Here is a 69,833-nt window from a genome sequence, read left to right on the forward strand (position 1 = left end):
TTTAAATTAGGATAATTTGGAGGAAGGGGATTCGAATTCTCCATCTCTAGGGAGGTCCTGCCCCCTTCCTAGCAGATACCTGTCTTTTAAACCTAGACATCTATGGTTATAAATATTTTCCTTGATGACAAATATTGTTTAACATCATCCTTCCCTGTCAAAGGGCTGGAAAATAATTCATCCTCCTCATGTACTATTCACCCCGCTTCTTCCCAAATTCAGAACAGATTAATTCCTTTATGTTCATCAAAATTTATGCTTTTTTTATCCCTTTGTTGTGCCAGCCACAGATTCTCCCAGGTTCTCCAGCGTGACAGTGATCTGCAGTCCATAACTTCCAACACACATTAATTGCCATCAGTCTTTCTGGGGCGTTATTTTTCATTTTATTTCACTTGTGTAGCTGCTGTCTGCACTTCCTTCCTGCATTCCAGTCACATCCTCGGGGAAGGGAGGGAAAAATGGGAGAAGCTGGACAGAGGAGCCCAGTGCCCACTCCACCCCCTGCCCAGGGCTATCCTGGCACTCCCTCGATGTTTCTCCACCAACACAAGGAGCAGCTGAACTGCAACAAAGCCCCATCCTCTGACCTGCAGCAGCTCCAGCTTCTCCTTTTCCTGTGGGAACACACCCCAAAAACATCTCTGGTGCAGCAGAGGAGTCCCCAAACCCAGGCAATGTGCTGGGAGCAGGAGGGACAGCGTGGTGACACATCCAGGACCCCGTCCCCTGCCACCCCCTCTGCTTTCCCAGTGGCCTCCCAGCCCCAAAACAGCCCCCAAGCTCCAGGAGATCTTTTGGGGTGGTGGATGCTGTGACAAGTTCCTGTGTAGTCATGAACAACAGAGCAAGCAGAGCAGCTGTGGCTGCCCCTGGACCCCTGGAAGTGTCCAAGGCCAGGCTGGACGGGGCTTGGAGCAGCCTGGGAGAGTGGAAGGTGGGGATGGGATGGGATGGGATGGGATGGGATGGGATGGGATGGGATGGGATGGGATGGAATGGAATGGAATGGAATGGAATGGAATGGAATGGAATGGAATGGAATGGGACAGGGTGAGACTTTAAGGTCCCCTCCAACCCAAACCATCCCATGATTGTTCCATGAAGTGCCAGCCCTCCTCACCCCACTGTCCCCTGACGTGAGTAAACCTCGGGCTCAGCAACAGTGTGGGAGGCTGGAAGCTTTACAGGTGTGCCTGGACATCTTTTTAACCCTTACAGGTGTGTTTGTACATCCTTTTAGCCCTTACAGGTGTGTTTGTACATCCTTTTAACCCTTAAAGGTGTGTTTGTACATCCTTTTAGCCATTATAGGTGTGCCTGGACATCCTTTTAGCCCTTACAGGTGTGTCTGGATATCCTTTTAGCCATTACAGGTGTGTCTGGACATCCTCCTCACCCTTACAGCCCCTCCCAGCAGGAGCACAGGACAGGAGGGACACCTGTGGCAGTGAGCAGTGCCCAGGTCAGTGACAAGGAGCTGGGGCAGAACCAAGCAGGCAGTGAACATCTCATTGTGCAGGAGCAGGGGCAGCAGGGAGGCACTGGCTTTGCCAGCTGTGCCCCCAGCTGCCCTCCCAAGGGGTGGCACTGGGCTGTACCTGTCACTGCCCCTTACCCAGCCTGTGTGAGGCAGAGCAGGAGGAGCAACCAGGCCCGTGGTGTTTCCTAGCTCCCAGGAGAGACTTCCTTCATTGTGAGCAGCAAAACAAGACTGAGAAATGCCAAAGTGTGACAAGATCTGGCTGAGGGCAGCAGCTGTGTCCTGGGGCAGGTTTAGTCACACATCTGCCCAGTCTCAGCTCACAGGGTTGTGAAATGAAGCATTTCCCTCTTCCTTGACATGAGGCACTGGGGAGAGAATAAGCAGAGCCCAAGGAGCAGAGGGAAAATGGAATGTTTTCCATACAAGCATTTTAAAAGCACAACTTTTCCCCCTGAAAATGAAACAAAAAGCTCCAAGTATGCAGCCAGCTGGAAACAGCCCAGACAGGAAGCAGCTGTAAGAGGTACCCTGAGATCTGTGCAGCATCTGCCACAGCCATGAATTTATGGAGGTCCCTGGTCCCACATCACACAGGTGACCATCCCTGTCTGGGCCCAAACCAGACCATGGGATGTGCCTTTAGCATTTCCCTCTGTTTTTGTTGGGATACCACTGATGATAAGGGCAGTGGTCCATGAATTCTTTACAGCACTCTTCACTCAGGGGAGAACCATCAGCTCTGACAGCACTGACAGCAGAAGCTTTCAGTTTCCAACACAGGAATAACAATCCAGAGATTATGCAGATGAATGAGCTGTGTTCATGACTCCTAATTCTGACTTAAAACCAGTTAAACGGAAATCTTATGCAGCCTTTCAGAAACTGAACGTCTGATGAACTCACAAAGCCTTGCTGATGCTGAGGGGGATTTTGGCCAGCTCTGTTTAAAGCCACCCCTGGATGAAAAGGCACCACACAGGTCAGAGGCACCCGGGTTTGGGTAAACCCATAAAACAAACCCAGCAGGAGGCAGCGCCCAGCATTTGCTGGAAAATCACCCAACCAGAAGTTTCCCAAGGCCGGGGAAGTCCAGCTCAGTTCAGACCATGTGATTTCTCAGAAAGAAGGAAAATCGGGGAAATTGATATGATGTGACCACAAGAGCAGGGCCTGCTGATCCCACAGCAGGTTGTGGTGAGGTTGCAGCTGGTAAAAAAGGGAATGGGAATGAATGGTCTGGGAGTGCCTGCTGGGAAAGGGGCTCAGAGGGACAAGAGCTGCCCTTTGGAGTGGTTCCACTCACAAGCACTTGGAATGTTCACTGGGAAGGTCAAAAGCCCAGGTGTGCCTCTTATCTCCTCTCCTCCCCACTACTGTGAGCTGCATTCAGCTGGTGAAGGAGCTCAGGGAGCACCAATTATCCCATGGAGAGGAACACCAGCGAGTGCACCCACCCCAGGCCAGCCCAAGGACACCAGCCAAGGTCTCCCTGCAGTCCCTGGGGCCTCTCCTGCCCAGGTGAGAGATGTTGTTGGAATTCTTTGTTTAATCGTGTGTTTGACAAACATCATGGCTCGTTAAATGTATTGTTCAGAAAATAGTATTTGATCAGGACTAATAGGCAGAGTGCAGCCACTTCAAGGTTTGGGGTCCCAAATTGCTTTACTCTGGACAAATGAGGTTTGCTTGGAATTGCAGGTGTACTTGTAATTACAACAATTTGTGGGTTTTGTGCTCAGATTTGGAGGCATTTTGTGATGGAGCCCATGATGGAATCCTGCTTTTGTTTTCTGGAGAACTGGACTTTCCCAAGATGTTCTTTTGTCTCCTTGCCTGGCGTCGCCTGTCCTTAAACCAAGCCAGCATCACCTGCTCCTCATGGAGAGCCTCCCATGTTGCCATGCCAAGGACAAACCCTCCCAAGGACACCAACCAAGGTCTCCCTGCACTCCCTGGGGCCTCTCCTGTCCGGGTGAGAGATGTTGTCAGCATCAGGCAGGAATGAGCCTCCACACAGCTCTGTGAGATCCCCTCACCATGCTCACCTACCCCAGAGGGGATCTCCAGGATTGCTCCAAGCCCAGCTCTCAAGGGATTTCAATAAGGATGGAGGAATGCCATTGGTGCCTAAGTTTAGGTGTTGCAATGCCATTTGAACTCAGCCTCTTTCCTTTAGTCACTGCTGAATTTCACCAGTGGAAGAGTGGAAAACCAATCTGGTGGCCTGGGGTCTTGGAAAAAATAAAGAGCACGTGTGAAAATCCAAGGGGTCAGAGAGAGATGGCAATTTCCCTCCCTCCTTCCCAGCCTGCCAGTGCAAAATAATTTCTCCTGACTGCAGCTTTCAGGACAAAAGAACCACCATGGAAAAAAGGCATCTCCCAAAGCCTCTGACCAGAGCAGTGCAGAGCCCAAATCCATAAGGTGAATTATGACCAGCCCTGGATTATATTGACTGAAGCAGAGGGAGTGCCAGGGACAGGGAGACAGAAGAGTAATGGGTCCCAGAGCAGGGAATGTGGAGGGTCTGGGCAGGAGAGAGAGGTCCAGACACACTCTGGGAATATTTCACCTTCCTGCCTCTGCCTCACTGGGGAAACAAAAGAGATACAGATGCTGGGTTATAAATTTTAAAGTAATTCTGCTGAGAACCTCCTTTTGAATTTAGAGGCAAATTCTTCTTATAAATGGATTGAGAAATTCTCCCTCTGAAGTCATCCATCTCTTAATAGGACATCCTGACACTGGCTGAGTCAATCCAATGTCCGCTGTTGATTTGTGGGTGTTCATCCAAGGCTGACATGACATTTCTTTTGTTGACAGAGCTCATATGTTACAGCAGCATGTCCTTCATATTTCTCTGTCTTTCACTGCTTCAGCAGCTGCACGCCAGGAGAAACTGCTGCATTTACTTATTGCTTCAAGGTCCATTTCCTAGACATTCCTTCCCCCAACAAAAGGCAGCATTTGTGTGTAAAATCCTAGATTTCAACTAGAGAAGGATGTGCCCTGGAGATGATTCTTCAAAGGACAACACAGAAAATTCCCCAAAGTGTTGGAGCACCTGATTTTAATTTCAGGAGCAGATACATAATAATGATATTATTCAGTGCCTTTCATCCCAAATGATTCTTCTCAAAAGTTAGACTTTTTGACAGGGAGGTCTACCAGTGGATTTGGATGAACACAGGCAGAACTTCCTGCACCGTGGCACTTCTGGGAAGGAACAAGGCAGCTAATTTGAACTTTGTCATATCCAATTCTGAGCCTGGGATTGCTGGGATGAGCATTCCAGCAGACAGCTCTGCTCTTGGAGCATGATGGGATCTTCTTCACTGACAGCTAATCTCATCTGGGCAAGAAATGCAGCTGTGCTGGAAGCCCAGAGTGGAACAAAGCATGGAGTCTGCCTCAGGAGCTGGGAAAGTGCTCTGGGAATGATAACCTTGGCCTGTCCTTGTGTCCTGAACACTCAAGGGACAGCACACAGGGTCACTGACCTCACCAGACCGCGGTACCTGCTGGAATTGTCACCTCACACAACATCATCCTCACTGTGGGTGAAGTCACCCCAGCAGCCTGAAAAACATTTTCTGAGTGAGAATTAAATGATGACTGATGAGTCCTAAGGGTTGTGTGCCCCCCCAGGAACACACTGAGTAAGCACAGCTGCCCACAGTGGTGCCACCAGTGTGGTCCCTTGAGCAAGGTGGAATCCTGGGCTGGTCACGGATGTCACTGCTGGCAAAAATTAAAGAAGGGGCTCTCTGCTCTCCTGCCCTCCTGTGTGACCAGGAAGCCACGTGTGGGCTCTGGAGGTTCAGCTCCCCGGGTTCTGAATGTGTCCCAGCCCTGGCTTCTTTTGCCAGAGGCAATTTCTCTGGGTCACTGGGCTGTGGAAGGGGGAGGGCAGAGGACCTGGAGCTGGAAGGAGCACATGGAGGTCTGATACACTACTGAGTGGGGCCAGCGTGTTATCAGTCAGGCACCTGAAAAAAACCAGTATGAGCCTCTAAACCCTAGACTTCCTGAGAACAAAGGGAGAAGCAGTAGATACTGAAGAAAAGCAGCACTCTTGTGGCTGAGGTTCAGGAGGGGAGGCAAGTAAGCACTCTGGTGTGTGCTGAACACATGGCCCAGGTCACAAGCTGAGGCTCTGCTGATACAACGATTCTGCTGTGGTCTTGTTAAGGCCATTCCCCACCAATGCATGGCCCTCTGTTGTTCCTGGATCAAGCCTTGTGGAGCTGTGGGAACAAGTGTGTTCCATGCCCTTGGTGCAGCAGCCAGTGGCAGGATATGTCTGCTTCCAGCACTTGTCTTGGCTGTTCCTTCACGCTGCTGGCACCACCATCAGAGACACACAGCAGGTTCTCTCAAGCCAGAGTTATCCCCATCTTCTGCACTTCCCCACCTTCCTCCCACCTTCCCCAGGGAAAATTGCTGCTCATGCCTGTCCATTCCCTTGCCCCGCAGGCACCCGGTTGTGTTTGGACATGAGCTGCTGGCCACAGCCACACTGGCAGCAGCCACAGCACTGGGCTGATGTTTCTGTCCAGAAAGCAAGGAAAACAGGCAGAAGAACAGAAGGAAACTTGACAGTATCTCTGTAAGAATCTCCTTGTCCTGTGGAAGTCAAGAGTGGATGGTGAGTTTGTGCTGCAGATAAGCACTGCCACGCCAAAATCCTTTCAGGAAGGAGCAACATGTGACAGACACCTGTGGCAGTGCATTAATTTAGTTTATTGTTCTCTGTGTTAATTCAGTTCTTTGTACCAATTCAGTTTCATGTACCCCTACCCCCCTAATTAATATTCCTTTGTCTCCCTCAGAAGATTTAATTTATGTGTGCACCTGCTCTGTTATGTAACTTTCAGTTATGTGTCAATTATCCCTTCCCGCCTTTGTAAATCCCTCCTATTCCTCTTTGATTGGTCCTCGTTGTAACTCCCCTCCCCTGAGATCCCTTGGTAACTGGCCCTGGTTGGCCACTGTTGGCTGACCACTCCTCTTGCTCCTCCCCTCTGGCCCAGAACAAAACTCAGTGTCACAATTGGCAGGCAGGCAGTTGTGGCGAGTTGTGGGCTGAAGAGGTTGTTAATAAACTCCTCGTGTTAGCACACAACTGTCTCCTCCTTTCATTGCCTTCATTGACGTCCACATCACGAGCGCTCGCTAGTCCCTTGCAGGACAAGGACCCACAGGAGTCAGCCCTGCCTGAGTTTCTTGCAGGCTGACCCTCAACCGCGTCTGCTCTAGTGCCTGGGCTGGCTGGGGCCAGAGACGGTGGTCTCTAGCGGGCACTGCGACAGACACCGAGTGTTGCCACCAATTGCTGCAGGTGCTCCTGCAGAAAGGAGCACAGCCCCGAGTGCACAAAGGTGGCTTTGGCTGCCCTGTGGCAGAGAAGTCCCCAGGGGCACAGGTCTGTGTGGCAGGACAGGGGCACCAGCACTGGCAGGGCTTGGGGGGTGGCAGCTCTGCTTTGGCAGGGACTCTGCCACGGCTGTTGATATCCGTGCTCCCTGGCCCCAGGGCTCAGAGCAGCATCGGTGGGGCACACGCCCTCGTGTCTGTGTCACAGCCCTGTGTGTATGAGGGCCACCCACCTCCGGGACGTGTCCCAAAGAGGCTGTGACAGCGTCTGTGGAAGGTCCTTGTGCCCTTCCTGCTGCAGCTGCACCAGCAGCCCTGGGGGCTCCTTCTGCTGCCCTGAGCAGGCAGAGCAGAGGAGCATCTGCTTGTTGTTTGAGCCATTCCTAAAGTTCCCCTTGGCGTTGCCCTGGTTTTTCTGAGTTTTTTGAAAGCATTCTACTTGTTCATCAGATGGAGTCAGCTCTCTAGTTTCTGTACAATATTAAGGGTACAATATTAAGGTGTCTCTGAGACCCCTTGGTTCCCTGTGGGCCTAGAGTAGCCCAGGTGCCCTTTGGTTCCATGAGGCCCCACAAGGTCACAAGGATCCCTGGACACCACAGGACCCTGGGGTATCGCACAGGATCCTTGCTTGCAGCTGGCCTGGCTGTGTCACAAGGAGCTCTGGATTCCATGAGAGCCCACAGTGTCACAGTGTCCCCTTGTTCCCACAAGCCACAGTGTCCCAATGGCTCCTGAGCATCTTTAGGCACCAGAGTAACAGAGCAAGCCCTCAGTTCCAGCAACTCTACAGTGTCACAGTGTCCCATTGCTTCCATTTAGTCCTGCAGTGTCACAATGATGCCTGGCAACCAGGAGACCCTCAGGAATCACAATGGATGGATCCATGAAGCCCCACAGTTTCACCATCTCCTCTTTGTCCCCTGACGGCGCATGGCCCCAAAGGGGCCTCTGGATTCCACAGGACCCTGGAGTGTCCCAGAGCCCCTATAGTCCCAGGAGTCCCCCGAGTGTGACAATGTCCCCAGGAGGCCCAGCAGTGTCACAATGTCCCCAGGTGGCCCTGCTGTGTCACAGATGAGCAGCACAGGAGTGGAGCAGCACCAAGGGAGGTTTGGCAGCATTACCATATCTGTGACCCCACAGTGGTGGAAACAAAAATGTTCCTCACTATGATACCACAGCAGCTGAAGCTCCAACATTGCCCTTTCTGTGACCACTGCAGAGGCAGCCACGACATTCCCCTTTCTGGGAAACTGCAGCAGTGGCCATTCCATGATACCATGTGCCCTTCTCTGTGACACCACAGCAGAGGCACCCACAACGTTCCCCTGTCTGTGACACCACGAGGGTGGCAGTCCCAACATTCTGCACTCTGTGGCACCACAGTGGTTACAGAGCAAATGTTCCCCTGTCTCTGACATCACAACAGTCCCCCTGTCTGTGACAACCAAAGCAGTGGAAGCCTCAAAGTCTGTGACACCACAACCGGGACCAGAGCAGCGTTCCCCTCTCTGTGACACAGGAGCAGTGGCAGCCCCAAAGTCAGTGTCACCACAGTCGTTGCAGCCCCAACATCCCACTCTCTGTGACACCACAGGGGTGGCAGCAACAACATTACCCTCTCCAAGACATCACAGCTGTGGCAGCCCCAACGTTTTCCTCTCTAGGAAACCACAGGGGTGGCAAATGAAACGTTGTCCTCTCTGTGACACAACACCAGAGGCATCTCAACATTCCTCTCTCTATGACACCACAGAGGTAGCAGCCCCAGCAATCCCCTCTCTGTGACACTGCAGCAGTGGCAGCCTGAAGTCCTCCTCCGTGTGACACCACAGCAATGGCAACCCCACTGTTCCAATGCCTGTGACACCTCAGTGGTGGCACCTCCAAGATCTCCATCTCTATGACAAAACAGGTGTGACAGCCCAAACATTCCCCACTCTGTCACACCACAGCCATGGCAGCCCCAACGTTCCCTTGCCTGTGACACCACAGCCATGGCAGTCCCGATGTCCTGCTCTCTGTGACACCACTGCAGTTGCAGCCTGAAGTTCCTTCTCTGTAACACTGCAGCTGTGGCAGCAGCACTAGAAAAGAAGCAGCAGCCATGGGACAACAAGGGAGCAGGGGTAGAGCAGAGAAGGAGCAGTGGAACAGTGGTAGATGAGCAGTGTCGGAGCAGCACTGGAGGAGTGCTGGAAGAGTGGGGCAGGAGCAGAGGAGCTGTGCTGGAACAGCACACCACAACTTTTGAGCAGCACTGGAGTAACCATGGAAAAGGCACAACAGTGGTGGGACAGGAACCACAGCCATGGAACAGTGGTGGCGCAGGCCCCGCAGCCGTGGAGCAGTGCCTGAGATGCCGAAGCTGCGGGACACAGAGCGGCTCCGAGTGCTGTGTCCTGCAGGAGCCGGCCCTGCACACCAGAGCGATGCCTGTCAGGCTGACCCAGAGTGGGGGCAGCTTCAGGAATTGCTGTGGGGCTGTGCAAGGTGCAGAGAGAGTGCCTTTCATGGTGACTTGGAGGTTTGATCCTGATCATTGTGGCCGCTGTTGTGCTGCCAGGACTATTCCAGTTCATCTGAAGTCATTAACTCAGGACAAACTTGGGACAAAAGCAATCAAACTGTCTTTACTGCAGGGAAACACATCTTGGGAGAAGTTTAATGATTTCTGATTTAGGAATCAACCTGGCTCAATTATTGGACTATGGTTTTGGTCTAAACCGGGGACAGTTTTCAAATTACTGTCATTGGGCATGAAAAAGGAAGAACGTGCCTCACCATCACAGCGTTGCAACACAGTGAAAAGCTTTTAGTAGTCACAATGATGAAGAAAATAATTGGAATTCCCTCTTTCTTTCTCTCCATTGGATTTTTGCTGTGGTCAGATAAGATTATTAAAGGCTGAGTAAGTCTTCCTGAGCAATCCTTTGCTCTCCGGGCACTGCTCAGCTCTTGGAACGGAAACAGGGAGTGTGATGTTGTCATTGCTGCCCTGTCAGGGTACCAATGGGCAGCTGCTGCTCTTGGACCCAACAGCAACCCTAACAGAGAAGGATCCTCTGAGGTCTTGGCAAAGCCAAACAGCTCTTTAACCTTCTCCATCCTCAAGGCATCACTGCTGAAAGCCCATGGGCTCCTGGATGGACCCTTGATGGACCCAGTGTGGAGGTGGTCCCTGCCAGTGATGAACGGAGCCTCAGGGCCCATCCCACAAGGAGGATTTGGCCACTCCTTCCTGGTGAGACCTTCCTGGGCCTCCAGCACAGACAGGCTGTGGCATCCTGCCGTCCCTCCAGAAATACGGATGGATTCTGGCCCTTTGGAATGGGGCTTTCTGAGCACACTCTGCACCAGTGTCCACCAGAGCTTGATGCTGCCTTGGGGGTGCTCTGCCAGGCCAGTGATCCCACCCATGCCAGGAGCCCTGACTGTCTCTTCTGGATGCTGGGATGGAAACAGGGCCCCTCTATGCTGCTCAGGGAAGGGAGCTGTGGGGTTTGTTCCTGCCAAGCACAAGTGCCTAGAGGCGGGTGGCAAGTCTGAGCAGCCCTTCTGCTCTGCCCCACAGACACTGGAGCAGGAGTGTTCGTGCAGAAATGCTTTGGGGCCTTTGGGTTTCCTTCCAGGTTCTGTAGCAGTGCTTCCCCACTCCAGGGAAGTTTCAAATCCAACTTCCTCATGTCCAAGCTGCCAGGGCTGCAGACAGAACCAGGGGACAACACATGGGCTGTGCCACCAGTGCCTTTCCCTGGAGCAGGAAAGTCCAGCTCTTTCATGCTGAGACAGTGGTGGAGAGGAGAGGGGAAACTCATTGTACCCGACATGCTGGAGCATATGTAAGTACAGTTTCTGCAGAGTTGAGACACAGCCCTGAGGGAAGCAGGGACATTCTCATGGGGTCCCCAAAGCTGGGGGCCAATCCAACTGCACAAGGAGCCTCTGTGTGTGTCCAGCTCCTTCTGCCTGGGCTGTTGGCACATGGTCAGTTGGCATCCAATTCCAAACCCCTGACTGGCACTGATCTCCAAGGAAGCCTGGGCCTCTCCTTGGCCAAAGTTCCTCAATCAGGACCCTGTGGACACTTCCTCAATTCCTCTCCAAGGTGATGTCAACACACCAATGATGTCACAGCACTTGTCCCTCTGGTCAAGAGCCCCTCACGGGGACACTCTGCTCTCTCATCAATGGGGCACAAAGCAACAACATTCCAGAGGAAAGCCTGTCCCCGTGGGCACTGCGGCTCCTTGGGCAAGGTCAAGAGCAAACAGTCTAGGCATTGGCCTGAAATGTTTTCCCAGCTGGGCCACCACAGATCTCTGATGGATCCACTGTGGCCCTGTCCAAAGAGAGAAGCAGAACCCTTCACTAATGTCCCTCAATGTCAAACAGGAATCACAGCCATGGAAGTGACTCGGGTACCACTTCTCTGTTTCTTTTTCCTTCCTGGAACCTGGGACAGGCATCTGGATACTCCTGGGAAAAACAACCAGGGACACTGGTATTCCCTGAGGCTCAGGCAAGGCTCCCTTGGGCTTCAGAATGCAAACCAGGTTTTCACCCCAAGCCTTTGATCCCACTGTGGCTCTCCTCAAAATATGAGGGTCAGGTCCCAAACAGGGCCACAGCAGGGTTTTATGCCTCGGCAAAAGTTAGAAGAGTTGGATGCAGTGAATAGTTTAAAAAGCAGAAGTTTCAAAACCCTTGAATTTCAAAGGCTACAACAAGAAAGTTTGAAGGTTCCATGGTCCATTATCCTCTGTCTTCCTGCTCTTCATTTGGCACATTCCAACTCCAGAGCAGATTATTGGAAGCAGACCTGCTGGAAGAGTTGAAGGCTCCTTCCCAGGGAGAGGAAGAAAGAGGGAAGGAGGGCAAACAATTGCAATTGTTTTCTTCATTATGACTACAAAAAGCTCTTCACTCAGTTTGCAGCATCCTGATGGTGAGGCACCTTCCTCACATTTTTTCCCTCACATTTCCCACCTTTCCCCCATTTCTGCTTTCTACCCTTTTTTCCTATAATTTCCCATATTTTTGCTCATGTTTCCTGTCCATTTTTGCCTTGCATTTCCCTCCCTTTTCTCCTCTCATGTTTCCCACCTCTTTCTCTCCTCATGTTCCCCACAATTTCGTCCCCTCATGTCTCCTGCCCTTTTGTCCCCTCGCATTTCCCACCCCTTCCTCCTCCCATTTCCTGCCCACAATTCTCACTTTTCTTCCCAAGCTGCTCTGCTAGCTTTAACATAATTGCTTCAAAAATGATGCACTATATTTGTAGGTAGAGCTCCCAGTATGGTGCAGTCATTAACATTTCTGTGATCAACTGAAATATATTATTTTATTCAAAAATTATTATACATCTAACTAATATGTATCATACATTCTTAAGGTATATAAATTATATACATGAGTATAGATACTTTATTACTTACTAATACAACAATTATATATTATATTTTTAAAAAACATTTAATTACTATAATTTTTTTCTTTTATAAATTATATAGATAAGGAAATGAACTTTCTAGAAATATAGTTGGTTCTAAAAGGACTGTTTGGGGCTGAATACAATGGTTTTGAGGGGAAAGGAGGGAATTGGGGAGCTGTGGGGGAGGTGGTCACATGATTTGGGGTGGGGGGGCTAAGATTTTGGGGAGTCACTCAACTTTGGGGGACCAGGTTTGAGGGTCTCATAATGGGGATCTGAGTTTAGGGGAGGGAGGTGTCAGATTTCAGGGCTTGCAATTTGAACAGATCATGAGAATGGGGTTCAGATTTGGGGGGGGGGCTACGTGATGTGTGAGGGCTCAGTCTTGGGGTCTTAATTTTTTGGGGGGTTAGAACTGTGAGGTCATATTTGGGAAGCCTTGGACTTAGAAAGCCTCATGATTTGGGGAAGGGGTCTGATGTTCCCCAAATACACACCCAAGCAGGATCCCCCCAAATTCCCACAGAATCCACAATCCACAGTGCAAGGACTTGCTGTGGCCATGGCAGTGTAAAGGAAAAGAAGCACTCCTGGGTTTGTGTCATGTTCCTCACCATTTTCCCTTTTTGTCTCATGTTTCCCACCCTTTTCCCCTTAAGTTTCCCATCACTTTTCTTCTTACACTTCCCGCCCCTTCTGTGTCTTCACATTTCCCATCCATTTTGACCTCATGTTGCCTACTTTTTCCCCTTGTCTTTTACACCCATTTTTTCTCCCATTTCCTGCCTTTTCCCGTGTCACATTTCACGCCCTTTTCTCCCCTCATGTTTTCCACCCTTTTTCCCCATCACGTTTACTGCCCTTTTTCTGCTCATGTTTCCCACCTTTTCTCCTCTTCTGTTTCATGCCTTTTCTTCCTTTCATTTTCCATCCTTTTCCCTCATTTACTGTCCCTTTTGCCTTCCATTTCCTGCCTTTTCCTCCCCTCACATTTCCTGCCTATTTCCCCCTCATGTTTCCGGACCTTTTCTCCCCTCACACTCCCCACCATTTTGTCCCCTCACATTTCTCACCCACAATTCTTGCTTTTCCCCCCAGGTTTCTCTGCGAGCTTTAACATAATTGCTTCCATATTGCTTCAAAAATGGCACACTTTACCTGTGTGGTGTAGTCATTGTAATTTCTGTAACTGATTTAAATTGATTGTTTATTTCAATTAAAAAGCTATTATATATCTAATTAATATATCATACATATATTCCAAATATATATAATATATATTTCTCATATATATAATGTGCATATGATATTCACATAATTTTCACATATATATTTATAATGTATAGAATTTATATGCTTTCTTTATGTACATGAATTATTATTCATAAGTTAATTTAGGTCCTTGTTGGGGGTTAGATTTGGTTTTGTTTTTTTTTTTCCTCTTCTCACAGAATTTTTTCCCATAAGTTTCCAAGAAGCTTTAATGACTACTTAGTCAGGACAAAAAGAGTGCTTGAGGGATATGGCAGCACGAAGCTACACCTATTGTTTTTGAGTCCCTGGGAGTGTCCCTCAGACGGGAGAGATGATTAGCTTTGGGGAAAGGCAAAAAGACAGATCTGGGGGAGGGGGAGGCACTCTTGCTCTCAGCGCCGAGGAGGACGGTCAGGCTGCCCTCTGCCTCTGCCTCGTCCTGGGAAATCTATCGTCATCTGCTGTGTACCCGGGAATCCTGAACTCGTTTTCTCCAGCCTCTCCCACCACCGCCGCTGCTTCTTCGGACCTTTGAGGCTCTCCTGCTACTCTGTAGCCCTGCACTGCCCAGCCCTGCCGGGACACCCCTGCTGCTCCAGCTGCCAGCGCAGACCTCATCTCATCCACCAGCCCGGGACTTTTCCTTCCTTCCAGTTCGGCCTCTCGGAGTCCTGCAGGGGCACCCAGATCAAACTGCTCTGGGCTTTTGTAAAAGAAAGCCCTCAAGGTTCTTGGTTCTGTTTATTATTGATGCTGTAGTTGTTGTTTGTTTGTCGTTTTGTCATATATACTAGTAAAGAACTGTTATTCCTACCCCCATACCTCTGCCTGAAAGCTCCTTTAATTTTCCTTTTAATTGGAATAATTTGGAGGGAGGGGATTTGAATTCTCCATCTCTAGGGAGGTCCTGCCCCTTCCTAGCAGATATCTGTCTTTCAAACCAAGACAGTCCTAGAATTAAATATGGTGTGGACAGGTCTGTAGCTGGGCATGGATTCAGCCACACCAATTCCTCTCCGAGGATTTTGGACAGCCGGGTCTGAGCACCAAGGATCCTTCTCTCCGGCCCCCAATATTTCACATTCTGTGACAGAAGCAGAGCCCACATCAGCCCCTGTGTCTGCACAGGAGGGGCCATCGCAAGACCTGGGGAGATGAGCAGATGCACCAGGGGATGTGCCGCGTACAGGGATGCAGCCCAGCACAGCTTCTCTTCCCTTTCTGCTGACAGAGGAACATGAAGTGGGTGCAGAGACCATCCAGGGCCATAAAGGAGCCTTTTCTGCCTTAAATGACTTGGAAAGATGTGCCAGCAGCTTTCCCAGGACGGGCATCTGGATCTCTCCACAGGCTGCACCTCTGTCCTCATTTTGACCAGCCTGGGGGGGCAGGCAGAAAGGCAGAATGGCTGAGGACAGGCAGCTCAGCCATCTGGCAGGAGCTAGGAGGGGACTGGCCACGAGACCGGGGTTCTTCTAGACCACCTCACGCCGTGCTCAGGGGCTGTGGGGAATGGGTCCCTACGGGTCCGGGCGATGGTGTCTTTTTACCTTTCCCAAAGCTCCTCATCTCTCCCCTCTGAGGGACACTCCCAGAGACTTAAAAACAATAGGCGTAGCCTTGTGTTGCCATGTCCTTCAAGTACTCCCTTTTGTTCTGATTAACTAGTCATTAAGGCTTCTTGGAAACTTATGGGAAAAAATTATGTAAGTGAAAAAAAAAAAAGCAAATCTAACCCCCAACATGGGGTTATCCATCTGTGGGTTTCTTATCTTCTGGTCTGTTGTTGGAGCCGAGATTAATTGCTCGAGAGACACAGTTTGTGTTTGGACTCAGGTGTTTCTTGATTCTTGTCTATAGTACAGTCTCACAGGTTGTGAGGTCTAGCTAACAAAGCAGAAAATGCTCTAATTTTCTCTATGCTTTCCAAGGTCCTTTAAGCACAAATTGTCCAATTATGAAATGACACCTAGATTATTTTTACTTTTAACCCAATAACCAAACACCCGTGGTCTGCAATGTGGATTTTTCTACCCAATTACAGAACATCACCCAAACCCATGAAGAAGAAGGTGAAAGAAGAAGGACTAGCCTACGCCCTAAATCCTCTATCTTGCTTTATATGTATTACTATATACTAAAGCCTTAAACTGTGAGTTTTCCAGCTTGTGATATTACACACTTCTATTTAACTCCACACCCATCATCCCAGTGCTATCACTCAACTTTGGAAGCCTGTTCCACGCCATCAGGTCAAATGTAGTGTTTGCTTGAGGGTCAGTGCCCGTTAGCAGAGAATGCCTAAAATTCTCCATGCCCAGGGTTCCAACACCCATCCACACAGTCCTTCCTCCAGCACAGGATCAGCTCGCGAGGGTTTGCAGCAGACTGGAATCTTGGCTGTTGCGGGAGCGGTGGGAGCGGCGCGGGTCAGGGGAGCTGCTGGGGCGGCTCGCAGGGCTCTGCCCACACACGAGGTGGCGGCCGCGCCTCACCGGAGAAGCCTGCCATGTGCGGGGAGCAGCGAAGCAGTGCTCGCTGTGGCGGCCCCCACTCCTGTTCAGAGACCCTGTGCCCACAGGACGCTCTTGCCAGCACCTTCCAGGACTCTCCGCTGTGCACGCAGCACTTTCCATGCCTGCTCTCAACAGCCTTTGGAACACAGAGCACAACCAGGCTGGCGCTGCCCTCAGCACACCCCAAACACAGGCAGAGCAAGAAGCAGGGGCTGGTTTGTGGCCATAGAGAGACTGCAAGGCTGCCCTCCCTCTGCTCTCACTTGGTCGGCTTTCTGACTGGGTGTGAGGCAGGGGCTGCCATTCCTCAGTTGTGGGCACCAGAACCGCACCCGGGATCCCGGCACTGCCTGACAGCGCTCCGGGCACTGGCACGGTCGCGCGTCCCAGTCTGGGCCACCGTGCTGCTGCTTCACTTGCCCTTAGGCACACCCAAAGCTCCCTGTTAAGCCCTGATGGTCTCTGCTTCTGCCCTCTTCCTGATGGTGTGTAGGGATGGAGCTTCCTGTGCTTTCAGGAAGCTATTCATGAAAGCTTCCAGCATTCCAAGCTCCTTTGCCCTCAGTGGATGCTTGCCATGAAATCGTTCACAGCTGGCTCCAGAGCATATTCAAGTTGGTTGTTCTAAAATCCAGGGTGTTACATGTTCTATAGGATTCATGTGCACAAATAATGTGAAATTCACTCATGATTGCAAAGCAAATTTTGTTTGATTAGTAGCTATTGCAAAGAATACATGCTGACCCCTTGACTGGTGAAAAGCAGTTGAGCAGCAGCAGCAGATGGAGCATGATGCTCAGGTAGGAGAGGCAGTTGGGCCATCCACCTTCAGGGCATCCCCTGCATCAAAAGGGCATGCATGATGTCCTTCCCACTCCTCCACCCCAGAAGCAGGCCTCATATCTCCTCCTTTGAAATGGAGGTTTTTCCAGTTACCGCGTCACCTCACACTTGGACAGTGCATGAGATGAGGTCACAAGGGCTTGTACTGACACCTCCATGCCAACAATAGCTCCATTGTGTAATTTTCCTATTCCAGAGGTTAACTTCCCAATGACTGACCGATCCATTATTTCTCTTAAGGGTCAAATCCCCACCAATTAAACCACAAGGTTCCCTTCCTTGTCTGTTCTTCATTGTCTTGTGCACAACAGCGGAGCAAATATGGCAGGGCCTCAGACATGACCTTGTTCCCTGACACACAGGCTCCTTGTGCCACTACCGGCCTTGAGTGTGTTCAGCAAGACCTTCAACTCCACAGTGTTTTGGGACTGCACCTTCAGCACAGGGACCCTTCCAGCGTGATCTGCCCTCGTTCCTCTGGGTCTCTGCACAAAACACGGCAGGGAAGAAAACGGCAGCTGGGCCCAGTGTGTCCCAGTGCTCAGGATTTGTGCGACATAAGCTCCACAGTGGTGCAGGTAAAGTGAAGAAGCCAAACTCTTTATTGATAGAAGGCAAAAATTAGGTGATCTGGTAGGGAAAATGGGAATGGGCATGGTCAGAGGGCTGAAGAGATGGAACTGTGAAAAGAGAAGAAGAGTGGAAGGAAAACACGGGGATGGGCAGTGTCTGAAGGCTAAAGGGAGGGAGCTATCTACAGGCAGGGAGAGGGCTGAAGCCTCATGAGCTTCCAACAGGCTTAGCTGTGCCAATCATCAGCTGTGTCCGAAGATCCAGCAGCACTGGGAGGTGGTGTCCTCTTCAGTGTCTCCGGGTTTTGTTCTTGGGACAGTGATTCACTGGATCCAGAAGAAAACCCTACTGCTTCAGCTCTTAGGGCTAACTGGGCTTGGATTTCAATGTTGGAGCGGGATGGGCTGGCACTTTTCCTTGGGCCTTGAAGGCCTGGAAGAGAGAGGAGGAGAGCAATGGTCAGAGCCTGGAGCCACGGGGACCAGAGGAGATCGTCCTGCCAGGGCAACCCCTCCCAACTCTGGCCATGGCCGACAGAGAGGTGTTGCCAAAAGGATCAACTGGAAGGTGCTGGCCACAAATCCCACCCGTGTCCCTGAACTCTCTCTGTGCTCTGTCCACACCATCCCTCGTCCGCACAGGGAGCAGAGCCCTCCACAGCAGGGCCAGGGCTTGCAGCTCCCTCTCCCCGCCAGGACCCGCTGCCAGCCCGCTGCCCTCACTCACCGTCCCTGAGGACCTGGAGCTCTTCCTGCTGCCCCCTCCGGCGCCGCCAGACCCTTCCTGGGAACACAGAGCCTGTCACGGCCCCAGCGGCACAGCTCTGTGCCAGCGGCGCTGCCAGCGCTGCGGCCACACGGCCTCCTGCTCCGGCACGGCTCAGCCCGGGCCCTCGCCGCTTCCTGCCGCCCAGGGGCGGGCACGGCTGCGGGAGGGCGACAGCAGCCCCGAGGGCAGGCGGGGCTCCACGGCGCCGGGCCCGGAGGCCGCTGCCGGGGCAGCAGGCGGGGCTGGGGCCGAGCTGCGGCGGGCCGGGGAGGGAGCCCGGGCTCGTGGCTCACCCAGGAACCTGATGGCCGCCGCTCGCAGGGGATTCTCTGGGTTCTGCAGGTACGGCAGGACCCGGCGCAGGTGCTCGGCCGCTCGGCTCCTGTCCTCTGCCAGCTGCAGAGAGCGGCAGCAGGGAAGGCTTGGCGCGGGCTCAGCCCCTCGGCCGGGCTCTCGCTGCGCCCAGCCCCGGCCTCCCCTGCCCGCACAGCCCTGAGGCCCGGCCAGCAGCCGCTGTTGCCGGGCTCTGGAGGGGGCCGAGGGCCGGCTGCTGCCCGGGGAGCCGCGGTGCCGCCCCGCCCCGCAGCGCCGCTGGGCCGGGGCTCCATCGGCACCCGGCTCGGGCCCACAGGAGCCGGGAGAAGAGCCCTCGCCTTGCAGGGAAGGCAGCGGCGTGTGGGGCGCAGGCTGGCACCCCTGGATGCAGCACTGGGCAGGGGCCACAGCTGCCAGCCCCCCACAGTCTGAACAGCAGGGGCAGGGGTTCTTTCCAGCCTGAGGCTAGGGCTTCATCCAGGCCATCCTTACCAGACACTCATCGATCTGCAACTGCTCCTTCTTCAGTAGCTGCTTGAGATTCCTTCTCTTCAAGAACCCAGCCGCACAGTGCAGCGTTTCCTGAGAGGCCTGGAGAGCAGCAGAGACACGGATATGGCACCGCAGCCCAGGGCACAGAACTCTTGTCCCTGTGTCACGGCGTGGAGGAAGCTGCAGCCCTGGAGGCACCAGGGCAGGAGGCAGCCCAGGGCCCTCCCAGTGGAACATCAGCATCACACAAAACCTCACCTTTGTCACGTGCTGGTTCTCATCATAGCAGTAGATGAAAAGTGGGTACAGGCTCTTGTTGACAATTTTCTTCAGGGGCTTTTTTGCCTCGTCCACTACCAACTCCATCACCTTACAGAAGAGGTGAATGGAGAGCACTTGTACATGGCTATTGTCCTAGAGGAAAAGGAGAAAACATAAGCACCTAGGCAAAGGCCTGAAAATGCAGACGGCACCAAGTTTCTGGGAAGCACCCAAAGCCTGTGGTTCAGGACGCTGAATCTTATGTGGTCAAAGAGCGCCAGGAGTGCCTCAGACAGCTTTGGGGCAGTGGCGCTCGATACCCGGATGCCTTGGTTCTTGAGCAGATTAGTGAACACACGGAGGGACATGCTGACCACCTCTCCATCTACATCATCCAGCAGCTCCAGAAGGCTTGGAGACAGACGGCACATTATTCTGGCCTGTGTGGAACACAAAGCTATGTTGTGAAGCCAAGAACAGCTGCACCGCCAACACCACTCTGGCACTGCAACCCCACCCTGCTGCCGCAGGGCCCAGAGCCCAAAGGCCTGTCCCGAAGCACTCAGGCAGGTGAGGCAGGAGAGCTGGGAGCAGCTGCCTCGGCTCCTGAAGCCCAGCCAGCCCATGGGGCTGCTTTCCCCAGCGCAGCTTCAGCTGCTGCCGCCTCCTCACCATCAAGGGATCCTTGCTGAGTACCACGAGGCCTCTGAGTGCCAGGCGATGCCTCTGCCTGCAATCACCCAGCAGGTACCTCAACATGACCCTCAGGAGGCTGGCACGGTAATTAGTGAAATCCATGCACTCGAGGACCTGAAAGGCACAGGGCAGTGACAGGAGACCCAGCTGGCAGGAGTCCAGAACCACACAGGGCTGGGCCCAGGCAGCAGCACAGGGCACGGGCACTGTCCCAGGCAGCTGCGGCTACGAGAGGGCAGAGAGCTGGGAGGCAGCTCAGAGAGGCAGCGCTGGCCTTCAGGCTCACCTCCACGAGAAATGCCAGTAAAGGCAGATCCCAGCTTGGCTGCTCCATGCTGAGCAGGCGGAGGAGGTGGAGTGCAATGTGGGAACACAAAGGGATCAAGACACGGTGCATCTCCCTGTCAGGGGAAAAAGACCCTGAGGTGGAGGTGGCAAACATCTTCCAGTCTGGAGAGAGGACTGACTCACAGAGATCCAGTCTTTCTCCAGCATCCCTAGAGAGGATGTGGGCGCTTTGGGAGGCGGCCCATCGTGGGCATCCTCCTCTCCCAGGCTTTCCCAATCTGCTTAGCCTTCCCTCAGTGATGAGGCCTTCTGGCCCATAACCACAGGGACTGTGTGGGACACCCCGGGCACAGGGCACAAGTGCTGGGGACAGCAGGGAGAAGGGGCTCTCACCTGGCCAGCAGACCCACGGCATAATGCTGGGTGTCAGCACAGAGCAGCGTGTCCCAGCCACGCTTGCGCTCCATGGCCATCACCTCTCTGTCACACTGCAGCCGGTAGAGCAGAGCCTTCATGGCCTGCACTGCAAAGCTGTGTGCAGAGGAAAGGCCAGGTCACACTGGGAGCACTGGCACTGGCCACAAGGGCATGGGGAGGACAGGAGGACTGGAACCTGTTGGGGTTGCTGGGAAGGCGGTGTTCCTCCCGGCATGCTGTCCAGAAGTTATCAACTTCCACTGGTGGCATCTGCTGTGTGGTGATGACAACATGGAGAAGCAGAGCCACAAACAGGCGGGAAGAATAAAGGATCATTGCCTCGTGGCACTCAGGCTCCTGGACAATCACCCAGAGCACCAGAGTTGCCTGCAAAAGAAGCAGCCCGAGGCAGCACTCAGTTCCGAGGTGTCAGGTCACAAGAGGAGACGCAGGGGGAGCAGCGGGCCTGGTGCCCCCTGAGCCTGCCCTTAGCCCAGGTTTCAGCACCTGAGGCAGGGAGAGGATGGAGAGGTCCTGGCGAGGTGACCTGGGGCTTAGCAAAGGCCCTGAAACTCACAGCCAGGGCAAAAACATCCTTGTTGTCCCCATCAGAGGTGCACATGCTGTGCAGAGGCCAGTGCTCCATTACACAGACCAGTGTTGCCAGCACCTTCTCCACTGTTGGTCCCGACGATCCTATGGCTCTCCAGATGATTGCAGCAGCTCTGTGGGATCAGAGCTCTGTGTCAGGGGCATCTCAGTCACACTGCCATGCCCTGTGCAGTTCTGGGGCCCAGGTGACAGAGCCCCAGTGCCCTGAAGGGCAGGGAGGGAGCATTGGCAGCAGGCTCAGGAAACAGAAGGTGCCGAGGGTCTTGGACCTCTCTGCCTGTCTGGCACACCCCATTGCACAGGCTGTGCAGGGCGATGGGCCCTAAAGGCTGCTGAGCCCTGAGCTCTCGAGGCAGGTACACCCTGTACCTGTCACACGTTGGGGCACAGTGCAGGAGGGTCAGCACCACATCAGCTGGGTGTTCTTCAGCCAGCCTCACAATGTCAATTTGCAGTCTTGCATTGACAGTGACATGCAACACGAGACTCTGGTAAATGTCCTTCACCATGCCTGGCACCTGGGGGAGGCATGTGAAAGACTTGGAGTGCTGTCCAAGGAGGCAACTTCCCCAGTCTCCCCCAAGAAGTGCTTCCCTTCCCGGCACACTGTGCTGGCCTCAAAGGCTGAGGGGACCCAGTGGCCATGGCTTGAGGGGGCCCATGATCCTTAGAGGTCTCCCACCCTGGGCCCAGGCTGCTTACCTGCTGCTGAGAAGAAACACAGGGGTCCTTGAAATAGTCCGGTATGATTTTCTGACTCAGAGTGGGAGTGGGCGTTGTATCAGTATTTGTGATGCCCTGAAACACTCTGGTGTCAGTGGTGGCATTTGTGACTGCCACATTCTCAGTCACTGCTATGTCAGCCTTTGCCCAGTCATCATTCACTTCAGTGTCAGAGTCTTCTGAGCACTCAGCCGAATCTGTACTGACATCAGGCTCTGCCTGGAGCTCAGTCAGCCCTGTGTCAGGCTCAGCTGTGCCCTCAGTTGCTGTGGTGCTGGTCTTTCTCCGTCGAATGCGCAGGAACTTGCGGAACATCTGCAGGAGAACAAGGACAGGGAAGAGAGACACGTTCCATGGAGTACTCCAAGCGCGGTGCTGGGCTGAGCAGTGACAGCAGCCCCAGCCCAGGTGGGGATGGCTGCAGGTACCTTCAGTGTCCTGCGGAAGTGGCCATGGGCGGGCTTCTGCTCTTGTGTCTGGTCCATGGCTGCATCTGGCAAAGAGTGAGTGCAGCCAGAGCTGAGGGGCTGCGGGAGAGACTGGAGAACAGAGCCCAGCCCTGGGCTCCCCAGGCAGGGACAGCCCCGGGATGCCCCAGGGGATGAAGCACGGCTACTGCGGGGAGGGCAGCCTTGGCCTCTCTTCCATCCTGTCCATGGGCCTGTTGACATGAGATGGGGTGGGATGGGATGGGGCCAAGCTGGCTGCAGCCATCAGCCCTGGGGCCCAGCTCTGTCACTCACCGTCCTGCAGTGTCTCAAACTGCTCCGGCTCTTCAGGCTGTTGTGCTGGGGTAGCTCCAGGGCCTTTCTTTTTCTTCCTTCTGAACACTCTGAAGAGGCCAAGGAAACTGCCTGCCATGACACAGTTTGTCCTCAAGAGAGATGCCTCGGGAAAGCTTTGAGTCCTGCAGTTGTTCTGTGAGGGCACCTGCAACAGAGGAGCCTCAGGAAAGCTGCAGGACAGCAAGTCCTGCACTCTGGCCTTGAGGGCTCCTGACACAAGGACAGGAGACTCCTCAAAAAGGATTCAGGTGACCAAGTCCTAGGGTCTTGCCTCAAAGGCACAGCCAGGAATGATGGGAGATTCCTCAGAAAAGTTCGGAGTCAACGAGTCCCACAGTCTGGCATCTCAGGCACCTGCAAAAGAGAAGCCTCGGGAAGGCCACGGGGCACCAAGTCCCGCAGTCTTGCCACAAGGTCACCTGTAGGATTAAAGCCTTGAAAAGTTCCAGGTCAGACAGGAATGAGTGCGCTGTGGGGAGGCTCCTTTCAGCACCGCTCTGTCCTGTCCTGTCCCTTCGCATGCTCCGAGCACTGTGGCGTGGCCACGTCACCGCCAGCACTGATGTCACCATGTGTCACAAAGGGCCCGTGTGACACCCTGTCCCGTTGCATCCCATGGTGACCATGCTGCACCATGTCACAAAGGGCCCTTGCACACCCTGCCACCTGCCCTGGGGCCACCCCTGGCTCACCCAAAGTGGCCCAGGCTGGAAGGAATCCCTCTCCCCAAGTTTCTGAGACAGCCCTACACAAAATTCCCTCTGGATAATGAGGTTAGAAAACCTGTTTTAATCCGTGACAGTGTTTCTCACCACATCTATTTAAAGTGACAATAAATTAAGCTGATTTTCTCCATGCTGAGGTAGGTTTGCAATGAAGCAGCAGTGTGCCATGATGGTAAGTAGGAATCTGGCATTACCTCTAATGTTCACTGCCACAAAGTATATCAGGACACAGCAAGGCAGACTGGGTAATCACAGTTATTCCTCCCCTCTCCTCCTGTCCATCCCATTGTCTCCTCTGCAGAAGATGCAGGCCATGAAAACAAGGCAAGGTTGCTGCCTATTTTTCTTCTCCCAGAGGACTGGTTAGGCATCGTGTTTTTTCAAAGGACTGCATGTGCCTCTGCCCAGCTTGCTTATTTCTCCTTCTACAAAAGAATTGAGCTGAAGGAGTTTCAGGCATGTCAGTTCCTGATCTCTCTTTCCCTCTAAAGGCTCTGCCTCCCCAAGCCCTGGTTCCCTGCTGTGCTTTGGCAGGAGAGCCATTCAAGCCCCAAACACAAGGGCAGTGGGCTTCAGCTGCCAAGCCTCTCTTTGCCATGGGATTGCTTTTACCCTGCAGCCTCCACGGGCAAGGGCTCTGTGGGAGCAGGGGCCATCCCAGCCTGTGCCCTGCACACAGAGCCAGGAAAAGGAGCAGATCCTGCTGCCTTCTGCTCCTGCTGATCCCAGCAGCAGTTGCCCTGGGAGTTCCTCCAGGGAACTTCCCACCAAGGGCTTCCATCCTTGCAGTGCCTGGGAGAACTTGTTGCTTCCAAGTTGTCCCCACCCTTCTGGATCCTGGAGCATCTCAGCACAAGTGTCCACGGCCCTTCCTGCATGCCCAGCCTGCAGCAGCCACAGTCACTGCTGCCTCCCCCTGGCTGCAGCTCATTTGCCCAAGGGCTGCCAAAGGCAGCGGGGCTGGCTCAGGATCCCTGTTGGCTTCTGGGCTCCAGGATGACCTTCAGGGGACACTTGGAGCGCTTCCTCAAGAGCTGCCCGTGCCATGGGGGTGGATTTGTCCTCCCCGGGGGCTCTGGTTGGAGCTGTACGCTCCGTGGAGTCCTGGAGTTTTCTCAGCAGCCTTTGCAGCGAGTTCTGAGCCAACGTGTGGCTCTGCTGCCATCCCAAATCTGCGCTTTCCTTGCCCAGCCTGACTGCAAGGGAATGATGTGCTGGGCATGGATGGAGAATCCCATGGCCAAAATCCTCCAGCATTTACATCTGCTCACTGCTCTGGATAGCACAAATCACAAAACACCCATGACAGCTGACAGTTGTAATTTCGTGCAGATTGCTACAGCTGCACTGCTGAATGACAAATACACAAGAATTGATTTCACATGAAAAATATAATTTATTACTAATTGCTACACCCACACTGATATTATAGAACGATGCTGATCTCAGTTTAAGTTGAAAAAAAGGAATTTATTAGATTTTTACAACACTGCTATGTAAAAATATACAAAGACCATTTTCAGTTAACAAAAACCTAATTTATTGCCAACCTCTATAACAACTCACTATACACAAAGATCAATTAGGCATTTAACAACTTAATTTATTACATATTACTGCAAGCTTAAAGCCCATCTAGGAATACAAAAATATCAGTATCTCTATCTAAAAAACCCTCTACCAAGAACTCAATCAATACAAATCTCTCCATAGATGTAAATAGAATTATATCCACAAATAGATCAATACATATTTACTTATACAAATACCAATACAGCTATTGAAAGAGCCGTATAACTACGACATCAATAGAAATAACTACACAACTGTATAGAAAGGAAATAGAACTAAACACAGAACATCATACTTATACATACAAATACCTAGACACATATATAAAAATACATGTAATTACAAACATGTATGCATATATACACATATGCATAGCATACAGTCATAAATATAACAATAAACATGTAGAAATATTCCTATACAAATTAAAACCCACATATAAAAATATACATATAATTATCCCTCTCTAGGTTCAGGTCCATAGATCTTTAAACAGAACTCGAAGCAGAGGGATTCCAGCTGCCCCATCTTCAAAGCCTTTCCCTCTGTCCTTGCTTCCTCCCGTGCAGAGCAGCTCTCCTGGACAGGGACAGCAGAGGGGACATGTGGGAAGCAAAGGGAGCCCCGAGTGAGGATGGGGACGTTTCCCTTGGCAGCCCCTGCCCTTCAGTCAGGGCAGGGCCAAGCCCAGCGCCTCCCCAGGAGGGTTGGAAAGAAGCAGCAGCCCCTGTGCCGGCCGGGGCAGCTGCGCTGAGCAGCCCCAGCACGGGCAGGGCCCGCTCCTGCCCCGCCGGGCACTGCCCACGGCCAAAGCCCGCGCCACCCTCAGCCCCAGCCGGCCTCAGCGGCCCTGCGGCCTCACCCGGCCTCTCGGCTGGCAGCAGCAGCTCCCTGCTCCCTGCTCCTGCTGCCGGCCTGCAGCTTCTCCCTGCTGCCTCCTGCCAGTCTCCGCCTGTCCTCAGGGTCTGCAGGGCAGCTGTGGCAAAAGGGGAGGCTCTGCAATTGCTCCCAAGGCCGGCACAGCTGCAGGCCCAGAGCCCTCTGTGCTCCCTGCTGGCCCCTCCATCCCCTCAGCCCCACCGTCCCCTCAGCAAAGCCCCGGCCCCCTTCAGTTTCTGCAGCCCCTCACAGTCCTCTCACCCCACTCAATCCCTTCTGAGCCATCCCGGGCCCTTACACCCACCACCCCCTCAGCCTGTGCCCCTTCCCTGTCCCCTCAGTGCCACCATGGCCCTCTGCTCCCCCACAGCCCTCAGTGTCCCCAGCACCCCAAGGTCACCATCCCTGCAGCGTCAGCGCCTCCTCAGCCCCCTCAGGTCCCTCTGTCTCACCGTCCTTCAGCAGCTCCTCAGGGGACCCTGCCTGGGGCCACCGGCAGCTCCCACCGCTCCAGGGACACCCGGGGCTGGAACTGCTGCTCCGCCCGGCCCGGCCGCCAGCTCGGACCAGCACAGGGACAGGGGACACAGGGGCACAGGGGGAAAAGCAAGAAGGGAGAGAGGCAAAGAGATTAAAAACTGGTCTAAACCTACACAGATACTAATCTATGTACCTAAAAACCAGTGTAGCTATCGGTATATAAATGTTCACATTTTTAAAAAGAACTATCTATATATAAATGTGACTATCCACACAAAAAAATCTAACTGTGAATATATATAAATATAACTGTGCATGATTATAACTTTATAAATCTAAATATATATATATATAATTTTGCCTCTACAGGTCTAAATCTATAAAAGCATATAAACACAACTCTAGATCTGTAAAATATACTGTATATCTATTAAAAACATTTCTATAGATAGATAAATATAACTCTATCATTCTAACCATATCACTACAGACAGAGGGATTCTACCTGCCTGGTAGTCACAGGCTCTCCCTCTGTCTCTTCCTGCTATGCAGGGCACCTCTCCAGGAGAGGTTGATCACACGGGATCTGGGAACAAAAGAGAACACCAAGTCAATATTGGCCCTTGTGCACATTTCCCTTGGGCAGCAATTGTCCTTCTATCAGGGACTGTAAAAGACAGCCTGGAAGGCAGACTCTCACTCGGGAATTTGAAGCCTGCTCTTCAGAGAACAGGGATCCTTCCAAGTTTCCAAAACTGTGTAAAACATTGAAGTACCTCGATAAAGTCTCAGCACTCGATGTGCAAATGGCACCATGAGAGCTGGAAACACAGACAGTCCCAGCTCCCCCAAAGAAGCCCAGCCCTGTTCTTTCTCTGGGCTGACAGAGAGACCTCAGTCCTGGCTGAAATGGCTGAAGCTGAAGGGTGCTGTCAGCCGAGTTACAACCCAAACTGGGACACATGGGTTGGTGACACAGCTCCCGCAAGGTCAGGTTTGGTCCCTGCTCTCCTGCCCCAGCAGAGGACTCAGTGTCAGAGCCTCTGGAGAAGCGTGGAGAGGGCAGGGCTCGGGGAGCTTGTGCCAGTGCAGGATTGGAACTAAAGGCACCAGGAAGCACCAGCCCTGCACACAAGAACTCAACTCTTCTGATCTCCCTTCCTGTCCCAGGCAGGCTCAGAGCAGCCATCTCACACCTCTCTAAACCAGTGTGAGCTCTCTCCTTACCAGGCTCCTCGGGCTCTGGGGAACTGTTCCTGCAGCTCTCGGTGCCAGATGAAGCTTCCTCTGCTGCAGCCCTGTTCAAAGTGTCCTCTCCTGAAGACTCAGGGGCATATGTAATTAATATTCCCCTTGAAAGAAAAACAGAAAGAGAGGAACCCAAAGATCACTCAGGATTTTCTTGGAATCACTTCAGGGATACAGTAACTGTTCTTCTCCACTCCCAAAGGCCATGGAACACGAGGCCCACTGCCTCACTGCCCACATGGTTCACGTGACAAGCCTTTTCAACTCTGGATTTGGGTGGCCAAGTTAAACTGAAGCTCTTCCAAAATGACCTTGGAGGCAAAACGTGAATGCAGAAAACCAGAAGACACCAAGTGAGGAGACGTGCCCTCACGCTCTGAGCCTGGCTTATCCCACGAGCTGTAAGAAATCAGCCAGCACAAAGCCAGAGGCTCTCCTTGTTGCCAGCGTGGCTGTCAGCAAGGGCAGAGCTCACTCCAGCACTGCCCAGGGCTGTGCTGCAAACCCACAGGCAAAGCACACATTTCTGCCTGGGAATCCCACCAGCCCCACCCAACTGCTCAGACAATCCTTCACAAGGTGGTTCTTTTTGGAGCCCTCTGCTGCTGCCCCAGATGTAGGACCCAGGCAAACATTTATGGACCTGGAGAATTTCCAGGATCAAATTTTCCACTGCCAAAAAATCTGTAAATTTGGAGGGTAGAAAAGAAAACCAACCTGAAAGACAAGAAAAGTTAGGCAACCATATAGTGTTTCTGTTCTGGTGAGGAAGTAAATTCCCAAGCTTTAGAACCTGCAAATTACCTTTGGACAGAAAGATATTCTCACTAGGACCAGCTGCAGAATATTCATCTCTTTTTCAAGAGCCTGTCCATCAGAATCCTAAAGATTCTAAAGATATTTCAGGGCCTGCAAGGTTTCCATCTATTATGGAATAAAATGCTTTTGGAAAAAAAAAAGTGTGAGTTTACAGAAGACAAAAGACATTCCACTTGAGGATAAGATCTTGCTAAATCCAGAAAATCCCACTCCCCAGCTTGAGTCTGTCCTTCCTCAATCACAAATGTACTGCAGGCACTGGGTCTGCACATCAAGAGAAAGAGAGACATTCTTTGGCCAACACATATAATAATCTGCACAAAGGCCTGTGCCAACACTCACTCTCCAGGCAAGTCTGGGAAGAGGCAAGAGTTCAGAGAAACGAGATGCCTAACCCAAAGACTGAATCTGCCAAACAAAATGACCAGGAAGCTGCAGCTGCAGCCCAGCCCCACACACAGCTCTGGGAGCGCCTACACGCACGGCAGGGCTCACTCAGCAGCAGCAGCAGCTGCAGCCCAGCCCTTGCTTTGCTTTGCCCTTCCAACCCAAGAGAGGCAGAGCCCACACCTGCTGCTGGAACAGAGACACCTCTGGTGCCCCTCTCTGCATGGGACACTTTGCCTTCAGTGGCAACTCTCCAAACACTCTGCTCCTCTTTCCCACCAAACAAAGCCTGTTAGAACCTACAAAGCATCACCACAAATGCCCCTGCACGAGGCATTCTTCCCAGGGAAAAGGAACCAAATGTGGCCAACACAGGCTCACACCTCTCATCCTCACTATGGGGGGGAGACCTTTTCATTCCCTCTTCTTTTGATAATCTTGCTTGACCAAGAATAATTAGATAACTAAGTAAGAATGAAAAAAAATAAATTCAAGAAACCTTTGCTTCTAAGCCATGCAAAAAGGTTCAAAAGCTGTCAGGCCAGCCTCTTTGATTCCCATCCAAGGGGGTTACCTGAGCAGAGGGAGACCTCTCAGGCAGGGAGATCCTGATCTCCCGGATCATCTTCTCCACCTGAAGGCCGAGATCCAGAAGTGGTGACTCCTCTTCTGCAGGTGCACTCTGCGCTGAGCTGGAGGCCATTGATGCTGGAGACCTTTCAGACAGGGAGCTCCTGATCTCCCTGATCATTTTCTCCACTTCAAGGCCCAGATCCAGCGGTGGTGACTCCTCTTTCCCAGGTGCATTCTGCGCTGAGCTGGAGGCCGGTGATGCTGCACAGCCAGCACTGCTAGCTGGAGCACTGGGGGCTGAAGTGCCCGGAGCGGCTGCAAGAATCCAAACACGCGAGTCAGGCTGCAGAAGGTGGCTTTGGGACACAGAGCTCTACTGCTGCCTTGGATCAAACATCACAGGAAGCACCCAGGAAAAGCAGGCAGAGACTCTGGGGACTTTCTAGGTGCCCCTTCCTAATAGGCTTGACAATTTCTGTCTCAGAAGGACAGAGCACTGTGGAAAAATACTTCAAATGGTCACTTTGCATGGCCTTTTAGAAAAGCAAGGCTAGAACTTTTTTCCTACCTGGTGGCCTGCAGGTTGGGGGCTGCTGCTCCCCGTGGAGCTGTGGGAAGCTGCAGGGCTGGATCCTGAGCACCTCCCGGTCCAGTGGAGGAGGCTGCATCCCGTAGAGCTCCTGGAAGCGGTCGGGGGGCCCCTCCCACAGCTGCTCCCCGTGGAACCCGAGGAAGTGGCAGGGCGGGATCCTGAGCACCTCTCGCTGGGCGGGCAGCGGCCGCTCCCCGTAGAGCTCCTGGAAGCGGCTCAACCCCTCCCGTCGGGCCGGCCCCGGCCGGGCCCTGTGCAGTAGGTGGAAGCCGCAGGGCGGGCGCCGGGCAAGCGGCGGCCGCTCCCGGGACAACTGCTGGAAGCGGCCGGGCCGGGGGCAGCACAGCTCCCGCCCGTCCGGCAGCGCCCGCTCCCTGTGCAGTGGGAGGAAGGCGCTGGGTGGGTGCCTGGGCGGCAGCGGTGGCCACTCCCCGGGCAGCGCCGTGAAGCGACTGTGCCCATCCCGCCTGCCTGGCAGCAGCGGCCGCGCCCTGGGGAGCTGCCGAGAGCCGCAGGGCCGGGGGCGGCGCCCCTCCCGCCCCGCCGCCCGCCGCTGCCTGTTGGCTGCGGTCCGGCACCTGATGCGGAGCAGGAGGTCGGGCGCGGTCGCGGCGAAACCAGGGGTTGCTGTAGTGCAGCCAGGCGCCGGCATCGCCCGCTGTAGCGGCGCCAAGCCAGCCTGGCACCTTGTGGAAGCCGTAGCGGTAGAGCTGGCGCACGAAGCTGCGGAACTGCGTGGCCCTGAAGGTGCCCGGGGCCGGCCCCTGGGCGCCGCCCGGGCTGAGCAGCTCCCGCTCGAAGACGGAGCAGTGTACGAGCAGCCCCCGGGCGCGGCTGTCCCAGCGCAGGGAGCGGACGCGGGGGCTGTTCAGCAGGCGCCACAGCTTGGCAGGGAAGGTGCGGGTGCGGAGCTTCCATCGCTGACTGTCGCCGCAACGCCCGGGGCGCAACGGCCGCTGCCGCGCTGGTGGCGCGCGGCCTGTGGGGGGCGCTGCGCTGGGCCCCGCGCACGCCCAGCGCGGCCCTGTCCCGGCGGGGACGAGCGCCGCAGAGCCGGGCCTGCGGGCTCCGTGCGGGGCCGGGGGCTCCCGGGGCTGGCCCCGCACGGCACGGCACGGCAAGGGAAGCCCCTGGGGAGGGTGGGCTCTGCGAGGTGTGGCGGACTCTGCCCCCACGCTGCAGCCTGAGCCTGGGTCACTGTGGGTAACAGAGGAAAAGGACATTCCTCTGTCGTGGCTGGGGAAAGGATGGAAAGGGGAGATAAGAAAGCATTCTTTTGGCCACCTTCTCAGCAGACTAGCTGGTTTTTTTCTCACCATCTCTGCCTGTCTTTAGCAGAGTTGGCACATTTCTCATGATTTGGAGTCAGCAACAGCAGCAGGAAGGGACAGCAATTTTGTCACCACTGTCATCAAAACTACAGTGCTGCCCCATGGATGGATGTACTTTGTGCAAGAGATTAAAGGCCCACAGCTGTAGGGAACTCACGCTGGTGTCTTCCCAAGTGGCGTTGCCTTTTCGTTTCCTCAGGAATGGCTTTTGCTTTTTTTGCCTCCCATCTGGTGGGAGTTCCAATGCAAATGCCTCCTGCAGCCAGCTCTTGTCAATGCAGACTGACAAAAGATTTCTTGCAGTGGACAGAGACTGCCTAGATCTGGTGTGGAGAGGTGAAGGGGGAAGGTTTGTCCTTTAGTCTTGGAGTCTTGTTGGGAAGCTGATTGTGCTTTGGGGGGCAGACACAAATGATGTGTCCTGACACACCACAGAGACTTTGGGGCTTTGGGGTTGTCACGTTGGGGCAGAAATTTCTGTGTGGGAACATTTTCAAATGCTTCAATGCTTTTTTTTTTTTTTTTTTTTTTTCCTTTGCAGAGGTATAGTCATAAACTATTGCTTCCAGAGAATCTTTTCCTACCTCTTGGGGAACTTCCCTCTGCTGGGCTCCCAGATCAGGCCATTTCCCAGGGATCCTTCCCAAACTGAGGACTAGCCCATGGCCTTTGCTCTCCAGCTTAAAAAGAAGGGAGCACAGAGCTTAGTGTTGTGGGAGAGGAGCTTCTCTTTCTTGCCTGCTTTCCCTTTGGCACAGGCTGGTGTGTGCTTATTTGATAAAGGGAGGTTTAAACTCTGGAGGAGCTGTGTTTCAAACTGCTCCCTCCTCGAGCTCTTCTGTGGGTATCCTTGGACAAAAGGCTTCCCTGTGTGAGTACCCAGTGGGCACGTTACGTAAGGAAGTTGATATTTCAGGGCTGTGACTGCTGAAAGCAGTTGGTTTCTGGAGGTATCTGGAGCTGGCAGTGCCTACTTTGCTGGCCTGGCTGCAGAAAAGGTAGCTGGAAAGTGGGAATTGCATTTGCAGAGATGGCAGTCTGACGCGGCCTGGCGGTGTCCTCCGAAGGCCACTGACCACCTCTGGTCAGCTGCTGCTGGTCTTCGGGGTGCCGCGTCCTTCCGCGGCGAGTCGTCCTTAAAAGGACGCTCCTTGCCTCAGAGGCACAGGCACTCCCCAGTGATTCAGCTCAGTTGTGAAGCACGGTTGCCGGGGCAACTGAGCTCGGAGGCCAGCAGTGCCCTCTGAGGGGGAGCAGGTGTAACTGCTCAGCGGGGCAGATCTTCTTCCTCAGGCGGCGCAGAAAGGAGAGGCGAGAGTCAGATGGATTCTCCAGGGCCTTCTTTATTCTGGAACCAACGACCTCCGAAGAACCCCGAGGGCTCTAAGTGCCCTGCTTATATAGGGACTAAAGGGGGCAGGGCCAGCCACTCGGGCCAATCAGAACAAGGATTGAGAACTTGGCCAATCAAGGGAAGGATCCAAAAGTGCACCAATCAGGGTGCAGGATGACAGGGAAATGTAACTTGGACCAATAGGGAAGAAGCAATTAACATAGGGGCAAGGAATCATGGGTTTTGCTCTGGGGAGGTTGCCCTAACAAAGTTGAACATGAACAAGGGAGACTCCCCAAAGCAGAATACTGTTGGCTCACAGCATACTTTTTTTCCAAGGGAGAGTACTACTCTCCTGGAGGGCCTCTTGGGCTCCCACAGGAGTCAGGCGGGTTTTCCAAGAAATGCACTGGCAGAGAAGCAAGTCTTGTGCTAAAACAGGCTGTGTGTTTGTTTTGGTGGTGGGGAGATGTTGTAATAAATCTGCCGAGACTCCGTCTTCTTCATCCAGTAAAAGCCAATTCTTTATTCACGTCACTTATGTGATACAGTTTACACAGACCTCGTGCAATACACCCATTGCCTGATGGATTTCTTCCTACTTCAGTTACTGGTCAGAAGGTCATTTGTGTGTACGTGCCAAGATTGAGGTTGTTTACATTTTTCTGTTGCGGCTTCTCATGGAACAGAGTTAATATTTAGGCAGGTGCACCTGTTTTTCTCCCCAAGAATAGGCTGTTTTGTTAACAAACTTCTCATTCTCAAAATGGTTTTCAACTTGGAACTTGCAAGCTATTGCTGGCTGCTTAGCTGGAGTAGCAGGCCCTAATCCATCTTTTATAAGACCTTTCTTGGATTACATTTTTTACCTGTCTGCAACAGGGAGAGTCAGAGACACAGACACCAACTGAAGGAATAGTGTAATTTATCATTGTTATAAATGGATTCTGATTCCTGCTAATGACAATTGTAACTAAATCAGTATTTTAGAAAATATAGGCATCATTATAAAGCAATAAAGAAAATTAGGATACAAAGCAGATAGGCCCCTTTGCAGATGTTGTATGTAAAAATAGGAGAAAGGATGTAGTTTGAGATAAGCAATGTCCCAGGACAGAGTCAGCTTTGGAAAGAAAACAAAGTTGGGAATGTTCCAAAGAAGGAAGTCAAAGTGGAAAATGGATACGGCCTTGAAGATGGACAGAGTAGAGATTATGCCAAGGCAGAGAATATAATCAGGAATTTTATCTGTAAAAAAATTATGTTTTGGAACATAATGCTTACTTACGTAACACAAGGCTCAATACACAAGTGCAACCTGTAAGGTTGTTTGAAGGACAGCAAGGAAGAGGAGATGCCTTCATCCCAGAAGACCGCCAGAATGACAGAAGATCCCCCTACCAACAAGGGGAGCATGGGCTGTAGAACATCTGTGATGGATAGTTTAAAAATTGGAAATAGGAGGAGATTTACGGGAAAAATTTTCCATATGCATTAGCCTATAGTGAATAAACTCCAGATTGGATAGCCTTGCTTTGTACGTGAGGTGGGAAATGGTCCTACTCCATACCCCATCGGTTGTGCTTATGCCTTATTGGAACCTTAATCTAATTATGCTTGTATTCATCTATATTCATCTCAATGCGATTATATTCACCTCAATTAAAAATTGCTGCTAAATTTTACTTTGGATGTGTTTTGGGACCGTCATTTATAACAAGGGAAACGCTGGGGAAAGGCACCGTTTGAGCCTTTCTGAACTCATGGCTGTGAGGGGAGCAAAATACAAGCACAACAAGCAGGGCCCGACCACTTCTCCTTTGGAATTTCATGAAACAAGGAGTCCATTGGGACATTACAGAACCTCATGGAACCAAAGAGTCCATACGGACACTGCAGAACCTCATGGAATCAAGGTGTTCATTACGACGCTGCAGAACCTCATGGAACCAAAGCTGCATTGGGACACTGAAAACCTTATAAAATCAAGATTTTCATCGATATTGCAGAACCTCATGGAAGCAAGAGGTCCATTCTGACACTACAGAACCTCATGGAAGCAAAGAGTCCAATGTGAGACTGCAGGGCCATGGAACCAAGAAGACCATTGTGACACTACAGAACCTCATGAAACCAAGGAGTCCTTTGGGAAACTGCAGAACCTCATGGAACCAAGGGTCCATGGATAAACTACAGAAACTCATAGAATCAAGCGTCCTCTGTGACACTGAAGAACCTCATGGAACCAAGAGTCCATTGTGACATTGCGGAACCTCATGAAATTAGGGGTTCATTAGGACAGTGCAGAACATCATGAAATCAAGGATTCATTGAGACATTAAAGAACCTCATGGAACCAAGGAGTCTGTTGTGACACAAAAGAACCTATTGAAACCAAGGGTCCATTGGGAAAGTGCAGAGCCTAATGAAATCAAGGGTTCAATGGGACATTACAGAACCTCATGAAACCACAGAGTCCATGGTGTCACTACAGAAGCCCATAGAAGCAAGCGTCCATTGTGGCACTGCAGATTGTCATGAAACCAAGGAGTATATGGTGGCACTGCTGAACCTCATGGAACCAAAGAGTCCATGGTGACACTGCAGAACCTCATGCAACCAAGGAGTCCATGGTGACAATGCAGAACCTCATGGAAGCAAGGGTCCATTGTGACAATGCAGCACCTCACGGAACCAAGCAATTCATTCTGACACTGCGGAACCACATGAAACAAGGGTCCATCACGACATTGCAGAAGCTCATGAAATCAAGGATTCATCATGACATTACACTATCTCATGGAACCAGGAAGTCCATTGTGAAACTGCAGAACCTCATGGAACCAAAGGTTGATTCTGACACTGCAGACCCTCATGGAACCAAGGTGTTCATTGTGACATTGCACAGCCTCACGGAACCAAGGAGTCCATTGGGACACTGCAGAACCTCACGGAACCAACTCGTCTGTTGTGACACTGCAGAACCTCTTGCAACCAAAGAGACTATTGTTACACTGAAGGGCCACAGAACTATAAAGTCAATTCTGACGCTGCAGAACCTCATGGAACCAAGGAATCGCATGTGAAACTGCAAAACCTTTTGGAACCAAGGTGTTCATTGTGACACTGCAGAACTTCATGGAACCAAGGGTCCATTTGGATATTGCAGGGGCATGGAACCACGAAGTGTACTGTGACACTACAGAACCTCATGGAACCAAGGAGTCCATGGTGACACTGCAGGGCCCTGGAACCAAGAAGTCGATTGTGACACTACAGAACCTCATGGATCCAAGGTGTTTATTGTTAGAGTGTAGAACTTCATGGAACCAAATTTTGATACTACAGATATTGATGGAACCAAGGAGTCCCCTGTGACACTACAGAACCTTGTGGAACCAAGGGTCCATTGTGATACTGCAGAACCTCATGGAACCAAGTAGTCCATTGTTACAAAATAGAACCTCATGGAACCAAGGGTCCATTGGGAACCTGCAGAACTAAGTAGTCTATTGTTACAAAATAGAACCTCATGGAGCCAAGGAGTCCATGGTGAAACTCCACAACCACATGGAACCAATAGCCCCGAATGACACTGCAGAACATCATAGAACCAAGATGTTCATTGTGACTTTGCAAAACCCAATGGAACCATGAGATTTCATGGTGACACAGCAGAACCTCATGGAACTAAGGTGTTCATTGTGACATTAAAGAACCTCATGGAACATAGGTATTTATTGTGACACTGCAGAGCCTCATGGAACCAAGGTGTTAATTATGTGTTGGGGGTTAGATTTGTTTTGTTTTTTGGTTTTTTTTCACTTACAGAATTTTTTTTTCCCATAAGTATCCAAGAGGCCTTGATGACTACTTAGTCAGACCAAAAGGGAGTACTTGAGGGACATGGCAGCACAAGACTACACTTATTGTTTTTGAGTCCCTGGGAGTGTCCCTCAGAGGGGAGAGATGATGAGCTTCAGGAAAGGCAAGAAGACAGAGCTGGGGGAGGGGAACCCACTCTTGCTTGCTCTCAGCATCGAGGAAGACAGTCAAGCTGCCCCTCACTGCAGGAAGAGTTCACGGCCATCACTCTGCCTCTGCCTCGTCCTGGGAAATCTACCGTCATCTGCTCCTGTACCTGGGAATCCTGAGCTCGCTTTCTCCAGCCCTCCCCCCACTGCCGCTGTTTCTTCAGAGCTTTGAGGCTCTCCTGCTACTCTGTAGCCCTGCACTGCCCAGCCCTGCCGGGACATCCCAGCCGCTCCAGCTACCAGCACAGAGCTCCTCATCTCATCCACCGGCCCGGGACTTTCCTCCTTCCAGCTCGGCCTCTCAGAGTCCTTCAGGGGCACCGAGATCAAACTGCCCCGGGCGTCTTTGTGAAAGAAAGCCCTCAAGGTTCCTGGTTCTGTTTATTATTAATGCTGTAGTTGTTGTTTGTTTGTTGTTTTGTCATATATACTAGTAAAGAACTGTTATTCCTATCCCCATACCTCTGAAAGCTCCTTTAATTTTTTAAATTAGGATAATTTGGAGGAAGGGGATTTGAATTCTCCATCTCTAGGGAGGTCCTGCCCCCTTCCTAGCAGATACCTGTCTTTCAAACCAAGACAGATTTTTGGTGCCCACTGTGGGGCTTGAGGACATTGAGAGGAAAATGAATAACAGTTCTTAAGTGACCTTGTGCACTGGGTATAGAAACCTCCCTAAATAGCATCATGTGGTCTAGCTTACCTTGGTTTGGGTGGCATGTGGTTGTGGCTGTGTTTCTCCCATTTGCAGGCCCTTATTTAAACATGGGCCCTATAACTAAGGCTACTGTGGCTGTTATCCAGTTTGCACTATGGGTTAAGAAGGTGAGGAATTCATGGATTTTTAACTTCCTCTGGAAGGCAGGCACATGGATACATGGCTATCACACTCTAAGTGTTTGTTTGTGGGGTTACTTTAACAATGGTACCTACTGTGAGGAAATGACACCAGGGAAAATTTTTTCCCAACCCTCCACTCAGCTGTTTGGGTCATTTCCACCAGTTTTTGAAGGGTTTACATCTTCTCTGAATGCTAATGATATCATACAATGGCTAGTGTTGCTCACAGGCCTATTCTATTTAATATTCCGAGATAAGGGGAGATTGACCTGAATAACCACACTGATACCTACCCCAGAGAATAAGGACACTGCCCTAGAGACTGAGGGTGCTGCCATGGAGCCTGACACTGCCCCACAGACCAAGGATGCTGCCCCACCACCTGACCCTGCCATGAAGCCCACCTCAGAAATGAACCACCCAGATGTGGTGGGAGTTCTGGTGAAGGAGATGGGCCAGATGCTGAAGGAGCACCTTTCCCCAGTGGTGGCCTCATTGGCCTCATTAGCCCCAGCTGGTGGCAAACCCTCCCCCTGCCCTGAAGAGGGAGAGTCTGATGGTGCAGCAGTGGAACCCACAGATGTTACAACCGTCCAGGTTCCAGCTGAACCACAGGGGCAGTCACAGCCAGCAGCAGTCGCCCTTGTGGAAACAAAGAAATATAAGATGAAATTAGAGCACCCAAGTAATAAGAAAGGAGGGCCCTCACAACCCACAGGGGAGCCACAGGTTGAGGTCATCACCAAGGCCCTGACAGATGAAAGTCTCCATAATCTGCAAAAAGATGTTGCACAACAGGGACCTGAGGCTTATACAGCCTGGTTACTTTAGGTCTGAGACCTTATGGGTAAAGGTGTGCAACTAGACAGTGGTGAGGCAAGGAATTTGACCCAGTCCTTAACCCAGGACTCAGGTGTGAATCAGGTATTTGTAAGGGAGTGTAGTAGTTTCACGTTTGCTAATTTTAACTTTTCCTGGACGGTGCACTAAATTTGTGATGGTTTTTCTGTTTACTTTCTTTTCTTTTTGTGAGATAGACTTTGGGAGGAAAAAGACAAAACAGGCCCAACTTAAAGGTTACAAAGATAGATTTATTAACACACACTAAAAAAAAAAGAAATTGGAAAAGGAGGAAAAAAAGAAATATAAAAAAGGAAAGCTGAACTTTTCAAAACTCTTCTGTCCTCCCCCCAAACTGTTCACTTTCTCACAACTCGCATAGAGAGACAAAACTATGATTTTCAGTCAGTTTTGCCATTTAAACATAATCTTCTATCCCTTTGGAAGAGGAGTTTCTCTTGATGTCCCCATGGAAATTTCCTCACAATTTTCTTGTGGTTTTAACTACCACGGAAACGAGCCACCCAGTAAAAAACCTTGCTTCTGTGATCCCTCCCATCCGCAGCTTCCCAGGCTGCTTATGGGTCATGGGTCTAGACTTTTGCATATTAAGGTGTCCCCTTTTAAAGATGCACAACTCAAAGGAACAAAGGATTCTTCTTCTCAGGGAAGAGAGACATCTTCTCACTTCTTCACCAACACAATGAACTTATCTCTATCTCTGTTCAAGCATCTCATAAAATCAATCTCCCTTAGTCTAGCACACACCTTTGTTCAAAATGTACACACAAATTTACACATCTCCCTAAATGCATATCTTCCCATGATTTGAAGGGATATGTTAGTGCAGTTTCCATGGCTTACATCCAGAGAAGTCCAGTCAGAAATGTCCACTTCCTCAATCCCTCCTTCCAATAATCTTTATCAGTTCTTTTGTTGACTTCATATCATGCTGTCTCTCTACCTGTTAAATCACTCTGTCCTTCCTCTCTCTCAGGGAAAGGGTGAGTTCTGAAAGCTTCGTCTTGCCCAGAAAGGGTTAAATCTGCCCATGTCTGCGATGGTCAATGCGATCAGCCACTCTGAAAAGGCTGGGCTTTTTTCTCTCCCCCTTTCCCTCTCAGCCGGAGAGTCACCGCAGGGGGGGGATAGGAGGGAGCAGTCCTTGCCCACCCCTCGATGGCAATCGGGGCAGGCTTGGCCCAGCTGGGCCCAAAGGTGTTATCAGGGCCCAGCTCCTGCGCTCCCTCCCGGCCCGGCTGGCTCCAGGCCTCCGGCCGCCTGCCCCGCCGGCTGGCCGGGCCCAGAGGCACGGCCAGGCCCTGAGCCGACTGCCCCCGAGGGGAAGGGAGCAGCAGGGCCGGGCCGGGCTAGGCCATCCTAAGAGAATGGCGAGCTCGATGTTACCTGTTCAAGTGGCCGGGAGGAAAGGGCCAACTTGGACTCACCTACAATTTTATATGGGTATTCCTCGAAGTCGCATCCAGCTTCCTCAATAGTCCAACAATATGTCAGTATTCAGAAATGGACTCGCATAGGTGCCTGTCTCAAAGCATTTTTAAGGTCCTGACAGAGGACTGTTTCCACTTTAACTAAAAACCAAACTCTGTCAACCTATAACAATAGGCCAAGTTCATTCTTTGATAAGTGTTTTTTTCTTGATTGAATGTCCTATTAAACCATTTGCCCAAGTTTCTCTGATTTTCTAAAATTGCCAGTAAAGGCTGTTTAGTTATTTTAAGCTCTTAAGAATCTCTGGCTGCTGTTTCTACAGTGCCTCCAACTAAGAGTACACAAAGAATTCTGATTCCTTTAAAATGTTTCCTTGAGAGAATTGTTTAGGGGATGGGGGTCAGGGCTTGTCTGTCCTGCTTGGCACAGCCCAGGCAGGGCTTTCACAGCCACACTGCACACTCCATTTCCCACCTGGAGCCGCTGGTGCCTCTGAGTTCTGCTTGCCCAGCCCCAGGGACGCTCTCCTTGTCTGCCCATTCCCCCAGGGTCTCTGGGCAGGGATGGCCTCAGTGGGGGCTGTGACATCCTCAGACACTTGGAGGCTGCTGCTGGATTTGACTTCTGCAGAGGCTTGTTCAGCCTTCAGCTCTTCAGTTCAGGAATTCAGTGCCGCAGGGCTCATGAACATCCAGAACACCCTAACAAGCCAGCACTCGGGGAATAATTCGATTTAGATTTCCAAATCTAATGTGCGTAATTAGGAAGATTTCAGAACAGCATTCCAAGTGAATATATTATATTTACAAAGACAGAGAGAAAATATTTTTTAAATGCTATTCAGGTTTTTTTCCCTGTTAATACAATGATATGTGCAATCTCCCACTGACACTGAATCCAAGAACCTCCTCATGCAGTTTGAATAGATATGAAAATCAAGACCCTACATATCTGACAGTCAATCAGACTCTGTCCCTATCCCCACTCCACCATTTCCTCCATCCCAGCCCTGGCACTCAGAGCAGCCTTGTGCAAATCTGAGCTGCCTCCATCACAGGCTGGACCTGCAGCTTTCAGCTCCTTGGCTCCAACTCCCACCTGCTTTCCTGGCAGAAGAAGCTGCCCCAGACACAGAGGGATGTTCATTTCTAGTCAGCCAACAAACCCAAGAGAAGGCACAGCTCCATCAAATGCAAAAGTCCTTCTTCTCCCTGGCTCTGCCCTGCACCTGATCCCCACAGCCTGTCCTGTTTCCTTCATCCCTCCACTGCCAGGGACTTTCTGGGACAAGGGAGCTCTGCTCTGGCTATGGAGGGAGGTCCAAGTGCAGCCACTGAAGTGGGAAGCACAACTCATCAGGTTTGTGTCCATTGAGGGACCAGGAACTGGTGAGACTTGGAGGCACAGAAAGGTTTCTCTTCATGGCTCACATAAAAAATGTGAACATGATAAAATTTAATAAACACCAAAACACTTCCCTCAGCTCCTTATGGCATTCCAGAAATATCTGAGAGTCCACCATCCACAGAGGGTTGCCATACAGGAAGAATTTTAGACAAAGACATAAGAAGAGATGATATAAAAGATAAAAATACAAGTAAGATGCTGTCTAAGGTGTTACTTAAACTTATGAAAGATTGGGAAACTCCCTGAAGCTCAAAGCATGAAGCTAGTCAAGGGATACACATTGGAATGACCAGAGAACACCTGCAGGAGAAAATTTGGGAGCAACAGGAAGGACATAGATCCAGCTGCTCTACATGAAGAGATGTCCTTAGACATGGCCGTTTATACAAGAGAGCTGGAAACACCTGAAGGAAGAGGGTGGCGAAATATTAGACTGAATGTTGGTGGCAAAGGTAGAAAGGAAGATCCGTATTTCTTCTCCTGCCATCAGCAGAAGAATGCAGTAGATCCAGGAAATCCCTGTTCCTGGTGAGAAAATTTTACCACTTCTTAAAACTACTCAACTGACCCAGATAATCAAGATTTGCTTGTATATTATGAAATTAACAGGATCTGAAACCTGTGCCCCTTTCCAGGCAGACATCAGTTATGTGCCCAAGAACAGGTGGTGCCACTTGTGCCCTGAGGTGCCCAGCTGGGATTGGCATCTCTCAGGAAGGAGCTGAGGAAGAGCAGAGCACCTTGCAAGCTGCAGGTCCCTGACAGCCCTGTCGCATAAACATCTGCTCTGCTCCAGTCTGGAACAGGGACCAGCATGGTGCTGGGATCATCAGAGAACTGAGGTGTGTGCTGGAATTCAATCCCTTCCCCATCCCGCAGCAGCCCTGCCTTTCCCTCCTCCAGCCTTGGTCTCCAGCACAGCCATGGAGGCTCTTTGGGCTCTGGACTTTTGCTGCAGCCCCCCAGGGCAGCGGAGCTGTTCCTTTGGCACAGCCAGCCCTGCCCAGCGCAGGCAATGCCCAGCAATTCCCTGTCTGTGCCTGGCCTTGCTGTCAGCCCCGGCAGCGGCTGCGGGGCCCCTTTGTGCCGCGCTGGCCCAGCCATGGTGCCACAGCCCCTGTGCAGGCCCAGGGCAGGACAGGAGCCTGCAGGTGGGAACGGCCCCTGTGACGGGGTGCCACAGCAGCCCTGGGGCTCTGTGCCCCACAGCCTCCCTGCTGGGCAGCCTCTGCCAGCTCCTGCACAGCCCGGGGCACCTGTGGGCCTGCACACACAGCCCTGCCCCGGGCTCTGCCGGGCTCTGGGCCAGCAGAGAGGCCGGGCAGGGCTGGCCATGGCCGGGAACAGGCCCTGAGCCCCGCAGGATGATGGAGCTGGGCCACAGCCAAAGTGCCCCGCAAACCTGGGCTCAGCAGCCAGGGCTGCCAACGCCTGGGGACACAGGCTGGCCATGACAAATGACCTGGTGTTAGAAATGAGACGCTTGACACGGCCAATATATGAAGCAGCAATTCAATTTCATGGTTAATTAGTTAACATGTAAAGTGTGAGCAAAGACAGTGCGCTGGGCACAGTGGAAAGATTTTCCCTTCTGACTGCACACCGATTGCTGGACTTGCTGGTATTTTATTGGTTATATTCACACATATTTATAAGCTTTTCTCAGCAGTTTCTGTTTCCAATATTTAACATCATTATTCAATACCTATTGTGGTCTGTTTTAAATTTCAATATTCCAGGAGGTACTTCCAGGATATGTATTCCAGGTGGTGGGGTCCAGCTTCTATTTTCCAGGTCTCTCCATCTTTGATAGTGATGTTCAGTTTTCCTTTTTCAGGAACCATAAATCAGCAAGCTTAAGTATTTTCTTCTGTATCCAGAATGTTTTTTTTTTTACCAGTCTGCAAGAAAGCCTTTTTACATTCTAAAACTACAGTTTAAAATTCTTTAATACAAAACAAGCTTCCAAAGTTATAATTCAAAGACTCTTCTTACAGAATAGCTTGAAATTTATAATAGGTAATTACAAGCAAAGTTTGTTCAAAAAAACCTTCTTCCATGCTTTCCTCAGTTGTTTATAAGAACTCATTTTTGTAACTGTCCCATGGCCGTGTTCTACAATTACAATGACACAGATTCTTTTTATTTCCCTGACATGAAACACAACTTTGTATTTCACACTGGGCCTCCTCCCTGCTCTGTCTGTGCCACAAAGGGCACAGACCAGCCTCCTCTCTCGGCCACTTGCCTGTTTTCAATGCCTCCCACAGGCGCTGGCCCTGCCCCACAGGCCCTGGGCTGAGTGCTGCCCCTGCACACTCACACGGGCTGAGATGGACACTGATGGTTTCTCTGGCAGGCTCTCTCAGCCCAGCCCAGCTCCCTGCAAGCTCTGCCAGCTGCCCTGAGCTCTGGGCAGCACCAAGGGCCTCTCCCCAGCACAGCCCAGCCGGCTCTGGTCCCACAGCTCAGCTCAGGCCAGGCTGCTCTGGGCAGGGCCCCACAGCCTCAGCCCCTCGCAAGGGCACAGCAGCAGCTGCAGCTCAGACAGGACTCAGCCCCAGCCATGGGCAAGGGGCTGGCCCAAGGCAAAAGGAGGCTCCCTGTGTGCCCTGCTCCCCTGTCCCTGAGGTGCTGAGAGCTCTGCAGCCCCTCCTGCCATCCCTGTGCCCAGGCCAGCACAACAACCCCAGCCTTGGGGCCCTCCAGAGCTGCTCCTGCTGCAGGCCCAGGGCCCATCCCAAAGCTGGGGCAGCCAGAAAGCTGTGCCCATTTCTGTTCATTGCTGCCCAGATGAGGAGATTAAAACATAGCAAAAATCTTGTTGCAAGTTCATTTATTTTGATTAAATAAAATGTGACTTGCTCATTTATATGAAGTTTCTGAATGTAAAAAAAATGGAATATTATTAAATTGGAGGGAATGAATACTATCATTGCTTTGAAGACAACAGCATCAGAAGTGGAAGATACATAAATTAGGTGAGTTATGATGTGCACCGGTAGCCAGCGACAGAAGAAAGCAGGCAGTTTATGGTAGCTGAAAAGCATCCAGATATCAGTCCCCTGAGAGCTTTCCTGAGCTCCTGGTTCCTCAAGCTGTAGATGAGGGGATTCAGGGCTGGAGTCCCCACTGAGTACAGAATTGACAGGATCAGATCAAGGGATGGGGACAAGATGGAAGGGAGCTTCAGGTAGGCAAACATGACAGTGCTGAGGAACAGGGAGACCACGGCCAGGTGAGGGAGGCAGGTGGAAAAGGCTTTGTGCCGTCCCTGCTCAGAGGGGATCCTCAGCACAGCCCTGAAGATCTGCACATAGGAGAAAACAATGAACACAAAACAACACAATAATAATGTGACGCTGAACATAAGTCGAATTTCCCTTAAATAGGAATGTGAGCAAGAGAGCCTGAGGAGCTGTGGGATTTCACAGAAGAACTGGCCCAGAGCATTGCCATGGCACAGGGGCAGGGAAAATGTATTGGCTGTGTGCAGCAGTGAATACAGAAAGGCACTGGCCCAGGCAGCTGCTGCCATGTGGGCACAAGCTCTGCTGCCCAGCAGGATCCCGTAGTGCAGGGGTTTACAGATGGACACGTAGCGGTCGTAGCACAGGATGGTCAGCAGGAAATACTCTGCTGAGATGAAGAACAGAAAGAAAAAGAGCTGTGCAGCACATCCTGTGTAGGAGATGGTCCTGGTGTCCCAGAGGGAATTGTGCATGGCTTTGGGGACAGTGGTGCAGATGGAACCCAGGTCACTGAGGGCCAGGTTGAGCAGGAAGAAGAACATGGGGCTGTGCAGGAGGTGGCCGCAGGCTACGGTGCTGATGATGAGGCCGTTGGCCAGGAGGGCAGCCAGGGAGATGCCCAGGAAGAGGCAGAAGTGCAGGAGCTGCAGCTGCCGTGTGTCTGCCAATGGCAGCAGGAGGAAGTGGCTGATGGAGCTGCTGTTGGACATTGCTTCACTCTGCCCATGGAGTCCTGTTGAAGGAGGAGACAGTGACAAGTCAGGGAAGACTTTGCTGGGCAATGTCCAAGCCCTTTCTCCCAGCCCTGCCCCTGCTGCTCTGTGCCACCCAATTCTCCTTTTCTCAGAGCCCTTCCTTTAGCCCCGTGCCTGCAGCTCTGCTGGGATCTGGCCCTGTTGCTGTGATGAGCAGGGCTCTGCCCATGGACACTGAGGGGTCAGCTCTGCTCTGCAGCAGTGGGGTCATGGGAACAGGACCAGGGGCCAGTCCTGGGGTTGGACTACATCAGCCCAAAGTGCTCCTGAGGCAGAGCAGCTTGGCAGCATCTCCTGTGCCTGGGCTAAGGAATGGTGATGGCCAAAGGCAGTTTCAGAGGGTTTCCTGCTGTGCCCAGGGAGATCAGAGGGAACAGTGCAAGGCAAGAGCATTGGCTGTAACCCAGTGAAGGGTGAGGGGAGCTGCTCTGTGGCTCCATCTGTCCCCAGCTGCCCTTTCTGAGATGAAGAGCAGTCACCGTGTTCCCCTGAAAATCAGCCTTACACTGCTGAGAGCAGAGGGACCCAGAATAGAGCAATGAGCCTTCCTCAGAGTCTCAGCCCCACTCCTGGCCAAGGACATTCCTGTCCCCCAGTGTCCCCTGGAGGCAGCTCGCAGCTTGGATGGCATCCACAGGACACACCAAGGGTCCTGCCCACGGCACTGCTGGAGGAGAGTCAGCTCATTCCCAGCCTGCCAGCCTGCCCTGCCCAGAGCCCCCCAGGGCACAGGGAGCTGGGACACCCCATTTGTGGTGTCTTGGCTTGGGGATCTGTAAAATGTAATCATGGAATAGTTCAGTTTGGAAAGGACTTTCAATATTCCAGCACAGCTTGGTGGCACTTTCCCCCCACTGCCTGCCCAGGGCTCTGCTGCCTGGAGCTGTCCCTGCCTGCAGCTGCTTCCCTGTGCCCAGGGCTGGGCCCTGCCAGTGCTGCCAGAGCCCAGCCCAGCCCTGGGGCTCAGCTCTGCCCTGCAGTCCCCTCCCAGCTCAGGCACTGCCCAGGGGCAGCTCTGGCTCTGCAGGCTCTGATGGCAACGTCAGAGCAACCCTGAGGAGGCTGGAAAAGCATCACAGGTGCTGCCTATAAGGGACCCTCTTCTGATTTTTGTCACTGCCTGGTTTATCAGGATCTGAGAGAAAAATGTTTTCTTTTTCTCAACCTGAACTGAGATATGAATACCTATGTGCAATTTCCCATCCAGGCAACACACAACAGTAGATTAAAAAAGCAGGATTTTCCCTTTTTTACGCAGCCCCTGCCTCGCTGTGCTCCCTGTATAATCTACTTGGAAATATTCTGCAGGTAAATGTCATGCTGGGAGCAGTCCTGAACAATCCAGCATCCTCCCTACACAAGGAGAACATTTCCACACTTGCCAGCTCTCTCCTTCCACCCAGATCTTGTCCTCCAGCACTGGGAGCAGCACCCTGAGCTGGCTGAGAGCTGTCCCTGGCAGGCAGCAGAGTCCCTGCCCCAGCACAGAGCCCTGGGCTGCAGGACCCTGCTCTGCAGGACAGCCCTGGGCACCCCTGGCTGCTTCACACCAGAGATAATCAGGGAATGTACTCACAGAGTCTTTAGGCATTGGGATGTTCCAGCTTGAGGAGATCCCTGCAGGAGCTGCAGCTGCACTGTCCTGCAGCCAGAGGTTCCTGTGTCAAGGGCTGGCAGTGATTCTCCCGCAGCCACTTCTCAGCACCTTCCTAGCCCTGAGTGATTGAAGCTCTCTGCGGCTCTGTGCTGTGCCCAGGGTGGCTGCAGGCAATGCCCCAGCCCTGCTGGGCTGGGAGAAAAGCTGCTTATCAAGAGAAATGTGTTTTTAAGCTCTTCTTGGTAGCCAGGAGCTGCCTCTGTGCCAGGAGCCCAGCCCAGCTCAGCAGCACAGACACAGCACAAGGACTTTGATGACTCTCCTGGGGCTTCTGCTGAGGCCCTGAACATCAGTCCCTGAGAGGGAGCTGAAGAAACCTCTCAAGAACTCCAAGTCAGAATCCAACTCCAAAGTTTCTTCAAGTTTTAATGAGTCCCACTGAGGGACATGACAGAGAAAGTGTTCCCAGGCCCCAGCCAGAGCAGAGAACTGCAGGCAGTGATGAGAGGTGGGCACAAAGAGAAGCCAAGTCTTGGTGCCCTGGGCCACAGCAGCCTCTGTGCCACCAAGGGCTGTCAGGAGATCTCATGGTCGCTGTTCTTCACCTTGTCCTGAGGCCCTGGGGCCTCCTGGCACAGCCCCAGCAAGGCTGGGCACTGTCAGCCCCTTGTCCTGCCCTCAGCATCCCTCTCCCATCCGAGTGGCCTCAGGGATCTGCTGGAAGGAGTCCCTAGGGAGCCTTGGTCAGGAATGGCCCTGGGTGGCTCCTTAATGCTCCCAGGGACCGCAGGTTCATCAAAGGACTTTGGTTTTTGCTTTTGGCTGGGAGGGTCTGAGAAGTTTCTGCAATCATGTCCTCCAATTATCTGCTCTAATTAGTCCATTGAGAGGGTTTGTCAGTAACAACACTCAGTGGGGCTCACTAATGCTTCAAGGTACCTCAGTTATTTTAAGGTACTTGGTGTTTCCCTTTTAAAACTGTCTCTATGAGAGGTTTGTGCCATCATGGCCCCAGTTATCTACTTTAATGAGTCCCTTGGGATTCTTGCTCAGTAAAAACATTCAGTGGGGCTCATTAATACTTCATGGTACTCTAGGTTTATTAAAGAACATTTTTTGCCACTGAGTCTTTGAGAGGTTTGTGCAATCACAGCCTCAGATAATCTGCGTTAATGAGTCCCTTGAGAGCTTTTGCATTGACACTCAGTGGGGCTCATGAATGCTTTGAGATACTCAAGGTGTTTAAGGTACTTTGGATTTTCCTTCCCACACTAAGTCTCTGAGAGGTTTTTGTGCAATCCTGATCTCCATTTCTCTCCTCCAAGGACTCCATGAGGAGCCTGTGTTTGGGATGGAGCACACTGAAACCCAAAAATGCTTCAAGACATTTTGGGGATTTCTTCTGTTCTGTGCTGGAAACGCAGCTCATTGGAAATGCAGTGGTGGACAAAGGTTTTAGTAGGGCCTATCACAATAGGACAAAGGGTGGTGGCTTTAAACTAAAGGAAAGGAGGTTCAGACAGGGAGAGATAAGGAGGAAATTTTTGATGGTGAGGTTGGTGATCCACCAGGACAGGTTCCCAGGGAGGTGATCAATGCCCCATCCCTGGAAACGTTCAAGTGAAGCTGGGACAGGGCTCTGAACAACCTGATCTGGTGAAAGATGTCCCTGCTCATGGATGGGCTTTGGATGAGATGAGCACTGCAGAGCTCTTCCCACCCAAACCATTCCAGGACTGCATGGGGAGAAGGGGCTGCTCAGTGCACTCCATCCACTGCCTTGACTCCTCCTTGTCTCTGCTGGACCCCACATGCAGCAGCCAAACCCAGCCCCTTCTCTGGCCTTTCCTGCCCTGCCCCAGGGGCTGACAGAGCCAGGATGGCACAGGTGACCTTGAGGCTTGGCAGGGCTCAGGCACAGCGGCTGTGCCAGAGCCAGGGCTGAGGTCACACTCTATGGGCTGGGGCAGAGCCCAGGCAGAAATGAGCCCTGACCCAGCAGCTCTGCAGTGGTGGCCACCAGGCCCGGGTGCCAAGGGAGGCTTCTGGCCATGGCCTGGAAGCAGCTACTGCTGCCAAGGAGCCTTTGGTGCCTCAGGCTCTCCCTGGCACAGCTCCCAGCACGGCACTCTGCACTTGTGCCTGAGCCCTTCACTGGGGCTGGCCTGGGGCTTTTCCTGCAGCTGCATCTGCCCTGGTCCTGCACAGGAGAGGCAATTCCTGCTGCAGCAGGAGGCTCTGCCTGCAATGGGCTCCAACAACTCCAACAAGGCCCTGTATACTTCAACATTTCTTCCTAGAGCACTATATTCTAATAATTGTTATAGGTCCTATACTATGGAGTAAAGAACTCTTTCTTTAATTTCCTCTGTAGTGTGAATAAACCTTTCTGTCTAATCCTGATCATAATCAATCACAGCTGTATTTATAGAACTATCTCTGTTGTTCCATCAGTAATCCAATGGGACAAATGGTATTACAGTTCAATTATACCTGTCCAGTCTTTACACACAAACCTTTGACAAATCTGGGGCTAAGATTTGATCCAGCTGCTAACAGTCTCCTCTCTTAGACAGAATTTTAAATGTCTGTTCATCCGAGAAGTGTTTGAAGATCCATGTTTGCTCTTGGGTGTCATTTCTCCACTTCATGACTCAGCAGGAGTTTCTCCAATGAAGAAATAAAGCTTTTGCCTGAAGCTCCCCCTGTGTCCATGACAGGAAGCCCTGTGAGTGTCTGGGACATCCCGGCTCTTTGGCAGCCTGGGGACTCCTGGGATGTCACTGTGGAGCCCCCGTGAGTGCCGGTGACAGTTGGGTGCCTTTGCAGCCCCAGGTGCCCTGGGATGTCCCCATGGAATGGCTGTGACTGCCTGTGACCACAGGGCTCTTTACCATGCCCAGAAAGCCCTGGGAGGTCTCCATGGAGCCCCTGTCTGTGCCTGTGACATTCCAGTTCTTGGACAACCTGGAGACTCCTGGAAAGTCCCCATGGAATCCCTCTGAGGGGCTGTGACAAATCGGATCCTGAGCAGGAAACATCACCAGGGCCCATTGCTGTGGTCAGTTTCCATGGCAACCACCACCAGCCCCTGTTGCCATGCTCAGTCCCTTGGCAGCCCCATGCAGATCCCATGCCAGGGGTGGTTGTCATGGACACCAGCTCAGCCCTGCAGCCAGAGTCCGTTGCCATGGCAACCATTGGCAGTCCCATTCCCATGGCATCCCAGAACCACAGAATTGGCTGAGGTGGGAGGGACCCCTCAGGATCCTCCAGTCCAGCTCCTGGCCCTGCTCAGGATACCCCAACAATCCCAGCCTGGGCCTGGCAGTGCTGTCCAAACGCTGCTGGAGCTCAGAGAGCCCTGGAGCTGGGACCCTTCCCTGGGAGCCTGTTCAGTGCCCCAGCAGCCTCTGGGGGAAAAACCTTTTCCTCACATCCAACCCAAACCTGCCCCGACTCAGCTCCAGCCGTTCCTGCACTCCTGTCCCTGGGCACCAGAGGGAAGAGGCTCCCACAGCCCCAGCCAGGGACCTGCTCCCAAGGCTCTTTGCCAGGGCAGCCAGGGCTGGCACCAGCTGGGATGCTCGGTTTCCATGGGCTGGGCTTTAGGAATGGGATTCCCCAATTTCCTGCTCCTGCTAAAACCGTGTTGCCGCTCGCTGCCCTCCAGCCTCCCCCTGAAAGTACAAAAGGCAAAGATGCCAGGCTGGGAGAAGAACAGTTTACTGGGAACAGCAACAAGATAAGGAACAAATAGGAACAGATGCAATATTCATAACAGAAGGGGTAACACAAATGATATACAGAGACAACTACAACAACAACTGGCTCTTCCTGGCCATGTATTTCCTCCTGCCTGGAATGGACACCCTTCTCCTTGGGGAAGAGAGTCCCTTTCCTATCCCTTGGCACTGACTTGAGATGAGATCAAATACAATGAGTCAATGGCCAGACCCTCACGTTCTTTCATCCAACCTCACATAATTGCTAAGGGCAGGGAGAGGGACAGGTGTCTTCCCAGCATGGATCATGGGAAATGTGGGTCACCAGGGCTCTTCCTAATGTGGGTCTTCTGATGGGGGATGAGGGTGGAGACCCACATGAAACTCTTCCCAGAGTCAGGGCATTTGCAAGGCTTCCCTTACTGGTGCCTCCGTTGGTGTCTGGTCAAGGCAGAGCTCTGGGTGAAGCCCTTCCCACACAGGGGACACTCATAGGGCCTCTCCCCAGTGTGGATGTGCAGGTGGGCGACGAGGTTAGAGTTGTGCTTGAAGCCCTTCCCACAGTCAGGGCAGCGGAAGGGCCTCTCCTTTCTGTGAATCCGCTGGTGCACGAGGAGAGTGGAGCTCGTCTGAAACCTCTTCCCACACTGGGAACACTCATAGGGCCTCTCCCCAGTGTGGATCATTTGGTGGGTGATCAGTTGGGACCTCTGGTTGAAGCCCTTCCCACATTCCCCACACTTATGTGGCCTTTCCTCAGCGTGGATGTTCTCATGGCGGATAAGGCCGGAGCGCCGGCTGAAGCTCTTGCCACATTCCCCACACTCATAGGGCCGTTCCCTGGTGTGGATCCTCTGGTGGCGGATCAGGTGGGAGCTGCAACTGAAGGTCTTCCCACATTGCTCACACTCAAAGGGCCATTCCCCAGTGTGGATCATTTGGTGTTGAATCACGCTGTTGCGCCGCCTGAAGCCCTTCCTACACTGCAAGCACTTGTAGGGCTTCTCCCCATTGTGAAGCTCCTCATGGACCACCAGCCCAGAGCCCTGGCTGAAGCTCTGTCCACCTCCTTGGAACAGGGTGGGTCTTTCCTCCTTGGAGCACCCTGGGATGGGTTTGGAGCCCCTCCTCCTGCGGGGTCTCTGGCGCTTTTCCTCCCTGTTGGAATCCTGCGCCGTGGAGCCGCATAAGCCAGCCTCTTCCATGAGGTTCTGCTGCAGGGATTTGTCCTCCCTGGTCTCCATCCTCAGCTCCTTGTCTGGAGAAGGAAGGACAAGGACAGGATGGAATTTGCCTCTGTGCCAGAGGGAAGGGGAAGGAGATCCCCCCAGTGCAGCCCGGCAGGACGGCGTCAGCAGCGGGGTTGTCCTGCAGCCGGGGGCCATGCTGGGCTGAGAGACTGAACAGTAGAGGGGGAGAAAGGGGCAGTGACTTCCTCCTCACCTGCCTGGCTGTCCCGGGACAGCTTCCTCTTCCTCACAGCCTTGTTCTAAATCTAGCCAAGGTTTGGGAATGAGAAATCCTGCTTTGGGTAAAAATACAATGTATGAGCACATTGGGTTAGGGGCTTTGTCCTGCCCAAGTCCATCTCTAGAAGTCACTGGGCTTCTGGTGCCCATATAAACCTCCAAAACAAAAAAAATTCATTCACCCAAAATACACAAATAAACAAGATTCAGAAAAAACAACCAACCAGTTTCCCCTCTCTGGTGTGTGGAATTCGGCATCCTGAATGCCACCCGCTGTCAGAGTTGCTGCAGATCAAGTTTGTATTGGTGTTCTCCCTCTCTGGGCTGCTGTGGCTCCTGGGAATCAAGGAGGTTGCCTTTCTCTAGGCTCACCAATTTGGCATCACAGGTGTCCCAGGGCTCAGCACTGTCTGGGGTCCCTGTTTCAGGGTCCTGGGGTATCCATGGGTCCCCCTTGTCAATGCTCCCAACATGTCCAGGCTTCTGGAACAGCCCCAGCTCTCGTACTGCCTGTTTCTGCCACCCCAGTTCCCAGATTTCCCTGCCAGCCCTGCTGGTACCAGGCAATCCCCAGGTGCCTCTGGGCTGGCAGTGCAGCCCCTGAGCCGGGCAGAGCAAGCCCCACCACGGGGGGACCCTGCATCCTCCGCTCCCTGGGCAGCCGCGCCCAGCTCCGGGCACAGAGCTCCGCCAGCCCCCACCGCCCCCTCCCCAGGGCCCCCGGGGAACCCTGCTGCCGGGGCTGGCTCTGAGCGAGGCGGCCCCCGAGCCCGGCTGCGTGGCCAGGGGGGCACGGGGAGCCCGGGGCCTCTGTGCCAACGCTTCCCCCGCTCTCCCTCAGCCTTTGCCCGGCCCAGCCCGGCCACAGCCTGGATGATCCCCTCGCAGCCCGGCCACACACACCCGCCTGAGCCAGGGGCCCACGGGCCGCCGAGCGCTCCCCGGGCCGCCCGGGCCTGGCCCCGAGCACAGAGCTCTGCCCGGGGGGCTCCCGGCCCAAGGCGGTGGCTCCAGGCCCGGGCGGCCGCTCCCGGCTCCCACAGCCCGACTGGGGCCGCCCTGCTGGGCACATTTCACATAAAAATTGTGAAAAATAGGGTTATTTAATTCATGTTTTATGGAAAATTATAAACTAGAAACTGTAATATACTGTATAAATGTATGATAGATGTGTATGTGCACCACCCGCGTGCCTCACAGATTCCCGTTGAACACCTCTCCTGACTTTCCAGGTCCAGAAATAGAAGGTGAAAAATACAAGGCAAAAACGTTGTCAGAAGAAGACAATTAACATCGCCAACCTACACCCTGACTAAGTGCTGCAAGCCATCCACGCTGCTAAGGCCGTTAATCACCTCAAAGCAAGGACTGAATCTGGACATTAGCACTTGAATACGGAGCTAGGGACTCTTTCAGGGCCTAATGAAAACACTCTTAATTGCCGGTGCTTAACAGAAATTATGAGGCGGGCAAATTCGTGTACCCAGCTAGAGACACCAGACTGCCAGATTCTGTGTCTCAGGGTCACCCTTGGCTATTTTCCCGGGAAAACTCTGTCAAGTAGGTATCACTGTTTGTGGGGGTTTTGCTGCCTAAAATTCTGTGATTTGATTCCTACCCAAATTTTGTGATTTGAATTTTTAATAAACCAAATTATTGAATTTGGAAATAAATTGTCCTGGCATTTATAACAAAAAACATTGCTCGTATCCACCCCAAAAACACTAAAATCCCAACCAGCCATCACCTCACCACAAAAAATAATGCAAAAACCAAACCCACAAACCAACCACTTCCACCCTGTCCTCCTGTGCCTTCCCAGGGACCCCAACCCTGCAGGAATGCCCCCGGATCGGGACAAAAGCTGCTCCCCTGGAGGCACTTTGAACACCCACCCGCGGCCCGGCCCTGGCACACGGCTCCCGGCAGCTGCCCCGCTGTCCCAGCCAGGGCTTTGCAGCAGGGAGGCTCTGCGGGACCTCCGGGCTGTGCCCCCTCCCAGGCCCTGCCCGCCCCGGGGCTGACCTTCAGCCCGGGCTCTCTCGCTGTCCCGGCTCCTGCAGAGTCCCCGCTCACAGTTCCTTGGCCCCCTGGGCTCTCCTCTGGGGCTCGGAGAACAGCCGGCAATGGAACCTTGGCCTGAAAAGGAACCATGTTGGTGCTCCCTAGCCAGGCCAGAACCGAAACTTTGTTCTTTTGGCCTGGGTGCAGAGACCCCCTGGGGTGTTTCCTGCACAGAGTTCCAGCCCTCAGCTTTTGCTGAAGGAGCTGCCTACAAATGTCACACTGCCAGGCCCTGTCCTTGCTGTCACCTGCTGTGGCTGGGCATGAACAGAGCTCCTGCCCGTCCATTTCCAGCTGCTGTGCAACCAAAGCTGAGGGATCTGGAGCTGCCTGAAGGCAAAAACTGCAACATGAGCCTCTCTCCAGGGGGAAATCTCCCCCTGCTAGTCCAGCCCGTGGCAATGCTTCCATTCTCTGCTGCTGCTGGGGCACTGGCGGGTCTGGCTGAGCAGGAAAGGTGACCCTGAGCCAGGAGATTTCCTCGGCTGCAGCAAAGCCTGGGCACACAAAGACCTTCCTGGCACTGTGCCCTAGGACAGGAAGGATTGTGCCACCAGAGCTGACCCGAAATTTCTTCTCCCAAGCAGTGTTAGGACATGGAATATGGAGAAGCCAGAGCTGACTGTCAGCTTTGCACAGTCCTCCAGAAGGATCCTGTGTGTGAAGCAGCCTGAGAACAGGGTTTGTGTGTCAGGGCAGGGGAATTCAGAGCCCTTTTCTCTCCTTGATATTGAGGGTCTGCACTTCCAAAGGCCCTGCAGCTGCCAAAGGGGCATTTTTCACCTAGATGAGAACAGTTCTACTGAAGCCTGTCCAAACCTGCTTTTCCTGCAAAAAAGCCCCAGGTCTTTTGTGTGTGCACATGTGAGAACTGAAAGATAAAACTACTTTGCCAGGGGAAAGTTATTTTTCTTGTTTCTTTTTCTCGTTTTTATTTCTGGGTGTTTTGGGTTTTTTGTGAGGTTGTTTTTGGTGGTTTTTTTTGTTTTTTTTTTTTTTTTTTTTTTTTTTTGGTTTTTAGGGTTGTTGGTTTTTACTTTGTTTGTTTGTTTTGTTTTGATTTGTTTTGTTTTTTGGTTTTTGGTTTTTTTTGTGGTTGTTGTTTTTTGTTTTTGGTCTTTAGCTTTTTTATTTCTTGTTTTTTCGGGAGTCTTTTTCTTTTTCATTGGGGGTGGGTCTTTTTGTTCTCGTATGGGGTTTTTTGGGTTTTCTATCTGTTTTCTTTTCTTTTTTTTTTTTAAATTAACTCCCTCTGGCAGCTCTGGGCAGAGCTCTGTAACTGCATCTGACACTCAGCTGTGGCACTGTGGAGGTGGCCAAGGGGACCTTCCCTGAGCTCTCTGCAGAGGAATCCACATCAGCCCAGGCCGGGGTGGTCAGTGGCCGGTCAGCTCTGTCCAGTGGACGTGGCTCTGGACACTTCCCTTGGAGCATTTCCATGGAGGGAATGCTGGGGCTGCCACCACTGTGGTGTCACAGAAAGGGGAACGCTGGGGCTGCCACCCCTGTGGTGTCACAGAATCACAGAATCACTGGGTTGGAAGAGACCTTCAAGGTCATCGAGACCAACCCACGTCCAAATGCCTCAACTAAACCACGGCACCGAGTGCCACATCCAGTCTTTTTGCAAATACATCCAGGGATGGTGACTCCACCACCTCCCCAGGCAGGCCATTCCAGTACTTTATTATTCTTTCTGTGAAAAACTTTACCCAATATCCAACCTGTATTTCCCTTGGCACAGCTTAAGGCTGGCTCCTCTTATTCTGTCAGTTGCTGCCTGGAGAAAGAGACCAACCCCACCTGACCACAGACACCTTTCAGGGAGTTGTAGAGAGTGATAAGGTCAGCCCTGAGTCTCCTTTTCTTCAGGCTAAACAACCCCAGCTCCGTCAGCCATTCCTCACAGGGCTTGTGTTCCAAGCCCCTCACCAGCCTCGTTCCCTCTCTGGACGTGCTCAAATGTCCCAACGTCCTTCCTAAACTGAGGGGCCAGAGCTGGACACAGCACTCGAGGTGTGGCCTCACCAGTGCCGAGTACAGGGAGAGAATGACCTCCCTGCTCCTGCTGCCCACACCATTCCTGACCCAGGACAGGAGCCATTGGCCTTCCTGGCTACCAGGGCACACTGCTGACTCATGTTCAGTCACTGTCACCAGTGCCCCCAGGTCCCTTTCTGCCTGGCCACTGTCCAGCCACACTGTCCCCAGCCTGGAGTGCTGCAGGGGTTATTGTGGCTAAAATGCAGGACTTGGCACTTGGAATTGTTAAACTTCATCCCATGTGACTCTGCCCATCTATCCAACTATTCCAGGTCTCTCTGTAGAGCCCTCTTCCCTTCCAGCAGATTGACACACGCTCCCAGCTTAGTCATCTGCAAATTTACCAATGAAAGACTCAATCCCCTCATCCATGCCATCAATAAAAATATTGAACAGAGCTGGCCCCAGCACAGACCCGTGAGGAACACCACTGCTCCCTGGCCACCAGCTGCATGCAGCACCATCACCACCACTCTGTGGGCCCGGCCATGCAGCCAGTTCCTAACCCAGCAAAGAGTGCTCCTGTCCAAGCCGTGGGCTGCCAGCTTTTCAGGAGTGTGCTGAGGGACACAGGGCCAAAGGCCTTGCTGAAGTGCAAACAGACAACATCCACAGCCTTTCCTGCATCCACCAGGCAGGTCACCTGCTCATTAAAGGAGAGCAGGTTGGTCAAACACGACCGACTCCCTTTACCCCTCCTAAACCCACGCTGGCTGGGTCTGACAGCCTGGCCATCCTGTAGGTGCTGCATGATGACACTCAGTATAAACTGCTCCATTCCTTTACTGGGTACTGAGGTCAGGCTCACTGGCCTATAATTACCAGGAGCCTCCTTCCCACCCTTCTTGTGAATGGGTGTCCCATTGGTCAGTTTCCAGTCCTCTGGAACCTCACCAGTGAGACAGGACTGTTGGTGGATGATGGAGAGAGGCTTCACAAGCTCATCTGAGAGCTCCCTCATCACCCTGGGGTGGATCCCATCTGGGCCCAGAGATTTATGAACATCCAAGGGGCTCAGCAGTTCTCTGACTGCCTCCTCCTGGATAACAGGGGGACCATCCTGCTCCCTGATACCATCAACCAACCCAAGAGGACAGTTGTCCTGAAGGCAAGTTTTCTTTCCACTAAAATCTGAGACAAAGAAGGCATTAAGCACTCCCCCCTCTCCCTATCTGCAGTTTCTAAGTTCCCTCCCTCATACAATAAGGAGCAAAGGTTGGTCTTACCCTTCCTTCTACCATTAATGTAGTTGTAAAAAAATTTTTTGATTTTCCTTTACAAAAATCACCATTTTAAATTCAAACTGAGCTTTGGCCTCTGTAGTTTTTTCCTACATGCCCTAGCAGTCCCCGTAAATACTTCCTGAGAGACCTGACACTCCTTCCAAAGACGGAAGATCTTCTTTTTATTCGTAAGTTCCTCCCAAATCTCATCACACATCCAGGCTGGATGTTTGCCTCATTTACTTGTCTTTTGGCCATAAGGACAGTCTGTTCCTGTGCCCTCAAGATCTCTGTTTTGAAGCTCACCCACTGTTGCCATGAATTTTCCTGGTTTGCTGAGCGTTCATATTAAAGGAGAAACGTGCAGTTTCTCACGCTGGTGAATTGTAAACACAGGACCATGTTTTGTAAATATTGGCAATGTTATGAATTCTTTCTCCAAGAGAAGGGGAGGTTGAATGACAGCCTCCTGGACCAATGTGACAGGAGAGGTGGCGATACCCTTCTCCAATCCATGGTCACCTTGCCACAGATATATAATGGAAAAATAAACTAAGGGCAGGGTCTTCTGCCCTGCTGCTGTTGATGCACCCAGATCTGTGTCCCCAGTCTGTTTTCCTGGTTGGGCCTCCACGGTGATAACTGGCGCCCAACGTGGTCAAGTTGCAAGCTAGTGAGGAAAGAAAAAAGAAGAAAAAAATCTGCCTTCTACGGCTGCAAAAAGAAGAAACCCACGATGTTCTCAGAAGAACGATTGATGATGGAACTGCTCCACTCCTTTTTGTTGTCCTGTGACGCTGACTTGACCAGGAAACACGTGAGAGAACTGTTTAGCTGGGGAAAGAAACTTGGAATTTTTTATAGTGCTGAAAAAGCACTCTCAATCGATCCATGGAAAACCCTGGCGGAAAAACTTTTTTTATCCGTTCTGAACGGAAATATGAGAGCTAGCGCTCTCTTAGGGACCTGGGGAACAGTCTTCCCACTTCTAAAAGAGGCTGGAGAGGACTTTGAAGTTGATTCTGGGCTTTCGACAGGAAGCAGGACTGGCTCCCCTGCGAGCTCCGTCGCTTCTGACGAGGATTGCTCTGATGCAGGGTTAGAGCCGATGCAGGAGACCCCCACCCCCATGTCGGGGGTTGGGCGCGCCCAGCGGGGTTTTTGGAAGAGCGGGGAAGCTTTTTTCGGTCCGCTCCCCGCGCGGTTGGCCGGGCGGGGAGCTGGGGTGCCAAGGGGGCGGAGCGCTCGGCATCGGGTCCCACGCCGAGCGCGGGGGATCGCCCACGCCGCCCCGGGCCGCCGTGCCGCGGCAACTCCCCCGCTGCCCGCCACCGCTGCGGGGTCCGCCCTGCAGCTGCCGCGCGGAGTTGCGCCGCCTCGGGCCCCCTGCGGGGAGCCGGGGGGGCCGCCGTGCGCGCCGCCCCTGGCGCTGCCGGCGCCGCCCTTTGCCGCCGCCTCCCCGGCCCGCCCCGCCCCGCCGCGACCTGCTCCGCGCAAGATTCGGCAGGCGAGCCCAGCGGGGACGGCCCCTCCCTGCCCCGGCCCGCCGCCGCGCCAAATGCTGTGCGCGGGGTCGCCGCCGCCGCCCACCGCGCCGCGCCCCGCCCCACGCGTCCGGTGCCGGTCCGGCGCCGCGGGGGGAGGGCTGGGCGCAACGCTGCCCGCCGCTGCGGGGCCCCCCGTGCCGTGCGACCCCCCAGCGCCACCGCGCGGCACTGCCGCGCGTCCCCTCCCTGCCGCTCGGGGAATGCCCCCCCGCACCGAGCGGGAGGGGCTCTCAGCTGCCGCTGCTGCCGCCGACCTGGCCACCGACCCATCGGCTGGCCAGGCAGGAGCTGAAAGCTGTGGCCGATCGGCCACGCCTCCCTGCCCAGCGCGACAATCGCCCCCCCACCCAGAGAGGAGTCTGAGCGAGTCACTGTCCCCCGCCCACCCCCCCTACGGGGCCGGGTCGGCTGTGGGAGATGATAACGGGGAAAAAGCGTTTTCTGAGGTGCACGCTTTTCCTGTCGTGAAATCGGATGAGGTTTTTAGTCCTGCATCCCAGGTGAATCAGGCTGCTGAGATAACAGAGCTGCTGCCTGAAGATGCAGCTTTGCCCGAGCCAGTTCAGGGACCTGTGGTTTTGGTTCCACAGCATCATAGCCATGATGACCCATCATGGGCAGTCCCGTTTCCCTTATCAAGGGACGTGGCAGAAAATAATACAAGCTTCACTGAGGCAATTCAATGGATCAGTGCAGAATTTGAGAATCTGATCTTTCCTTATGTAATAAGAGGTTTTGCAACAGTGATGCTTGAACCTCAACAGGTTTTTACCTTTGAAAGAAATTGGAAATTCCTAGCTGGACAAATGGCTGTCGTAAATAGACACCTGCCTCGAGACAATCCCTTGTTTGGGGTCGGAGTTGACCTACTTATGGGGAGGAGTCAATATGCTTGCCCTGATGTGCAAGCTGGCCTTTCTCGCACTGTCTTAGATTCGTGCAGATACATAGGGATATCTGCATTGATAAAAACCAAGTTATCCTTCTCCCCAAAGCAAGACTTCTCAGATATAGCACAGAAGCCAGGTGAACCTTTTCATCGACTTATAGTGCGTCTGATGGATTTTTTAGAGATGAGAGTCCAGGATAGCACTTTAAGAATGATCATTTTGGAGCAATTAGCAAGAAGCCATGCTAATTCTGCTTGCCAGAGGCTCCTGGAAACCATTCCAGAGACTTCTACTGTCCTGGAGATGGTCCAGACCTGTGCAGTTCTAAACACCTGTGATTCTATGGTGATTACCCCAACAGTTGCTTCACAGCCGGCAGAAAAGAGGCAGAATGATGGACATGAGACACAGGCAGATATTCAGCCTAGTGGAGAACAGGAAAAGGAGGCACAGAAAGTGACTCCCTTGTTTTTCTGCGCACAAGGTGTGGGTCCAGACCATACTGCAGAAACTTGCAAAGCAGTGGGTCATGCCGAGCCCACGCCAAGCCCGAAAACTCGGAGGCGAAGAAAAAGACGAAGACGTCAGGGGGACAAAACAGTTTCCCAAGCTCTAGAACAAGAGCAAAATTCTTCCCTTGAGGTAGGATTGATTGACAGCTCAGCCAATCAGAGCTGGGTTTGCACTGTCTCTTCTCTGATTGATTGACAACTCACCCAATCACAGCTGGGCTAGCACTGCCCTGGCAGTGTGATTGATTGACTGTTCAGCCAATCACAGTTGGGTTACCACACCGGCTGTGCACTGTGGTGCCCCATGGACTCAAGGAGACCATTGTGAAACCTGGGGTTCCCCAGGAACCAAGGGTCCCTGGGGACCTTGTGCAGCCAGAGAAAGAAAGAATTATTGCCAGGTGCAGCTGGGGAGGCCCAGACTGGACACCAGGAGAAAGGAATTTCCCTCCCAGGGCAGGGCTGTGGTGCAGCACATCCCCCAGAAGGAGTCTGGAGCAGCCCAAGGCTCTGTGTGCCCAGGCAGAGGCAGGCAGGACGCAGAGCTGTCAGCAAAGGAAGGGGCCAGCCAGGTGGGGCAGCCGGGGGATGAGGACAGCCTGCAGGGACAGAGGCACAGAGCAAAGCCCTGACCTTGGGGCCCTCCAGAGCTGCTCCTGCTGCAGGCCCAGGCCCATCCCAAAGCTTGGGAAGCCAGAGAGCTGTGCCCATTTCTGTTCATTCCTTCTCGGATGAGGATGGGTCCTTAGGCCCCTGGAGGTTTCTCATGAATTTCACTACTTCAGAGACCACTTTTTTCTTGAGCTCTTCAGTTCAGGAAGTCCGTGAGAAAATCTGTTTCAAAAAACCTGAACAAGAAAAGTCCCCTGGGATAATTTAAGTTTTCATTTTTTCTGTGGTGAATTAGAAAGATTTCAGAAGTGTATTCAAATGGAATATACTGTATTGATAACAATGCAGGGAGAACTGTTTTGTCCTATTATATTTTCTTTACCTGTTTATAGATTAATATCAGCAATGTCCAATTGAAATTGATCCCCAGCCATTTTATTGCAGTCTGAAGAGATATGAAAATCAGGACCCTTCATGGCTGACAATCAGTGACACTTTGTCCCCACCCCGTCCCCACCATTTCCCTCATCCCACCCCTGGCACTCCCATGGATCAGGAACAGTGTGGCCAGCAGGAGCAGGGCAGTGATTCTTCCCCCATTGCTGGGCACTGCTTGGGCAGCACCTCGAGTACTGTGTCCAGTTCTGGGTCCCCCAATTTAGGAAGGACATGGAGGGGCTAGAGCGTGTCTAGAGAAGGGAAACAGGGCTGGTGAGGGGTCTGGAACACAAGGGCTGTGAGGAGCAGCTGAGAGAGCTGGGGTTGTTTATCCTGGCGAAGAGGAGGCTCAGGAGAGACAAGGCGGTGTCTGAGCAAAGCTTGGACTTGATGATGTCCAAGGTCTTTTCCAACCTTGCTGATTCTGGGATTCTCTGAAACCACCCTTGCAGCAGTTGCAGGATGAGCCCTGGGCCTCCTCTTCTGAAGGTGCCTCAGCAGCCCAGGTCCCTCAGCTTCTCCTCACAGCCCCAAAGCCCATCCTGTCAGTCCTGCAGAGCCTCTGCAGCCCCTCCTCATTGCCCAGAGCAGGGAGCCCCACAGCCAGACACAGCAGGCCAGATGTGCCCCCCTGGCCTGTAGTGCCTCTGGCAAGGGAGCAGCAGGAGGCCCTGCAGGAGCCTGCAGACAATTCCTGAAGCACTTGAAGGATGATCCTGCTCCCCAAGGGACGTTCCCATGGTGCCAGCTTAAGGAACTGAAACGGGGATTTGGCCCAGAGAGGAAAGGGCAACCAGGGTGTCTTGGTTTTGGAAGAAAGGTGTCTGCCAGGGAAAGCTGTAGTTTCCCTTTGAATGGAGGATGTAAACTCCCTCCCTTCAAATTATTATAATTTTGCAATTAAGGGCTTTCAGGAAATGATTTGGGAATAGCAATAACAGTTCTTTACTAGGAATAGTAAAAATACAAATGTAATAGTACAAAAAAACAAGCAAAGAAGCAGAAATCCAAGAAACCCTGAAAGGGTCAGAAATATGACCAGACATCTTGTTGGTCAGAGTGCTGGGAGAAGACCAAGTAAATCCTCCTGGAGAAACAAATGTGGTTCTGTTGGAGTAGAGATGATCCTGAAGAAATGCTCCAGTGGAGGTGAGATGGGTCCAGTCTTTCTCTGGAATCCAGTGGAAAACAGGATACCTGGTGTTCCTGAATCTCAGGGTTTTTTAGGTAGGAATGGTTTTCTCCCCCCTCTGGGTTAAGCATCTCCCAATGGGATGATGTAATGGTTTCTGTCATGTGGTGAGCCTTAATTGCCCATTACCAGAAGATATTCCCCCTGGAGGGAGGACAAGTTGTGGAAGAGATAAGGAACATTGCTCCACTGGGTTTTAACAGCTGGTCCATTATCAGAAGGCACCCGCCCCCTCCCCCCTGGAGTTATGAGGAATGGGTCCTACAAGAGATAAAGAAAACATCTCCCCAAGCAGTTTCAAGAGATGGAAAAAGAGAATAAACATTGTTGCATAACCCAGGACACAGGCATGGGCTGTTTGCAAGGGAGGGAAGAGAGGTGGGCAAGAGGAAGAAATTTGTAGCAGGAAGAACATAGAAAGCCAAAGTGAAGCAAAGGAAATGCTCAGGGCAGTTTAGGGGTGGCTGCCAGGCAGCCCTGGCTCTGAGCAACAACGTCTGCAGGGGCACAGGAAACTCCCAGCTGATGGGAACAAACTTTCTGGCTGACTGCAGAGGCCACCACAAACCTGAGTGATTTCCCTGCTGTCCCGCAGCCCTTGCTGGCCCCAGGGGCTGATGGCATTTGTGCTCCCTCAGGTTCATCTCCCCACACCAACACCATGGGGGTGCTCACGCCTGCTCTGGGCAGTGCAAACAGAGGCTCCTGAGGCAGTGCTGCCATGGCTGTGCCTGCAAGGATGCGGCACCTGTGTGAGCTGGGGGAGAGGCCAGGGCGGCAGAGGGGGGATGTTGTTGGCAGGTGCATGAGGCCACTGTGGGATGCTGGCCTGGGGTGTCCAGCGCAGTGGGGATGGATCAACCCCTGCTCTGCTGCTCCTTCCCGTCTCCCCCAGGGACCTTGCAGAGCCCCAGCCATGCTGTTTGCCCCCAGCCTGCCCACGGCCAGCCTGGGGCTGTTCCCGGGGCTTTTCTGTGCTGAGCATTGGCCTGGGCGTGTTCTGGAGAGAGCCTGGGCAAGGAGCCTGGAGTCCTCTCTTAGTTTGCAATGTAAGATGGAACTAAAAGTAGATATTCTATTACCATCTGTTAAAACCAGGGGCAGTGTTTGTTATTTCTTCCATGACCGATACAATCCTGTTTCCCTCAAAGGGTCTCAGCTAGCTCAGCCCTTCTCAGGCCTAATAGGATTATATCAAGAAAGACAGGAAAAGGATTCAAAAGAGGCTCTCTTACCCTTTTAGCTGCAAGTCCTTTATTCCAGGTTGATGTTCCAGGAGAGAGAGAGAGAGAGAGCTCCCGGGGGACAGGCTTTTTCTTAGGGTCTCTCAGGGAGGGGCTAGCTGGCACACAGCCAATGGGGTCAGAAGGGGAAGGAAGGGTCAGACTACATGACAGGAGTTCCAGGGGTCCCTGAGGGAGAAGAAACCATTTCCCCAGGGGGATGTAACATCTCCTCCTTTTTTTGTTTAAAAAGATACAGAGAGAAATTCTCAAATTCTGTTTAACACGGAGTGTGGGTTTCCCACCACTTATGGTTGGTATGGAGACCGGACCGCTTTAGATTTGCCAACTCTATATGGTTGACTTCTGAGGTAGAAGATATGAGGCCATTAATAGCCTTGAAAATCAAACAGCGTAGGATTCCGAATGCTATGGTTACAAGGAAAAGGATAACAAAAGGTAACAAAATTGTTTTGACTACAGAAGTCCACCACCCAGTGAATCCCCAGCCCTTGAACAGTTCCTTGATCCAATCTTCTGATTCTTGCTTCACTTGTCCAATCATGTTGTTCATGCTTCGGAGGGCAGCATGGATGTTTGGAGCCTTTGAGGACAAATTCATGCAACAGAGTCCTTCAAATTCCTGGCATTCATGTCCATGTAATAGCAAGAGATAATCGATAGCGGCACGGTTCTGGATGGTGGCCTGTCTGGTAATCTCCTCGTCTTCTAGGAGGGAGCTGATGGCGATAGATGTTAAATTAGCCTGCTTGACCACCCAGCACTCTAGGTGGCCCAATTCACCTAGAGCTTTGGCTGCTGCTACCCACGGAAGAAACAGGGATACAGCAACTCTTTTTGACTTTGCCCAATGAAAAATGTCTGAATTACAATTTGGGTCCAAATTGTCAGCACTCCTTTTTTGAATTTTGTCAGCCGATTTGTTTTTGTGTGTCCATTCACGAATTAAAGTTTGGTTGGGTGTCAACACGGACAATCGCCCTATGGTACATGGCCCTCCGAAAAGCCGGGATGGAATTCCTGCCCATGCCCGATCCCCACAAACCAAGAACAATCCTCTAGGGAGGCTTCTGGGTTTGGAGTGGGATGGGTTGTCTGATGCAATGTGGCTTATATTATGACACCACCTCTTTGCAGTAAATTCTCCCCGGAACTGCTTTATAAGGTGGTACTCGTCAGTGCTAGAGGGTTTTGGGATGACAGAGAAATGGATGCAGTATGTGGCAGGGGAGGAACCCAATAGTTCTAACTCCTGGGGTTCATGAGCTACCCTGGGCAAACCCTGCACCCATTCCGCTAAGGGGTTCATGGCGAACACACCTTGCTTTTGATGATCTTGGTGTGGTTGTGGAGTGTGTGCCTCTGGAATTTCGTTGGACCTGTATTTGTCCAAGCCTGCTGGAAATTCTCCAGCCTGCAAAGGAATTCCTACCAGACAGGTAGACATAGGATTCTTAGCTGCTGCAGTGGACAAACATATGTTTTCTTGCTGAAGTGTCTGTGCCAGGGTTACCCAGACGTTCTGACGTGGCTGAGGGATGATCCATGCAGCTGCCAGACTGTTCAGCATTAGCAGGATGACAACTTGGATGGGGTTCATCATAGGGTTGAGTGGGAGGTAGGTTTTCTCTGGAAGGGAAAAATAAACATTTTTAAAACATGTTAAAAGTTCCTGTTTCTGCCAGAAGGAATCCACCTCTAAGGAGGATCTTTCTCTTCCATCCGGCGGCGTCTTCTCTTCGAAGCATCGGTCACTTGCTTCTCGTCCCCTTCTGCTGGAGCTGGATTTTTGGGGACAAAAGGTTTCACCCACTTCTGGGGAATCCACCGAGGGCCTGAGGGAGTAGCCACACATGCATAGCCATGACCCCAGGTCACAAGCTCATAGGGACCTCTGGTTTCCCAAGTTTCAGGATCCCTAATCAAAACCGGTGGACGCTGAGACAATTTAAATTGATCACCACTGTTAAAATGACGTACCACAGGTGGACTCATGTTTTCAAATGAACAGTTTAGAAAATTGATGGTGAACATGGCTTTGCAGAGCTTCTGCTGTGGTGTCATCCACGAAGCCGAGCAGTTCTGCCTAGCCAGAACCTGTTTGAGCGTTTGGTGTGCACGCTCGATCACAGCTTGACCTGTGGGGGAGTGAGGGATGCCAGTTTTATGCTCCACTCCCCACTGCTGGACAAATTCTAGGAACTCCTTGGACACATACCCTGGGCCGTTATCAGTTTTGATTGTTTTTGGAATTCCCAACACTGCAAAGGCTTGCACTAGGTGCTGCTTGGCATGTATGGATTTTTCTCCTGCATGGGCAGAGGCATACACTGCACCTGAATATGTGTCAATGCTCACATGAACATATTTGAGGCGACCAAAACTAGGAATGTGTGTGATGTCTGTTTGCCATACCTCACAGCTGCCCAGGCCCCTGGGGTTAACCCCCATGCCCATCGATGGCATGACCTGGAGCTGGCAGTTCGGACAGGTACCTACAATGGCTCGAGCCTGGCTCCGTGTTAGCTGGAATTGTCGGATCAGGGCTGGCACATTTTGATGGTAATGTTGGTGACTCAGTTTTGCCTGCTGGAAGACATCAGGGAGATGTGCCTTTTCAACTGGGGCAGCAAGGCAGTCTGCCTGGCGATTCCCCTCTGCGATCTCACCTGGCAAATCAGTGTGTGACCTCACATGCATCACGTAAAACGGGTGCTGTCGATGAGAAACCAAATAGATTAGCTTTGAAAGCAACCTGAAGAGATGTTCATTCTCTATTTCTTTGAGCACAGCCTGCTCCGCTCTGGACACTACTCCCGCCACATAGGCAGAGTCGGTTACCAAATTGATTGGTTCTGAGAACTTCTCAAAAGCTCTTACCACTGCGGCCAGTTCAGCCACTTGGGGGGATCCCTCCACAAACTCAACATCAGCTTCCCAATGCTGAGTCCGTGGGTTCCTCCAAGTCACGACGGACTTGTTGGAAGCACCCGATGCGTCTGTGAAGACTGTGAGAGCTTTGAGTGGTCTCCGACTCCTTTTCTCATGAGGAATAAGGTGGAATTCCTCATTGAACAACTTGTGGGACGGGGCATGGACTGATATTTGTCCCCTGTAGCTGTCCAGAGATAGTTGGAGACTGGCATTGCTCTGCAGCAAATGCTCAAACATCTCTTTGGTCAATCTCTCAGGAGAGTTCTTTCCCTCCTCTGAAAGTCTGACCGGGAGGTGAATGCATGCAAAGTCACAACCTGCCAATTCACACAATCTTACCCTGGCCTTCCGAATCAGCTGTGCTATCAGCTCCTGTGGCTCTGTGATGGTCTTGGATCTTTGGTGGGAGAGGAAGACCCACTCTATTATCAACAGTGAATCTCTCTCTTCCTCGATCCATTGAAAGATCAAGCCATGCAGGTGTGGCAGTTTTCCTAGAACAATAAATTGGAAAGGCACCTTTGGCTCACACCGGTGAGCCTGTCTCTCTGACAAGGCCTTTTGTACCTTTTCGATTGCTGTCTTCGCCTCTGGGGTCAGCTCCCTGGGAGACGTCAGCTCCTTCTCCCCCTTCAATAAATTGAAGAGGGGTTCTAGATCTTGATTTGTGAGGCCTAACCAGGGTCTTACCCAATTCAAAGACCCACACAGGGAGTGGAGATCTGCTAGAGTTTTTGGATTGCAACCAATTTCTAAGCTCTGTGGAACTACAGTCCTTGCACTGATTTGCAAGCCCAGGTATTTCCAAGGTGGCATCCTTTGAACCTTGTCCTCCTGTAATTGAAATCCAGCAGAGGTTAAAACTTTAACCACTAGGTCAAGCGTGTGTTGGAGTATAGAGTCATTGGGGCCACACACTAGCACATCATCCATGTAGTGAAGGATGATGGCTTCTTTTCTCTGTGCGTGTATTGGAGACAGTAATGAGGCTACATATTGTTGGCATATGAAAGGACTCGATTTGAGACCCTGGGGAAGGACCCTCCAGTGATAACGCTTCATTGGGGCCTGTCTATTGACAGTGGGAACTGAGAAGGCAAACCTAGGGGCATCTTCAGGGTGCAATGGAATTTGGAAAAAACAGTCCTTGATGTCTAAGACAGCCAATTTCCAATCTCGGGGGAGCATTGTTGGAGTGGGCATCCCTGGTTGGAGGGGTCCCATGTCTTCTACTATTTTATTAATTTCTCTTAGATCATGGAGCAACCTCCACTTGTCCTTTCCCGGTTTCTTTATCACAAAGATCGGGAAATTCCAGGGGCTAGTTGTCTCCACAATGTGTCCCTGAGCCAATTGCTCTTCCACGAGTTTTTCCAGCGCCTTGAGCTTTTCTTTACTCAAAGGCCACTGTGCTACCCATCTGGGGGTGTTTTCCAACCACTTTAACTTCTGGGTAGGGCGCTCCACAGTGGCTACTTGCAAAAATCCTGGGGTGTTTTAGGAATGACCAATTGGACTCCCCACTGAGACATGGTGTCCCTCCCCCACAGTGGGGCGTTATAATCTGCTACGAAAGGACGGACATTCGCCACCTTTCCATCAGGTCCCTCAATTTGCACCACGTTTTTCGAAATCCTTGCCATTGAGATTCCTCCTATGCCCTGAAGTTTGCCTGCTACCGGCTCTAATTCCCAATTTGAAGGCCACATGCTTTGTGGCAGTACGGTGACCTGAGCTCCCGTGTCGAGCACTCCCGCCACTTGGAGGCGCTCTGATCCACAAGTAATGTTGCACAGCATAGAGGGTTTAGGTTCCCCCACCACCTCTGTCCAGTAGACCTCTGGTGATTTACCGTCTGCTGTGATCTCTGCTGGAACCGGAATGGCTTGGGCAAGAATTTGTCCCGCTACCAGATAAAAGGGTGGGTGTGAACAACGAGCCAACAACATGAGGCCTATTATTTTTCCCTTTATGGTCATGGGAGCTATCTCAATTTCCAAGGGTGTGTGTGCCGTGTCCCCAATAACAAAATACTCACTGTCCAATCCCATGTGGTAAACCGTCAGGTCCTGTGAGATGTTAGACAGGTCAACTGTTATAACCATCCACTCAGTAGATCTGAAATGGAAACCTTTGGTAGTTACAAGTCTAAAACGGCCAAGTGGCTGCCAAACCTTGTTAGTTGAGCATTTAACATTTACATTTTTCTGCACCCCCACACCCCGTGACCTGCCCTCCCCCCCCTTTTTCTTTAAGAGAGAAGCTTTTGCCAATGTGAGTCCCGCTACATTTATATCTTTGCGCGTTGTAGTATCAACCGCGGGCACGCGCTGTAAATTCAGTTTTTTTGTTTGTTGGATTTCTTCTGCTTCTGGGTCTGAGGGCAGGATCTGGCGAAGTGTCCTGGTTTCTTGCAGCGGAGGCAGATGATGAGCTGCAGCTGGTCTGGTGGCATCTGTTGCCTGCTGGGGTGTGGTCCAGCAGGGGCTGTATGCTGTGGGTGTGTTGTTCCAGGATGTCTTTCAGATGTGCAGAACAGTTCTGCCCGTCTGGAACAAGCTTCTATCATCTGGGACAGAGTAGGTGAAGGGTCCAAGGGGAGAGTGAGGATAATTCTACGACAGGTCTCATTAGCATTTCTTTGAGCCATCTCTTTGATCAGCTCTGCCTGCACCACGGGATCTGGTATTTGGTGTTCCACCTGTGTCCTCAGACGATCAACAAACTGTAAGAAATTCTCCGTAGGAAATTGTTTAACATTGACATAACTTCCTTTCCCTTCCCTTGATGGTAGCTGATAAAACATTTTCTCTGCAACATTGCTAATCTTAAGTAAAATTTGTTTGGATAATACTCGGGTTTGTTTTTCGGGGCAAGCCCATGCACCCTCACCACACAGATGTTCAAATGTAATATCATTATTTTCAGTGTCCTTAGCCATATTAGGGTTTTGCTGAATCTCCTGTAAAAGTGTTCTTAAAGC

At 52.1% G+C, this 69,833-nt stretch overlaps 3 protein-coding genes and 1 long non-coding RNA gene across 4 annotated transcripts; all 4 read right to left on the reverse strand.

Moving 5' to 3' along the window:
- Positions 1–17,491: 17,491 nt before the first annotated feature.
- LOC134562370 (uncharacterized) lies at positions 17,492–19,320 on the reverse strand. The gene is made up of 4 exons (XM_063419747.1): positions 19,061–19,320; positions 18,547–18,649; positions 18,212–18,268; positions 17,492–17,917 (listed from the first exon to the last, which is right to left on the reverse strand). Exons 1-4 carry the CDS (start codon positions 19,301–19,303, stop codon positions 17,712–17,714), a joined length of 609 nt encoding a protein of 202 aa, XP_063275817.1. The 5' UTR covers positions 19,304–19,320; the 3' UTR covers positions 17,492–17,711.
- Positions 19,321–25,660: 6,340 nt separating this feature from the next.
- On the reverse strand, positions 25,661–26,636 carry LOC134562373 (uncharacterized). Its single transcript, XR_010083150.1, has 3 exons — positions 26,471–26,636; positions 26,002–26,115; positions 25,661–25,718 (listed from the first exon to the last, which is right to left on the reverse strand). It is a non-coding gene; the product is annotated as an uncharacterized LOC134562373 (long non-coding RNA).
- A 17,704-nt stretch (positions 26,637–44,340) lies between these two features.
- On the reverse strand, positions 44,341–45,389 carry LOC134562297 (olfactory receptor 14J1-like). Its single transcript, XM_063419682.1, has one exon. It carries the CDS (start codon positions 45,313–45,315, stop codon positions 44,341–44,343), a length of 975 nt encoding a protein of 324 aa, XP_063275752.1. The 5' UTR covers positions 45,316–45,389.
- Positions 45,390–51,158: 5,769 nt separating this feature from the next.
- On the reverse strand, positions 51,159–51,887 carry LOC134562298 (zinc finger protein 239-like; the record flags this gene model as incomplete). Its single annotated transcript, XM_063419684.1, has 1 exon — positions 51,159–51,887. A coding segment is annotated over exon 1 (729 nt), but the record flags the coding sequence as incomplete, so codon positions are not given.
- Positions 51,888–69,833: the final 17,946 nt, after the last annotated feature.

The sequence above is a fragment of the Prinia subflava genome, chromosome 27, assembly GCF_021018805.1.
Source record: "Prinia subflava isolate CZ2003 ecotype Zambia chromosome 27, Cam_Psub_1.2, whole genome shotgun sequence".
Taxonomy (NCBI): domain Eukaryota; kingdom Metazoa; phylum Chordata; class Aves; order Passeriformes; family Cisticolidae; genus Prinia; species Prinia subflava.

What these genes read in the sequence shown, in the direction of transcription:
- LOC134562370 (XM_063419747.1), bottom strand. Translation starts at nt 19,303, where the DNA reads ATGCTGATGTTCCACTGGGAGGGCCCTGGGCTGCCTCCTGCCCTGGTG. An exon ending in TGCAGATCGATGAGTGTCTG is followed by an intron (nt 18,650 to 19,060) that starts GTAAGGATGGCC and finishes CGCTCTCTGCAG; the next exon opens with CTGGCAGAGGACAGGAGCCG. An exon ending in GGCGGCCATCAGGTTCCTGG is followed by an intron (nt 18,269 to 18,546) that starts GTGAGCCACGAG and finishes CTGTGTTCCCAG; the next exon opens with GAAGGGTCTGGCGGCGCCGG.
- LOC134562297 (XM_063419682.1), bottom strand. Translation starts at nt 45,315, where the DNA reads ATGTCCAACAGCAGCTCCATCAGCCACTTCCTCCTGCTGCCATTGGCA.